The 64,603-nt window shown below is 42.7% G+C and overlaps 1 protein-coding gene and 1 long non-coding RNA gene across 2 annotated transcripts; both read left to right on the top strand.

Annotated features, from left to right (window-relative positions):
* Positions 1–138: 138 nt before the first annotated feature.
* LOC120036728 (butyrophilin subfamily 2 member A2-like) lies at positions 139–975 on the top strand (the record flags this gene model as incomplete). Its single annotated transcript, XM_038983101.1, has 4 exons — positions 139–143; positions 235–239; positions 329–661; positions 845–975. Coding segments are annotated over 4 exons (474 nt in total), but the record flags the coding sequence as incomplete, so codon positions are not given.
* A 35,499-nt stretch (positions 976–36,474) lies between these two features.
* LOC120036729 lies at positions 36,475–57,580 on the top strand. Its single transcript, XR_005474619.1, has 5 exons — positions 36,475–36,496; positions 36,892–36,912; positions 47,310–47,330; positions 56,654–56,674; positions 57,556–57,580. It is a non-coding gene; the product is annotated as an uncharacterized LOC120036729 (long non-coding RNA).
* Positions 57,581–64,603: the final 7,023 nt, after the last annotated feature.

Genomic DNA, 64,603 nt, shown 5'->3' with positions numbered 1-64,603 from the left:
AAACCATCAGAAAAAAAACTTTTTCACTGCACTTTTATCTTGTTTCTGTATCCCAGCCAGTGATCTCTGTTTTATCTTGTATCTGTGTAGGTGCTGTATCTCAGCCAGTGATCTCTGTTTTATCTTGTATCTGTGTAGGTGCTGTATCTCAGCCAGTGATCTCTGTTTTATCTTGTATCTGTGTAGGTGCTGTATCTCAGCCAGTGATCTCTGTTTTATCTTGTATCTGTGTAGGTGCTGTATCTCAGCCAGTGATCTCTGTTTTATCTTGTATCTGTGTAGGTGCTGTATCTCAGCCAGTGATCTCTGTTTTATCTTGTATCTGTAGGTGCTGTATCTCAGCCAGTGATCTCTGTTTTATCTTGTATCTGTGTAGGTGCTGTATCTCAGCCAGTGATCTCTATTGATGGAACCAAAGGCTGGGGGGTGGTCCTGAAGTGTGAGTCTGGAGGCTGGTTTCCTGAACCTGTGATGGAGTGGCTGGACAGTTCTGGAACCATCCTCCCTGCTGATGGACCTCCAGAGAGACACAGGGACTCAGAGGACCTCTACGCTGTGACACAACATGCCACTGTGAACAAGACTGACACCAACAGGTTCACCTGTAGAGTTCACCAGACGGAGATCAACCACCTGAAGGAGACAGAGATTCATGTCCCAGGTGAGGTCTTCATTGGTTAACCCAAATACCTGAGACCCCTAGTTAGTTAGACTAGTTAGTGGAGGACGGTTTCCTAGGGGATGACCTTATTGGTCTGTTCAGTAGTATTTATAAATGATGCTTTACTTCCTGTACAGTATATATGTAGTGTTGTAATGGTTTGACATGACTTCTCTGTTTCAGATGACGTGTTTCCTAAATCACAAGTAGGGTTGATTGTTGGTCTGTCAATAGCAGCAGTTGCAGTTCTTGCAGCTTCAGCTGGTGTCTACAAGTGGAGAAAACATACAGGTGAGTTTAACCTTGATGTCTGACTGGTCCTTGATGTCTCATCATTAAGAGTCCAGTCAGAGATATTAAACATACTGAAGGTGAGTTTAACCTTGATTTCTGACTGGTCCTTGATCTCTGACTGGTCCTTGATCTCTGACTGGTCCTTGATCTCTGACTGGTCCTTGATCTCTGACTGGTCCTTGATCTCTGACTGGTCATTGATCTCTGACTGGTCCTTGATCTCTGACTGGTCCTTGATCTCTGACTGGTCCTTGATCTCTGACTGGTCCTTGATCTCTGACTGGTCCTTGATCTCTGACTGGTCCTTGATGTCTGACTTGTCCTTGATGTCTGACTGGTCCTTGATCTCTGACTGGTCCTTGATCTCTGACTGGTCCTTGATCTCTGACTGGTCCTTGATCTCTGACTGGTCCTTGATCTCTGACTGGTCCTTGATCTCTGACTGGTCCTTGATCTCTGACTGGTCCTTGATCTCTGACTGGTCCTTGATCTCTGACTGGTCCTTGATGTCTGACTGGTCCTTGATGTCTCCTTGATGTCTGACTGGTCCTTGATTTCTGACTGGTCCTTGATGTCTGACTGGTCCTTGATGTCTGACTGGTCCTTGATGTCTGACTGGTCCTTGATGTCTGACTGGTCCTTGATGTCTGACTGGTCCTTGATCTCTGACTGGTCCTTGATCTCTGACTGGTCCTTGATCTCTGACTGGTCCTTGATCTCTGACTGGTCCTTGATGTCTCATCACTAAACAAGTGTGAGATTTCAGTTTACATATTTTTTTATTAATTTTCAAACATTTCTAAATACCTGTTTTTGCTGTGTTGTTATGGGGTACTGTGATGTCATTATGGGGTATTGTGATGTCATTATGGGGTATTGTGATGTCATTATGGGGTATTGTGTTTAGGTTGAGATTTATTTTTTGTGTAACAAAATGTGGAAAAAGTCACTTTCTGAATGCACTGTATTAGAAAGATCAGGATATAACTAGTAATGACCCATATACTGTCCATTAGACTCTATTCATTTATACCAGGTTACCTTCAGACCAGTCCTGTATTAGATCAGGATATAACTAGGAATGACCCATATACTGTCCATTAGACTCTATTCATTTATACCAGGTTACCTTCAGACCAGTCCTGTATTAGATCAGGATATAACTAGCAATGACCCATATACTGTCCATTAGACTCTATTCATTTATACCAGGTTACCTTCAGACCAGTCCTGTATTAGATCAGGATATAACTAGTAATGACCCATATACTGTCCATTAGACTCTATTCATTTATACCAGGTTACCTTCAGACCAGTCCTGTATTAGATCAGGATATAACTAGTAATGACCCATATACTGTCCATTAGACTCTATTAATTTATACCAGGTTACCTTCAGACCAGTCCTGTATTAGATCAGGATATAACTAGTAATGACCCATATACTGTCCATTAGACTCTATTAATTTATACCAGGTTACCTTCAGACCAGTCCTGGAAATACAGTCCTAGTGGAAATACGTTGTCAGGAGTGATGAATCACGCTTCACCATCTGGCAGTCTGACAGATGAATCTGGGTTTGGCGGATGCCAGGAGAACACTACCTGCCCCAATGCATAGTGCCAAGTGTAAAGTTTGGTGGAGGAGGAATAATGGTCTGGGGCTTGTTTTTCATGGTTCGGGCCCCTTAGTTTCAGTGAAGGGAAATCTAAACCTTACAGGATACAATGACATTCTAGACGATTCTGTGCTTCCAAATTTGTGGAGACAGTTTGGGGAAGGACCTTTCCTGTTTCAGCATGACAATGTCCGCGTGCACAAAGCGAGGTCCATACAGAAATTGTTTGTTGAGATCGGAGTGGAAGAACTTGACTGGCCTGCACAGAGCCCTGACCTCAACCCCATCGAACACCTTTGGGATGAATTGTAACGCCGACTGCGAGCCAGGCCTAATCGCCCAGCATCAATTGATCAATCAAATGTATTTATGAAGCCCTTTTTACATCAGCCGATGTCACAAAGTGCTGTACAGAAACCCAGCATAAAACCCCAAACATCAAGCAATGCAGATGTAGAAGCACGGTGGCTAGGAAAAAATCGTCAGAGCCAGTCCTCTACTGGCTGTACTGGGTAGACCAGATGAACCAGGCTCTGAGGTGTGGCCAGTCCTCTACTGGCTGTACTGGGTAGACCAGATGAACCAGGGTCTGAGGGGTGACCAGTCCTCTACTGGCTGTACTGGGTAGACCAGAGGAACCAGGCTCTGAGGGGTGACCAGTCCTCTACTGGCTGTACTGGGTAGAGAGGAACCAGGCTCTGAGGGGTGACCAGTCCTCTACTGACTGTACTGGGTAGACCAGAGGAACCAGGCTCTGAGGGGTGACCAGTCCTCTACTGGCTGTACTGGGTAGACCAGAGGAACTAGGCTCTGAGGGGTGACCAGTCCTCTACTGGCTGTACTGGGTAGACCAGAGGAACCAGGCTCTGCGGGGTGACAAGTCCTCTACTGGCTGTACTTGGTAGACCAGATGAACCATCCTCTGAGGGGTGACCAGTCCTCTACTGGCTGTACTGGGTAGACCAGAGGAACCAGGCTCTGAGGGGTGACCAGTCCTCTATTGGCTGTACTGGTTAGACCAGAGGAACCAGGCTCTGAGGGGTGACCAGTCCTCTACTGGCTGTACTGGGTAGACCAGAGGAACCAGGCTCTGAGGGGTGACCAATCCTCTACTGGCTGTACTGGGTAGAGAGGAACCAGGCTATGAGGGGTGACCAGTCCTCTACAGGCTGTACTGGGTAGACCAGAGGAACCAGGCTCTGAGGGGTGACCAGTCCTCTACTGGCTGTACTGGGTAGACCAGAGGAACCAGGCTCTGAGGGGTGGCCAGTCCTCTACTGGCTGTACTGGGTAGACCAGAGGAACCAGGCTCTGAGGGGTGGCCAGTCTTCTACTGGCTGTACTGGGTAGAGAGGAACCAGGCTCTGAGGGGTGACCAGTCCACTACTTGCTGTGCTGGGTAGACCAGAGGAACCAGGTTCTGAGGGGTGACCAGTACTCTACTGGCTGTAATGGGTAGAGAGGAACCAGGTTCTGAGGGGTGACCAGTCCTCTACTGGCTGTACTGGGTAGAGAGGAACCAGGCTCTGAGGGGTGACCAGTCCTCTACTGGCTGTACTGGGTACACCAGAGGAACCAGGCTCTGAGGGGTGACCAGTCCTCTACTGGCTGTACTGGGTAGACCAGAGGAACCAGGCTCTGAGGGGTGACCAGTCCTCTACTGGCTGTCCTGGGTAGATCAGAGGAACCAGGCTCTGAGATGTGACCTGTCCTCTACTGACTGTACTGGGTAGACCAGAGGAACCAGGCTCTGAGGGGTGACCAGTCCTCTTCTGGCTGTACTGGGTAGACCAGAGGAACCAGGCTCTGAGGGGTGACCAGTCCTCTACTGACTGTACTGGGTAGAGAGGACCCAGGCTCTGAGGGGTGACCAGTCCTCTACTGGCTGTACTGGGTAGACCAGAGGAACTAGGCTCTGAGGGGTGACCAGTCCTCTACTGGCTGTACTGTGTAGACCAGATGAACCAGGCTCTGAGGGGTGACCAGTCCTCTACTGACTGTACTGGGTAGAGAGGAACCAGGCTCTGAGGGGTGACCAGTCCTCTACTGGCTGTACTGGGTAGACCAGAGGAACCAGGCTCTGAGGGGTGACCAGTCCTCTACTGGCTGTACTGGGTAGACCAGATGAACCAGGCTCTGAGGGGTGACCAGTCCTCTTCTGGCTGTACTGGGTAGACCAGAGGAACCAGGCTCTGAGGGGTGACCAGTCCTCTACTGGCTGTACTGGGTAGACCAGAGGAACCAGGCTCTGAGGGGTGACCAATCCTCTACTGGCTGTACTGGGTAGAGAGGAACCAGGCTATGAGGGGTGACCAGTCCTCTACAGGCTGTACTGGGTAGACCAGAGGAACCAGGCTCTGAGGGGTGACCAGTCCTCTACTGGCTGTACTGGGTAGACCAGAGGAACCAGGCTCTGAGGGGTGGCCAGTCCTCTACTGGCTGTACTGGGTAGACCAGAGGAACCAGGCTCTGAGGGGTGGCCAGTCTTCTACTGGCTGTACTGGGTAGAGAGGAACCAGGCTCTGAGGGGTGACCAGTCCACTACTTGCTGTGCTGGGTAGACCAGAGGAACCAGGTTCTGAGGGGTGACCAGTACTCTACTGGCTGTAATGGGTAGAGAGGAACCAGGTTCTGAGGGGTGACCAGTCCTCTACTGGCTGTACTGGGTAGAGAGGAACCAGGCTCTGAGGGGTGACCAGTCCTCTACTGGCTGTACTGGGTACACCAGAGGAACCAGGCTCTGAGGGGTGACCAGTCCTCTACTGGCTGTACTGGGTAGACCAGAGGAACCAGGCTCTGAGGGGTGACCAGTCCTCTACTGGCTGTCCTGGGTAGATCAGAGGAACCAGGCTCTGAGATGTGACCTGTCCTCTACTGACTGTACTGGGTAGACCAGAGGAACCAGGCTCTGAGGGGTGACCAGTCCTCTTCTGGCTGTACTGGGTAGACCAGAGGAACCAGGCTCTGAGGGGTGACCAGTCCTCTACTGACTGTACTGGGTAGAGAGGACCCAGGCTCTGAGGGGTGACCAGTCCTCTACTGGCTGTACTGGGTAGACCAGAGGAACTAGGCTCTGAGGGGTGACCAGTCCTCTACTGGCTGTACTGTGTAGACCAGAGGAACCAGGCTCTGAGGGGTGACCAGTCCTCTACTGACTGTACTGGGTAGAGAGGAACCAGGCTCTGAGGGGTGACCAGTCCTCTACTGGCTGTACTGGGTAGACCAGAGGAACCAGGCTCTGAGGGGTGACCAGTCCTCTACTGGCTGTACTGGGTAGACCAGATGAACCAGGCTCTGAGGGGTGACCAGTCCTCTTCTGGCTGTACTGGGTAGACCAGATGAACCAGGCTCTGAGGGGTGACCAGTCCTCTTCTGGCTGTGCCGGGTGGAGATTATAACAGAACATGGCCAAGATGTTCAAATGTTCATAAATGACCAGCAGGGTCAAATAATAATTATCACAGTGGTTGTAGAGGTCAGCACCTCAGGAGTAAATGTCAGTTGGCTTTTCATAGCCGATCATTAAGAGTATCTCTACCGCTCCTGCTGTCTCTTTTGAGTTGAAACCAGCAGGTCTGGGACAGGTAGCACGTCCGGTGAACAGGTCAGGGTTCCATAGCCGCAGGCAGAACAGTTGAAACTGGAGCAGCAGCACAACCAGATGGACTGGGGACAGCAAGGAGTCATCAGGCCAGGTAGTCCTGAGGCATGGTCCTAGGGCTCAGGTCCTCTGAGAGAAGAGAGAGAGGGAGACCTCACTAATGCTCTTGTGGCTGATTGGAAGCAAGTCCCCACAGCAATGTTCCATCATCTAGTGGAAAGCCTTCCCAGAATAGTGGAGGCTGTTATAGCAGCAAAGGGGGACCAACTCCATATTAATGCCCATGATTTTGGAATGAGATGCTCAATGAGCAGGTGTCCACATACTTTTGGTCATGTAGTGTATAAATCTCATGATTCAATGATTATTTAATTATCACTATCTCACTATCTTTATTTAATTTTTACACCAGATGGACTACAAGGAGACCTGAGTAAGTAGTGTGTGTGTCTTCCTGTCTGTCTGTCTATGTACCTGTCTGTCTGTCTATGTACCTGTCTGCCTGTCTATGTTCCATGTTGCTGTCTGTCTGTCTGTCTATGTTCCTGTCTGTCTGTCCATGTTCCTGTCTGTCTGTCTATATGTTCCTCCCTGTCTGTCTGTCCATGTTCATGTATGTCTGTCTGTCTGTCTATTTTCCTGTCTGTCTGTCTGTCTGTCTATCTGTCTGTCTGTCTGTCTGTCTCTCTGTCTGTCTCTCTGTCTGTCTGTCCTTCTATGTTCCTGTATGGCTGTCTTTCTGTCTGTCTGTGTTCCTGTCTGTCTATCTGTGTTCCTGTCTGTCTGTCTGTCTGTCTGTCTGTCTGTCTGTCTGTCTGTCTGTCTGTCTGTCTGTCTGTCTGTCTGTGTTCCTGTATGTCAATGTTCCTGTCTGTCTATCTATGTTCCTGTCTGTCTGTCTGTCTGTCTGTCTGTCTGTCTGTCTGTCTGTCTGTCTGTCTGTCTGTCTGTCTGTCTGTCTGTCTGTCTGTCTGTCTGTCTGTCTGTCTGTCTGTGTTCCTGTCTGTCTGTCTGTCTGTCTGTGTTCCTGTCTGTCTATGTTTCTGTCTGTCTGTCTGTTTATGTTTCTGTCTGTCTGTCTGTCTATGTTCCTGTCTGTCTGTCTGTGTATGTACCTGTCTTCATGTTCGAGTACCCATAATGCATCATGTTTTATCTTCTGTCTACAGAGGAGGTCAGAATAGAGAGGATGTAGTCTGTCTTCATGTTCTAGTACCCATAATACATCATGTTTTATCTTCTGTCTACAGACAAGGTCACAAGAGAGAGGGGTGAGTTGCACAACTGCATGTATTTCATTGATTTAAGTGAAAAAACTTTCCTTAAAAAATATATACTGTATGAATCTCATGATTCAATGATTATTTAAGTGAAAACACTTTCTTTAAAAGATATATTCACTATATATTACACTGATTAACTACACTATATATTACACTATATATTACACTTATTAACTACACTATATATTACACTGATTAACTACACTATATATTACACTTATTAACTACACAATATATTACACTGATTAACTACACTATATATTACACTGATTAACTACACTATATATTACACTGATTAACTACACTATATATTACACTGATTAACTACACTATATAATACACTGATTAACTACACTATATATTACACTGATTAACTACACTATATATTACACTGATTAACTACACTATATATTACACTGATTAACTACACTATATATTACACTGATTAACTACACTATATATTACACCGATTAACTACACTATATATTACACTATATATTACACTGATTAACCACACTATATATTACACATATTAACTACACTATATATTACACTGATTAACTACACTATATTACACTGATTAACTACACTATATATTACACTGATTAACTACACTATATATTACACTTTATATTACACTGATTAACCACACTATATATTACACATATTAACTACACTATATATTACACTTTATATTACACTGATTAACCACACTATATATTACACATATTAACTACACTATATATTACACTGATTAACTACACTATATATTACACTGATTAACTACACTATATATTACACTTTATATTACACTGATTAACCACACTATATATTACACATATTAACTACACTATATATTACACTTTATATTACACTGATTAACCACACTATATATTACACATATTAACTACACTATATATTACACTCATTAACTACACTATATATTACACTTTATATTACACTGATTAACCACACTATATATTACACTGATTAACCACACTATATATTACACTGATTAACCACACTATATATTACACTGATTAACTACACTATATATTACACTGATTAACTACACTATATATTACACTATATATTACACTGATTAACTACACTATATATTACACTGATTAACTACACTATATATTACACTGATTAACTACACTATATATTACACTGGTTAACTACACTATATATTACACTGATTAACTACACTATATATTACACTGGTTAACTACACTATATATTACACTGGTTAACTACACTATATATTACACTGATTAACTACACTATATATTACACTGATTAACTACAGTATATATTACACTGATTAACTACACTATATATTACACTGGTTAACTACACTATATATTACACTGATTAACTACACTATATATTACACTGATTAACTACACTCTATATTACACTGCTTAACTACACTATATATTACACTGATTAACTACATTATATATTACACTGATTATCTACACTATATACTAAACTGATTAACTACACTATATATTACACTATATATTACACCGATTAACTACACTATATATTACACTGATTAACCAGACTATATATTACACTGATTAACTACACTATATAATACACTGATTAACCAGACTATATATACAAAAGTATGTGGACAACTCTTTAAATTAGTAGATTCTATTTCAGCCACACCCGTTGCTGACAGGTGTATAAAATCAAGCACACAGCCATGCAATCTCCATAGACAAACATTGTCAGTAGAATGGCCTTACTGAAGAGCTCAGTGACTTTCAACGTGGCACTGTCTTAGGATGCCACCTTTCCAACAAGTCAGTTTGTCAAGTTTCTGCCCTGCTAGAGCTGCCCCGGTCAAGTGTAAGTGCTGTTATTGTGGAGTGGAAACATCTTTTAGCAAAAATGTCTCAGCCGTTTAGTGGTAGGCCACAGAAGCTCACAGAATGGGACCGCCAAGTGTTGAAGGGTATAAAAATCGTCTGTCCTCGGTTGCAACACTCAGTACTGAGTTCCAAACTGCCTCTGGAAGCAACATCAGCACAATAACTGTTTGTCTGGAGCTTCATGAAATGGGTTTCCGTGGCCGAGCAGCCGCACACAAGCCTAAGATCACCATGCTCAATGCCAAGCGTCGGATGGAGTAGTGTAAAGCTCACCGCCATTGGACTCTGGACTAGTAGAAATACGTTCTCAGGAGTGATGAATCACGCTTCACCATCTGGCAGTGTGACAGATTAATCTGGGTTTGGCGGATGCCAGGAGAACACTACCTGCCCCAATGCATAGTGCCAACTGTAAAGTTTGGTGGAGGAGGAATAATGGTCTGGGGCTGTTTTTCATGGTTCGGGCCCCTTAGTTCCAGTGAAGGGAAATCTAAACCTTACAGGATACAATGACATTCTAGACGATTCTGTGCTTCCAACTTTGTGGAAACAGTTTGGGGAAGGCCCTTTCCTGTTTCAGTATGACAATGTCCCTGTGCACAAAGCGAGGTCCATACAGAAATGGTTTGTTGAGATCGGTGTGGAAGAACTTGACTGGCCTGCACAGAGCCCTGACCTCAAACACATCGAACACCTTTGGGATGAATTGGAACGCCGACTGCGAGTCAGGCCTAATCGCCCAGCATCAATCGATCAATCAAATGTATTTTTGAATCCCTTTTTACATCAGCCGATGTCACAAAGTGCTGTACAGAAACCCAGCCTAAAACCCCAAACATCAAGCAATGCAGATGTAGAAGCACGGTGGCCAGTAAAAACTCCCTAGAAAGGCAGGAAACTAGGAAGATGCCTAGAGAGGAACCAGGCTCTGAGGGGTGACCAGTCCTCTACTGACTGTACTGGGTAGACCAGAGGAACCAGGCTCTGAGGGGTGGCCAGTCCTCTACTGGCTGTACTGGGTAGACCAGAGGAACCAGGCTCTGAGGGGTGGCCAGTCTTCTACTGGCTGTACTGGGTAGAGAGGAACCAGGCTCTGAGGGGTGACCAGTCCACTACTGGCTGTGCTGGGTAGACCAGAGGAACCAGGTTCTGAGGGGTGACCAGTACTCTACTGGCTGTAATGGGTAGAGAGGAACCAGGTTCTGAGGGGTGACCAGTCCTCTACTGGCTGTACTGGGTAGAGAGGAACCAGGCTCTGAGGGGTGACCAGTCCTCTACTGGGTGTATTGGGTACACCAGAGGAACCAGGCTCTGAGGGGTGACCAGTCCTCTACTGGCTGTACTGGGTAGACCAGAGGAACCAGGCTCTGAGGGGTGACCAGTCCTCTACTGGCTGTACTGGGTAGATCAGAGGAACCAGGCTCTGAGGGGTGACCAGTTCTCTACTGGCTGTACTGGGTAGAGAGGAACCAGGCTCTGAGGGGTGACCAGTCCTCTACTGGCTGTACCGGGTAGAGAGGAACCAGGCTCTGAGGGGTGACCAGTCCTCTACTGGCTGTACTGGGTAGAGAGGAACCAGGCTCTGAGGGGTGACCAGTCCTCTACTGGCTGTACTGGGTAGAGAGGAACCAGGCTCTGAGGGGTGACCAGTCCTCTACTGGCTGTACTGGGTACACCAGAGGAACCAGGCTCCGAGGGGTGACCAGTCCTCTACTGGCTGTATTGGGTACACCAGAGGAACCAGGCTCTGAGATGTGACCTGTCCTCTACTGACTGTACTGGGTAGACCAGAGGAACCAGGCTCTGAGGGGTGACCAATCCTCTACTGGCTGTACTGGGTAGACCAGAGGAACCAGGCTCTGAGGGGTGACCAGTCCTCTACTGACTGTACTGGGTAGAGAGGAACCAGGCTCTGAGGGGTGACCAGTCCTCTACTGGCTGTACTGGGTAGACCAGAGGAACCAGGCTCTGAGGGGTGACCAGTCCTCTACTGGCTGTACTGGGTAGAGAGGAACCAGGCTCTGAGGGGTGACCAGTCCTGTACTGGCTGTACTGGGTAGAGAGGAACCAGGCTCTGAGGGGTGACCAGTCCTCTACTGGCTGTACTAGGTAGAGAGGAACTTGACTGGCTTGCACAGAGCCCTGACCTCAACCTCATCGAACACCTTTGGGATGAATTGGAACGCCGATTGCGAGGCCGGGCCTAAACGCCAGCATCAATCGATCAATCAAATGTATTTTTGAATCCCTTTTTACAATAGCCGATGTCACAAAGTGCTGTACAGAAACCCAGCCTAAAACTCCAAACAGCAAGCAATGCAGATGTAGAAGCACGGTGGCCAGGAAAAAACTCCCGAGAAAGGAAGGAACCTAGGAAGAAACCTAGAGAGGAACCAGGCTCTGAGGGGTGACCAGTCCTCTACTGACTGTACTGGGTAGACCAGAGGAACCAGGCTCTGAGGGGTGACCAGTCCTCTACTGGCTGTACTGGGTAGACCAGAGGAACCAGGTTCTGAGGGGTGGCCAGTCCTCTACTGGCTGTACTGGGTAGATAGGAACCAGGCTCTGAGGGGTGACCAGTCCTCTACTGGCTGTACTGGGTAGAGAGGAACCAGGCTCTGAGGGGTGACCAGTCCTCTACTGGCTGTACTGGGTAAAGAGTAACCAGACTCTGAGGGGTGACCAGTCCTCTACTGGCTGTACTGGGTAGAGAGGAACCAGGCTCTGAGGGGTGACCAGTCCTCTACTGGCTGTATTGGGTACACCAGAGGAACCAGGCTCTGAGGGGTGACCAATCCTCTACTGGATGTACTGGGTAGACCAGAGGAACCAGGCTCTGAGGGGTGACCAATCCTCTACTGGATGTACTGGGTAGAGAGGAACCAGGCTCTGAGGGGTGACCAGTCCTCTACTGGCTGTACTGGGTAGATAGGAACCAGGCTCTGAGGGGTGACCAGTCCTCTACTGGCTGTACTGGGTAGAGAGGAACCAGGCTCTGAGGGGTGACCAGTCCTCTACTGGCTGTACTGGGTAAAGAGTAACCAGACTCTGAGGGGTGACCAGTCCTCTACTGGCTGTACTGGGTAGAGAGGAACCAGGCTCTGAGGGGTGACCAGTCCTCTACTGGCTGTATTGGGTACACCAGAGGAACCAGGCTCTGAGGGGTGACCAATCCTCTACTGGATGTACTGGGTAGACCAGAGGAACCAGGCTCTGAGGGGTGACCAATCCTCTACTGGATGTACTGGGTAGACCAGAGGAACCAGGCTCTGAGGGGTGACCAGTCCTCTACTGGCTGTACTGGGTAGACCAGAGGAACCAGGCTCTGAGGGGTGGCCAGTCCTCTTCTGGCTCTGCCAGGTGGAGTTTATAACAGAACATGGCCAAGATGTTCAAATGTTCATAGATGACCAGCAGGGTCAAATAATAATAATCACAGTGGTTGTAGAGGTCAGCACCTCAGGAGTAAATGTCAGTTGGCTTTTCATAGCCGATCATTCGGAGTATCTCTACCGCTCCTGCTGTCTCTAGAGAGTTGAAACCAGCAGGTCTGGGACAGGTAGCACGTCCGGTGAACAGGTCAGGGTTCCATAGCCGCAGGCAGAACAGTTGAAACTGGAGCAGCAGCACAATCAGGTGGACTGGGGACAGCAAGGAGTCATCAGGCCAGATAGTCCTGAGGCATGGTCCTAGGGCTCAGGTCCTCTGAGAGAAGAGAGAGAGGGAGACCTCACTAATGCTCTTGTGGCTGAATGGAAGCAAGTCCCCACAGCAATGTTCCAACATCTAGTGGAAAGCCTTCCCAGAATAGTGGAGGCTGTTATAGCAGCAAAGGGGGACCAACTCCATATTAATGACTTCCCAGAATAGTGGAGGCTGTTATAGCAGCAAAGGGGGACCAACTCCATATTAATGACTTCCCAGAATAGTGGAGGCTGTTATAGCAGCAAAGGGGGACCAACTCCATATTAATGACTTCCCAGAATAGTGGAGGCTGTTATAGCAGCAAAGGGGGACCAACTCCATATTAATGACTTCCCAGAATAGTGGAGGCTGTTATAGCAGCAAAGGGGGACCAACTCCATATTAATGTCCATGATTTTGGAATGAGATGCTCAATGAGCAGGTGTCCACATACTTTTGGTCATGTAGTGTATAAATCTCATGATTCAATGATTATTCCATTTTCACTATCTCACTATCTTTATTTAATTTTTACACCAGATGAACGACAAGAACAGCTGAGTAAGTAGTGTGTGTCTGTCTGTGTTCCTGTCTGTCTGTCTGTCTGTCTGTCTGTCTGTCTGTCTGTCTGTCTGTCTGTCTGTCTGTCTGTCTGTCTGTCTCTGTCTGTCTGTCTGTCTGTCTGTCTGTCTGTCTGTCTGTCTGTCTGTCTGTCTGTCTGTCTGTCTGTGTTCCTGTCTGTCTGTCTGTCTGTCTGTCTGTCTGTCTGTCTGTCTGTCTGTCTGTCTGTCTGTCTGTCTGTCTGTCTGTCTGTCTGTCTGTTTATGTTCCAGTCTGTCTGTCTATGTACCTGTCTTCATGTTATAATACCCACAATACATCATGTTTTATCTTCTCTGTCTCCAGAGGTCGTCACAATAGAGAAGGGTGAGTTGCACAACTGCATGTATTTCATTGTTTTAAGTGAAAACACTTTCCTTGAAAATATATACAGAAAGAATCTCATGATTCAATGATTATTTAAGTGAAAAGGTCAGAATAGAGAGGATGTAGTCTGTCTTCATGTTCTAGTACCCATAATACATCATGTTTTATCTACTGTCTACAGAGGAGGTCAGAATAGAGAGGATGTAGTCTGTCTTCATGTTCTAGTACCCATAATACATCATGTTTTACCTACTTTCTACAGAGGAGGTCAGAATAGAGAGGATGTAGTCTGTCTTCATGTTCTAGTACCCATAATACATCATGTTTTATCTTCTGTCTACAGAGGAGGTCAGAATAGAGAGGATGTAGTCTGTCTTCATGTTCTAGTACCCATAATACATCATGTTTTATCTACTGTCTACAGAGGAGGTCAGAATAGAGAGGATGTAGTCTGTCTTCATGTTCTAGTACCCATAATACATCATGTTTTATCTATTGTCTACAGAGGAGGTCAGAATAGAGAGGATGTAGTCTGTCTTCATGTTCTTGTACCCATAATACATCATGTTTTATCTACTGTCTACAGAGGAGGTCAGAATAGAGAGGATGTAGTCTGTCTTCATGTTCTAGTACCCATAATACATCATGTTTTATCTAATGTCTATAGAGGAGGTCAGAATAGAGAGGATGTAGTCTGTCTTCATGTTCTAGTACCCATAATACATCATGTTTTATCTTCTGTCTACAGAGAATGTCACAAGAGAGAGGGGTGAGTTGCACAACTGCATGTATTTCATTGATTTAAGTGAAAACACTTTCCTTAAAAAAAATATACTGTATGAATCTCATGATTCAATGATTTTTTAAGTGAAAACACTTTCTTTAAAAGATATATTCACTATATATTACACTGATTAACTACACTATATATTACACTATATATTACACTGATTAACTACACTATATAATACACTGATAAACTACACCATATATTACACTGATTAACTACACTATATATTACACTGATTAACTACACTATATATTACACTGATTAACTACACTATATATTGCACTGATTAACTACACTATATATTACACTATATACTAAACTGATTAACTACACTATATATTACACCGATTAACTACACTATATATTACACTGATTAACTACACTATATATTACACTGATTAACTACAGTATATATTACACTGGTTAACTACACTATATATTACACTGATTAACTACATTATATATTACACTGATTATCTACACTATATACTACACTATATATTACACTGATTAACCAGACTATATATACAAAAGTATGTGGACAACTGTTTAAATTAGTAGATTCTATTTCAGCCACACCCGTTGCTGACAGGTGTATAAAATCAAGCACACAGCCATGCAATCTCCATAGACAAACATTGTCAGTAGAATGGCCTTACTGAAGAGCTCAGTGACTTTCAACGTGGCACTGTCTTAGGATGCCACCTTTCCAACAAGTCAGTTCGTCAAGTTTCTGCTCTGCTAGAGCTGCCCCAGTCAAGTGTAAGTGCTGTTATTGTGGAGTGGAAACATCTTTTAGCAAAAATGTCTCAGCCGTTTAGTGGTAGGCCACAGAAGCTCACAGAATGGGACCGCCAAGTGTTGAAGGGTATAAAAATCGTCTGTCCTCGGTTGCAACACTCAGTACTGAGTTCCAAACTGCCTCTGGAAGCAACATCAGCACAATAACTGTTTGTCTGGAGCTTCATGAAATGGGTTTCCGTGGCCGAGCAGCCGCACACAAGCCGAAGATCACCATGCTCAATGCCAAGCGTCGGATGGAGTAGTGGAAAGCTCACCGCCATTGGACTCTGGACTAGTAGAAATACGTTCTCAGGAGTGATGAATCACGCTTCACCATCTGGCAGTCTGACAGATTAATCTGGGTTTGGCGGATGCCAGGAGAACACTACCTTCCCCAATGCATAGTGCCAACTGTAAAGTTTGGTGGAGGAGGAATAATGGCCTGGGGCTGTTTTTCATGGTTCGGGCCCCTTAGTTCCAGTAAAGGGAAATCTAAACCTTACAGGATACAATGACATTCTAGATAATTCTGTGCTTCCAACTTTTTGGCAACAGTTTGGGGAAGGCCCTTTCCTGTTTCAGTATGACAATGTCCCTGTGCACAAAGCGAGGTCCATACAGAAATGGTTTATTGAGATCGGTGTGGAAGAACTTGACTGGCCTGCACAAAGCCCTGACCTCAACCCCATCGAACACCTTTGGGATGAATTGGAACGCCGACTGCGACCCAGGCCTAATCGCCCAGCATCAATCGATCAATCAAATGTATTTATGAAGCCCTTTTTACATCAGCCGATGTCACAAAGTGCTGTACAGAAACCCAGCCTAAAACCTCAAACAGCAAGCAATGCAGATGTAGAAGCACGGGTGCTAGGAAAAACTCCCTAGAAAGGCAGGAACCTAGGAAGAAACCTAGAGAGGAACCAGGCTCTGAGGGGTGACCAGTCCTCTATTGGCTGTACTGGCTAGACCAGAGGAACCAGGCTCTGAGGGGTGACCAGTCCTCTACTGGCTGTACAAGGTAGACCAGAGGAACCAGGCTCTGAGGGGTGACCAGTCCTCTACTGGCTGTACTGGGTAGACCAGAGGAACCAGGCTCTGAGGGGTGACCAGTCCTCTTCTGACTGTACTGGGTAGACCAGAGGAACCAGGCTCTGAGGGGTGACCAGTCCTCTACTGACTGTACTGGGTAGACCAGAGGAACCAGGCTCTGATGGGTGACCAGTCCTCTACTGGATAGAGAGGAACCAGGCTCTGAGAGGTGACCAGTCCTCTACTGACTGTACTGGGTAGACCAGAGGAACCAGGCTCTGAGGGGTAACCAGTCCTCTACTGACTGTACTGGGTAGACCAGAGGAACCAGGCTCTGAGGGGTAACCAGACCTCTACTGGCTGTACTGGGTAGACCAGAGGAACCAGGCTCTGAGGGGTGACCAGTCCTCTTCTGGCTGTACTGGGTAGACCAGAGGAACCAGGCTCTGAGGGGTGACCAGTCCTCTTCTGGCTGTACTGGGTAGAGAGGAACCAGGCTCTGAGGGGTGACCAGTCCTCTACTGACTGTACTGGCTAGACCAGAGGAACCAGGCTCTGAGGGGTGACCAGTCCTCTACTGGCTGTACTGGGTAGACCAGATGAACCAGGCTCTGAGGGGTGACCAGTCCTCTTCTGGATGTACTGGGTAGACCAGAGGAACCAGGCTCTGAGGGGTGACCAATCCTCTACTGGCTGTACTGGGTAGAGAGGAACCAGGCTCTGAGGGGTGACCAGTCCTCTACTGGCTGTACTGGGTAGACCAGAGGAACCAGGCTCTGAGGGGTGACCAGTCCTCTTCTGGCTCTGCCAAGTGGAGTTTATAACAGAACATGGCCAAGATGTTCAAATGTTCATAGATGACCAACAGGGTCAAATAATAATAATCACAGTGGTTGTAGAGGTCAGCACCTCAGGAGTAAATGTCAGTTGGCTTTTCATAGCCGATCATTAAGAGTATCTCTACCGCTCCTGCTGTCTCTTTTGAGTTGAAACCAGCAGGTCTGGGACAGGTAGCACGTCCGGTGAACAGGTCAGGGTTCCATAGCCGCAGGCAGAACAGTTGAAACTGGAGCAGCAGCACAACCAGGTGGACTGGGGACAGCAAGGAGTCATCAGGCCAGATAGTCCTGAGGCATTGTCCTAGGGCTCAGGTCCTCTGAGAGAAGAGAGAGAGGGAGACCTCACTAATGCTCTTGTGGCTGAATGGAAGCAAGTCCCCACAGCAATGTTCCAACATCTAGTGGAAAGCCTTCCCAGAAGAGTGGAGGTTGTAGCAGCAAAGGGGGACCAACTCCATATTAATGACTTCCCATAAGAGTGGAGGCTGTTATAGCAGCAAAGGGGGGACCAACTCCATATTAATGCCCATGATTTTGTAATGAGATGTTTGAGGAGCAGGTGTCCACATACTGTTGGTCATGTAGTGTATAAATCTCATGATTCAATGATTATTCCATTTTCACTATCTCACTATCTTTATTTAATTTTTACACCAGATGAACGACAAGAACAGCTGAGTAAGTAGTGTGTGTCTGTCTGTGTTCCTGTCTGTCTGTCTATGTTCCTGTCTGTCTATCTTCCTGTTTGTCTGTCTGTCTGTCTGTCTGTCTGTCTGTCTGTCTGTCTGTCTGTCTGTCTGTCTGTCTGTCTGTCTGTCTGTCTGTCTGTCTGTCTGTCTGTCTGTCTGTCTGTCTGTCTGTCTGTCTGTTTATGTTCCAGTCTGTCTGTCTATGTACCTGTCTTCATGTTATAATACCCACAATACATCATGTTTTATCTTCTCTGTCTCCAGAGGTCGTCACAATAGAGAAGGGTGAGTTGCACAACTGCATGTATTTCATTGTTTTAAGTGAAAACACTTTCCTTGAAAATATATACAGAAAGAATCTCATGATTCAATGATTATTTAAGTGAAAAGGTCAGAATAGAGAGGATGTAGTCTGTCTTCATGTTCTAGTACCCATAATACATCATGTTTTATCTACTGTCTACAGAGGATGTCAGAATAGAGAGGATGTAGTCTGTCTTCATGTTCTAGTACCCATAATACATCATGTTTTATCTACTGTCTACAGAGGAGGTCAGAATAGAGAGGATGTAGTCTGTCTTCATGTTCTAGTACCCATAATACATCATGTTTTATCTATTGTCTACAGAGGAGGTCAGAATAGAGAGGATGTAGTCTGTCTTCATGTTCTTGTACCCATAATACATCATGTTTTATCTACTGTCTACAGAGGAGGTCAGAATAGAGAGGATGTAGTCTGTCTTCATGTTCTAGTACCCTTAATACATCATGTTTTATCTAATGTCTATAGAGGAGGTCAGAATAGAGAGGATGTAGTCTGTCTTCATGTTCTAGTACACATAATACATCATGTTTTATCTACTGTCTACAGAGGAGGTCAGAATAGAGAGGATGTAGTCTGTCTTCATGTTCTAGTACCCATAATACATCATGTTTTATCTACTGTCTACAGAGGAGGTCAGAATAGAGAGGATGTAGTCTGTCTTCATGTTCTAGTACCCATAATACATCATGTTTTATCTTCTGTCTACAGAGGAGGTCACAAGAGAGAAGGGTGAGTTGGACAACTGCATGTATTTCATTGATTTAAGTGAAAACACTTTCCTTAAAAAAAATATACTGTATGAATCTCATGATTCAATGATTCTTTAAGTGAAAACACTTTCTTTAAAAGATATATTCACTATATATTACACTGATTAACTACACTATATATTACACTATATATTACACTGAATAACTACACTATATATTACACTGATTAACTACACTATATAATACACTGATAAACTACACCATATATTACACTGATTAACTACACTATATATTACACTGATTAACTACACTATATATTACACTGATTAACTACACTATATATTACACTGAATAACTACACTATATATTACACCGATTAACTACACTATATATTACACTGATTAACTACACTATATAATACACTGAATAACTACACTATATATTACACGGATTAACTACACTATATATTACACTGATTAACTACACTATATATTACACTGATTAACTACACTATATATTATAATGATTAACTACACTATATAGTACACTGATTAACTACAGTATATATTACACTGCTTAACTACACAATATATTACACGGGTTAACTACACTATATATTAACTACACTATATATTACACTGGTTAACTACACTACATATTACACTGGTTAACTACAATATATATTACACTGATTAACTACACTATATATTACACTGATTAACTACACTATATATTACACTGATTAACCACACTATATATTACACTGGTTAACTACACTATATATTACACTGATTAACTACACTGTATATTACACTGATTAACAACACTATATATTACACTGATTAACCAGACTATATATACAAAAGTATGTGGAAAACTGTTTAAATTAGTAGATTCTATTTCAGCCACACCCGTTGCTGACAGGTGTATAAAATCAAGCACACAGCCATGCAATCTCCATAGACAAACATTGTCAGTAGAATGGCCTTACTGAAGAGCTCAGTGACTTTCAACGTGGCACTGTCTTAGGATGCCACCTTTCCAACAAGTCAGTTCGTCAAGTTTCTGCCCTGCTAGAGCTGCCCCGGTCAAGTGTACGTGCTGTTATTGTGGAGTGGAAACATCTTTTAGCAAAAATGTCTCAGCCGTTTAGTGGTAGGCCACAGAAGCTCACAGAATGGGACCGCCAAGTGTTGAAGGGTATAAAAATCGTCTGTCCTCGGTTGCAACACTCAGTACTGAGTTCCAAACTGCCTCTGGAAGCAACATCAGCACAATAACTGTTTGTCTGGAGCTTCATGAAATGGGTTTCCGTGGCCGAGCAGCCGCACACAAGCCGAAGATCACCATGCTCAATGCCAAGCGTCGGATGGAGTAGTGTAAAGCTCACCGCCATTGGACTCTGGACTAGTGGAAATTCGTTCTCAGGAGTGATGAATCACGCTTCACCATCTGGCAGTGTGACAGATTAATCTGGGTTTGGCGGATGCCAGGAGAACACTACCTGCCCCAATGCATAGTGTCAACTGTAAAGTTTGGTGGAGGAGGAATAATGGCCTGGGGCTGTTTTTCATGGTTCGGGCCCCTTAGTTCCAGTAAAGGGAAATCTAAACCTTACAGGATACAATGACATTCTAGATAATTCTGTGCTTCCAACTTTTTGGCAACAGTTTGGGGAAGGCCCTTTCCTGTTTCAGTATGACAATGTCCCTGTGCACAAAGCGAGGTCCATACAGAAATGGTTTATTGAGATCGGTGTGGAAGAACTTGACTGGCCTGCACAAAGCCCTGACCTCAACCCCATCGAACACCTTTGGGATGAATTGGAACGCCGACTGCGACCCAGGCCTAATCGCCCAGCATCAATCGATCAATCAAATGTATTTATGAAGCCCTTTTTACATCAGCCGATGTCACAAAGTGCTGTACAGAAACCCAGCCTAAAACCTCAAACAGCAAGCAATGCAGATGTAGAAGCACGGGTGCTAGGAAAAACTCCCTAGAAAGGCAGGAACCTAGGAAGAAACCTAGAGAGGAACCAGGCTCTGAGGGGTGACCAGTCCTCTATTGGCTGTACTGGCTAGACCAGAGGAACCAGGCTCTGAGGGGTGACCAGTCCTCTACTGGCTGTACAAGGTAGACCAGAGGAACCAGGCTCTGAGGGGTGACCAGTCCTCTACTGGCTGTACTGGGTAGACCAGAGGAACCAGGCTCTGAGGGGTGAACAGTCCTCTACTGACTGTACTGGGTAGACCAGAGGAACCAGGCTCTGAGGGGTGACCAGACCTCTACTGACTGTACTGGGTAGACCAGAGGAACCAGGCTCTGATGGGTGACCAGTCCTCTACTGGATAGAGAGGAACCAGGCTCTGAGAGGTGACCAGTCCTCTACTGACTGTACTGGGTAGACCAGAGGAACCAGGCTCTGAGGGGTAACCAGTCCTCTACTGACTGTACTGGGTAGACCAGAGGAACCAGGCTCTGAGGGGTAACCAGACCTCTACTGGCTGTACTGGGTAGACCAGAGGAACCAGGCTCTGAGGGGTGACCAGTCCTCTTCTGGCTGTACTGGGTAGACCAGAGGAACCAGGCTCTGAGGGTTGACCAGTCCTCTACTGACTGTACTGGCTAGACCAGAGGAACCAGGCTCTGAGGGGTGACCAGTCCTCTACTGGCTGTACTGGGTAGACCAGATGAACCAGGCTCTGAGGGGTGACCAGTCCTCTTCTGGATGTACTGGGTAGACCAGAGGAACCAGGCTCTGAGGGGTGACCAGTCCTCTACTGGCTGTATTGGGTAGACCAGAGGAACCAGGCTCTGAGGGGTGGCCAGTCCTCTTCTGGCTCTGCCAGGTGGAGTTTATAACAGAACATGGCCAAGATGTTCAAATGTTCATAGATGACCAACAGGGTCAAATAATAATAATCACAGTGGTTGTAGAGGTCAGCACCTCAGGAGTAAATGTCAGTTGGCTTTTCATAGCCGATCATTAAGAGTATCTCTACCGCTCCTGCTGTCTCTTTTGAGTTGAAACCAGCAGGTCTGGGACAGGTAGCACGTCTGGTGAACAGGTCAGGGTTCCGTAGCCGCTGGCAAAACAGTTGAAATTGGAGCAGCAGCACAACCAGGTGGACTGGGGACAGCAAGGAGTCATCAGGCCAGGTAGTCCTGAGGCATGGTCCTAGGGCTCAGGTCCTCTGAGAGAAGAGAGAGAGGGAGACCTCACTAATGCTCTTGTGGCTGAATGGAAGCAAGTCCCCACAGCAATGTTCCATCATCTAGTGGAAAGCCTTCCCAGAATAGTGGAGGCTGTTATAGCAGCAAAGGGGGACCAACTCCATATTAATGACTTCCCAGAATAGTGGAGGCTGTTATAGCAGCAAAGGGGGACCAACTCCATATTAATGACTTCCCAGAATAGTGGAGGCTGTTATAGCAGCAAAGGGGGACCAACTCCATATTAATGTCCATGATTTTGGAATGAGATGCTCAATGAGCAGGTGTCCACATACCTTTGGTCATGTAGTGTATAAATCTTATGATTCAATGATTATTCCATTTTCACTATCTCACTATCTTTATTTAATTTTTACACCAGATGAACGACAAGAACAGCTGAGTAAGTAGTGTGTGTCTGTCTGTGTTCCTGTCTGTCTGTCTATGTTCCTGTCTGTCTATCTTCCTGTTTGTCTGTCTGTCTGTCTGTCTGTCTGTCTGTCTGTCTGTCTGTCTGTCTGTCTGTCTGTCTGTCTGTCTGTCTGTCTGTCTGTCTGTCTGTCTGTCTGTCTGTGTTCCTGTCTGTCTGTCTGTCTGTCTGTCTGTCTGTCTGTCTGTCTGTCTGTCTGTCTGTCTGTCTGTCTGTTTATGTTCCAGTCTGTCTGTCTATGTACCTGTCTTCATGTTATAATACCCACAATACATCATGTTTTATCTTCTCTGTCTCCAGAGGTCGTCACAATAGAGAAGGGTGAGTTGCACAACTGCATGTATTTCATTGTTTTAAGTGAAAACACTTTCCTTGAAAATATATACAGAAAGAATCTCATGATTCAATGATTATTTAAGTGAAAAGGTCAGAATAGAGAGGATGTAGTCTGTCTTCATGTTCTAGTACCCATAATACATCATGTTTTATCTACTGTCTACAGAGGAGGTCAGAATAGAGAGGATGTAGTCTGTCTTCATGTTCTAGTACCCATAATACATCATGTTTTATCTACTGTCTACAGAGGAGGTCAGAATAGAGAGGATGTAGTCTGTCTTCATGTTCTAGTACCCATAATGCATCATGTTTTATCTACTGTCTATAGAGGAGGTCAGAATAGAGAGGATGTAGTCTCTTCATGTTCTAGTACCCATAATACATCATGTTTTATCTACTGTCTGTAGAGGTCAGAATAGAGAGGATGTAGTCTGTCTTCATGTTCTAGTACCCATAATACATCATGTTTTATCTACGGTCTATAGAGGAGGTCAGAATAGAGAGGATGTAGTCTGTCTTCATGTTCTAGTACCCATAATACATCATGTTTTATCTACTGTCTATAGAGGAGGTCAGAATAGAGAGGATGTAGTCTGTCTTCATGTTCTAGTACCCATAATACATCATGTTTTATCTACTGTCTACAGAGGAGGTCAGAATAGAGAGGATGTAGTCTGTCTTCATGTTCTAGTACCCATAATACATCATGTTTTATCTACTGTCTACAGAGGAGGTCAGAATAGAGAGGATGTAGTCTGTCTTCATGTTCTAGTACCCATAATACATCATGTTTTATCTACTGTCTACAGAGGAGGTCAGAATAGAGAGGATGTAGTCTGTCTTCATGTTCTAGTACCCATAATACATCATGTTTTATCTACTGTCTACAGACAAAGTCAGAATAGAGAGGATGTAGTCAGTCTTCATGTTCTAGTACCCATAATGCATCATGTTTTATCTACTGTCTATAGAGGAGGTCAGAATAGAGAGGATGTAGTCTGTCTTCATGTTCTAGTACCCATAATACATCATGTTTTATCTACTGTCTACAGAGGAGGTCAGAATAGAGAGGATGTAGTCTGTCTTCATGTTCTAGTACCCATAATACATCATGTTTTATCTACTGTCTGCAGAGGAGGTCAGAATAGAGAGGATCTAGTCTGTCTTCATGTTCTAGTACCCATAATACATCATGTTTTATCTACTGTCTACAGAGGAGGTCAGAATAGAGAGGATGTAGTCTGTCTTCATGTTCTAGTACCCATAATACATCATGTTTTATCTACTGTCTACAGAGGAGGTCAGAATAGAGAGGATGTAGTCTGTCTTCATGTTCTAGTACCCATAATACATCATGTTTTATCTACTGTCTACAGAGGAGGTCAGAATAGAGAGGATGTAGTCTGTCTTCATGTTCTAGTACACATAATACATCATGTTTTATCTACTGTCTATAGAGGAGGTCAGAATAGAGAGGATGTAGTCTGTCTTCATGTTCTAGTACCCATAATACATCATGTTTTATCTACTGTCTACAGAGGAGGTCAGAATAGAGAGGATGTAGTCTGTCTTCATGTTCTAGTACCCATAATACATCATGTTTTATCTACTGTCTATAGAGGAGGTCAGAATAGAGAGGATGTAGTCTGTCTTCATGTTCTAGTACCCATAATACATCATGTTTTATCTACTGTCTACAGAGGAGGTCAGAATAGAGAGGATGTAGTCTGTCTTCATGTTCTAGTACCCATAATACATCATGTTTTATCTACTGTCTATAAAGGTCAGAATAGAGAGGATGTAGTCTCTCTTCATGTTCTAGTACACATAATACATCATGTTTTATCTACTGTCTGCAGAGGAGGTCAGAATAGAGAGGATGTAGTCTGTCTTCATGTTCTAGTACACATAATACATCATGTTTCATCTTCTGTCTCCAGAGGTCGTCACAATAGAGAGGGGTGAGTTGCACAACTGCATGTATTTCATTGATTTAAGTGAAAACACTTTCTTTAAAAGATATATTCACTATATATTACACTGATTAACTACACTATATATTACACTATATATTACACTGATTAACTACACTATATAATACACTGATAAACTACACCATATATTACACTGATTAACTACACTATATATTACACTGATTAACTACACTATATATTACACTGATTAACTACACTATATATTGCACTGATTAACTACACTATATATTACACTATATACTAAACTGATTAACTACACTATATAATACACTGATAAACTACACCATATATTACACTGATTAACTACACTATATATTACACTGATTAACTACACTATATATTACACTGATAAACTACACTATATATTACACTGATTAACTACACTATATATTACACAGATTGACTACACTATATATTACACCGATTAACTACACTATATATTACACTGATTAACTACACTATATATTACACTGATTAACTACACTATATATTACACTGATTAACCAGACTATATATACAAAAGTATGTGGACAACTCTTTAAATTAGTAGATTCTATTTCAGCCACACCCGTTGCTGACAGGTGTATAAAATCAAGCACCCAGCCATGCAATCTCCATAGACAAACATTGTCAGTAGAATGGCCTTACTGAAGAGCTCAGTGACTTTCAACGTGGCACTGTCTTAGGATGCCACCTTTCCAACAAGTCAGTTCGTCAAGTTTCTGCCCTGCTAGAGCTGCCCCGGTCAAGTGTAAGTGCTGTTATTGTGGAGTGGAAACATCTTTTAGCAAAAATGTCTCAGCCGTTTAGTGGTAGGCCACAGAAGCTCACAGAATGGGACCGCCAAGTGTTGAAGGGTATAAAAATCGTCTGTCCTCGGTTGCAACACTCAGTACTGAGTTCCAAACTGCCTCTGGAAGCAACATCAGCACAATAACTGTTTGTCTGGAGCTTCATGAAATGGGTTTCCGTGGCCGAGCAGCCGCACACAAGCCTAAGATCACCATGCTCAATGCCAAGCGTCGGATGGAGTAGTGTAAAGCTCACCGCCATTGGACTCTGGACTAGTAGAAATACGTTCTCAGGAGTGATGAATCACGCTTCACCATCTGGCAGTCTGACAGATTAATCTGGGTTTGGCGGATGCCAGGAGAACACTACCTGCCCCAATGCATAGTGCCAACTGTAAAGTTTGGTGGAGGAGGAATAATGGCCTGGGGCTGTTTTTCATGGTTCGGGCCCCTTAGTTCCAGTAAAGGGAAATCTAAACCTTACAGGATACAATGACATTCTAGATAATTCTGTGCTTCCAACTTTTTGGCAACAGTTTGGGGAAGGCCCTTTCCTGTTTCAGTATGACAATGTCCCTGTGCACAAAGCGAGGTCCATACAGAAATGGTTTATTGAGATCGGTGTGGAAGAACTTGACTGGCCTGCATAAAGCCCTGACCTCAACCCCATCGAACACCTTTGGGATGAATTGGAACGCCGACTGCGACCCAGGCCTAATCGCCCAGCATCAATCGATCAATCAAATGTATTTATGAAGCCCTTTTTACATCAGCCGATGTCACAAAGTGCTGTACAGAAACCCAGCCTAAAACCTCAAACAGCAAGCAATGCAGATGTAGAAGCACGGGTGCTAGGAAAAACTCCCTAGAAAGGCAGGAACCTAGGAAGAAACCTAGAGAGGAACCAGGCTCTGAGGGGTGACCAGTCCTCTATTGGCTGTACTGGCTAGACCAGAGGAACCAGGCTATGAGGGGTGACCAGTCCTCTACTGGCTGTACAAGGTAGACCAGAGGAACCAGGCTCTGAGGGGTGACCAGTCCTCTACTGGCTGTACTGGGTAGACCAGAGGAACCAGGCTCTGAGGGGTGACCAGTCCTCTACTGGCTGTACTGGGTAGACCAGAGGAACCAGGCTCTGAGGGGTGAACAGTCCTCTACTGACTGTACTGGGTAGACCAGAGGAACCAGGCTCTGAGGGGTGACCAGTCCTCTACTGACTGTACTGGGTAGACCAGAGGAACCAGGCTCTGATGGGTGACCAGTCCTCTACTGGATAGAGAGGAACCAGGCTCTGAGAGGTGACCAGTCCTCTACTGACTGTACTGGGTAGACCAGAGGAACCAGGCTCTGAGGGGTAACCAGTCCTCTACTGACTGTACTGGGTAGACCAGAGGAACCAGGCTCTGAGGGGTAACCAGACCTCTACTGGCTGTACTGGGTAGACCAGAGGAACCAGGCTCTGAGGGGTGACCAGTCCTCTTCTGGCTGTACTGGGTAGACCAGAGGAACCAGGCTCTGAGGGGTGACCAGTCCTCTTCTGGCTGTACTGGGTAGAGAGGAACCAGGCTCTGAGGGGTGACCAGTCCTCTACTGACTGTACTGGCTAGACCAGAGGAACCAGGCTCTGAGGGGTGACCAGTCCTCTACTGGCTGTACTGGGTAGACCAGATGAACCAGGCTCTGAGGGGTGACCAGTCCTCTTCTGGATGTACTGGGTAGACCAGAGGAACCAGGCTCTGAGGGGTGACCAATCCTCTACTGGATGTACTGGGTAGACCAGAGGAACCAGGCTCTGAGGGGTGACCAGTCCTCTACTGGCTGTACTGGGTAGACCAGAGGAACCAGGCTCTGAGGGGTGGCCAGTCCTCTTCTGGCTCTGTCAGGTGGAGATTATAATAGAACATGGCCAAGATGTTCAAATGTTCATAGATGACCAACAGGGTCAAATAATAATAATCACAGTGGTTGTAGAGGTCAGCACCTCAGGAGTAAATGTCAGTTGGCTTTTCATAGCCGATCATTAAGAGTATCTCTACCGCTCCTGCTGTCTCTTTTGAGTTGAAACCAGCAGGTCTGGGACAGGTAGCACGTCCGGTGAACAGGTCAGGGTTCCATAGCCGCAGGCAGAACAGTTGAAACTGGAGCAGCAGCACAACCAGGTGGACTGGGGACAGCAAGGAGTCATCAGGCCAGATAGTCCTGAGGCATGGTCCTAGGGCTCAGGTCCTCTGAGAGAAGAGAGAGAGGGAGACCTCACTAATGCTCTTGTGGCTGAATGGAAGCAAGTCCCCACAGCAATGTTCCAACATCTAGTGGAAAGCCTTCCCAGAATAGTGGAGGCTGTTATAGCAGCAAAGGGGGACCAACTCCATATTAATGACTTCCCAGAATAGTGGAGGCTGTTATAGCAGCAAAGGGGGACCAACTCCATATTAATGACTTCCCAGAATAGTGGAGGCTGTTATAGCAGCAAAGGGGGACCAACTCCATATTAATGTCCATGATTTTGGAATGAGATGCTCAATGAGCAGGTGTCCACATACCTTTGGTCATGTAGTGTATAAATCTTATGATTCAATGATTATTCCATTTTCACTATCTCACTATCTTTATTTAATTTTTACACCAGATGAACGACAAGAACAGCTGAGTAAGTAGTGTGTGTCTGTCTGTGTTCCTGTCTGTCTGTCTATGTTCCTGTCTGTCTATCTTCCTGTTTGTCTGTCTGTCTGTCTGTCTGTCTGTCTGTCTGTCTGTCTGTCTGTCTGTCTGTCTGTCTGTCTGTCTGTCTGTCTGTCTGTCTGTCTGTCTGTCTGTCTGTCTGTCTGTCTGTCTGTCTGTCTGTCTGTCTGTCTGTGTTCCTGTCTGTCTGTCTATGTTCCTGTCTGGCTATGTTCCTGTCTGGCTATGTTCCTGTCTGTCTGTCTGTCTGTCTGTCTGTCTGTCTGTCTGTCTGTCTGTCTGTCTGTCTGTCTGTCTGTCTGTCTGTCTGTCTGTCTGTCTGTCTGTCTGTCTGTCTGTCTGTCTGTCTGTCTGTCTGTCTGTCTGTCTGTCTGTGTTCCTGTCTGTGTTCCTGTCTGTCTGTCTGTCTGTCTGTCTGTCTGTCTGTCTGTCTGTCTGTCTGTCTGTCTGTCTGTCTGTCTGTCTGTCTGTCTGTCTGTCTGTTTATGTTCCAGTCTGTCTGTCTATGTACCTGTCTTCATGTTATAATACCCACAATACATCATGTTTTATCTTCTCTGTCTCCAGAGGTCGTCACAATAGAGAAGGGTGAGTTGCACAACTGCATGTATTTCATTGTTTTAAGTGAAAACACTTTCCTTGAAAATATATACAGAAAGAATCTCATGATTCAATGATTATTTAAGTGAAAAGGTCAGAATAGAGAGGATGTTGTCTGTCTTCATGTTCTAGTACCCATAATACATCATGTTTTATCTACTGTCTACAGAGGAGGTCAGAATAGAGAGGATGTAGTCTGTCTTCATGTTCTAGTACCCATAATACATCATGTTTTATCTACTGTCTACAGAGGAGGTCAGAATAGAGAGGATGTAGTCTGTCTTCATGTTCTAGTACCCATAATGCATCATGTTTTATCTACTGTCTATAGAGGAGGTCAGAATAGAGAGGATATAGTCTGTCTTCATGTTCTAGTACCCATAATGCATCATGTTTTATCTACTGTCTGTAGAGGTCAGAATAGAGAGGATGTAGTCTGTCTTCATGTTCTAGTACCCATAATACATCATGTTTTATCTACGGTCTATAGAGGAGGTCAGAATAGAGAGGATGTAGTCTGTCTTCATGTTCTAGTACCCATAATACATCATGTTTTATCTACTGTCTATAGAGGAGGTCAGAATAGAGAGGATGTAGTCTGTCTTCATGTTCTAGTACCCATAATACATCATGTTTTATCTACTGTCTACAGAGGAGGTCAGAATAGAGAGGATGTAGTCTGTCTTCATGTTCTAGTACCCATAATACATCATGTTTTATCTACTGTCTACAGAGGAGGTCAGAATAGAGAGGATGTAGTCTGTCTTCATGTTCTAGTACCCATAATACATCATGTTTTATCTACTGTCTGCAGAGGAGGTCAGAATAGAGAGGATGTAGTCTGTCTTCATGTTCTAGTACACATAATACATCATGTTTTATCTACTGTCTATAGAGGAGGTCAGAATAGAGAGGATGTAGTCTGTCTTCATGTTCTAGTACCCATAATGCATCATGTTTTATCTACTGTCTACAGAGGAGGTCAGAATAGAGAGGATGTAGTCTGTCTTCATGTTCTAGTACCCATAATACATCATGTTTTATCTACTGTCTACAGAGGAGGTCAGAATAGAGAGGATGTAGTCTGTCTTCATGTTCTAGTACCCATAATACATCATGTTTTATCTACTGTCTACAGAGGAGGTCAGAATAGAGAGGATGTAGTCTGTCTTCATGTTCTAGTACCCATAATACATCATGTTTTATCTACTGTCTACAGACAAAGTCAGAATAGAGAGGATGTAGTCTGTCTTCATGTTCTAGTACCCATAATGCATCATGTTTTATCTACTGTCTATAGAGGAGGTCAGAATAGAGAGGATGTAGTCTGTCTTCATGTTCTAGTACCCATAATACATCATGTTTTATCTACTGTCTACAGAGGAGGTCAGAATAGAGAGGATGTAGTCTGTCTTCATGTTCTAGTACCCATAATACATCATGTTTTATCTACTGTCTGCAGAGGAGGTCAGAATAGAGAGGATCTAGTCTGTCTTCATGTTCTAGTACCCATAATACATCATGTTTTATCTACTGTCTACAGAGGAGGTCAGAATAGAGAGGATGTAGTCTGTCTTCATGTTCTAGTACCCATAATACATCATGTTTTATCTACTGTCTACAGAGGAGGTCAGAATAGAGAGGATGTAGTCTGTCTTCATGTTCTAGTACCCATAATACATCATGTTTTATCTACTGTCTACAGAGGAGGTCAGAATAGAGAGGATGTAGTCTGTCTTCATGTTCTAGTACACATAATACATCATGTTTTATCTACTGTCTACAGAGGAGGTCAGAATAGAGAGGATGTAGTCTGTCTTCATGTTCTAGTACCCATAATACATCATGTTTTATCTACTGTCTATAGAGGAGGTCAGAATAGAGAGGATGTAGTCTGTCTTCATGTTCTAGTACCCATAATACATCATGTTTTATCTACTGTCTACAGAGGAGGTCAGAATAGAGAGGATGTAGTCTGTCTTCATGTTCTAGTACCCATAATACATCATGTTTTATCTACTGTCTATAGAGGAGGTCAGAATAGAGAGGATGTAGTCTGTCTTCATGTTCTAGTACCCATAATACATCATGTTTTATCTACTGTCTACAGAGGAGGTCAGAATAGAGAGGATGTAGTCTGTCTTCATGTTCTAGTACCCATAATACATCATGTTTTATCTACTGTCTATAAAGGTCAGAATAGAGAGGATGTAGTCTGTCTTCATGTTCTAGTACACATAATACATCATGTTTTATCTACTGTCTGCAGAGGAGGTCAGAATAGAGAGGATGTAGTCTGTCTTCATGTTCTAGTACACATAATACATCATGTTTCATCTTCTGTCTCCAGAGGTCGTCACAATAGAGAGGGGTGAGTTGCACAACTGCATGTATTTCATTGATTTAAGTGAAAACACTTTCCTTAAAAAAAATATACTGTATGAATCTCATGATTCAATGATTTTTTAAGTGAAAACACTTTCTTTAAAAGATATATTCACTATATATTACACTGATTAACTACACTATATATTACACTATATATTACACTGATTAACTACACTATATAATACACTGATAAACTACACCATATATTACACTGATTAACTACACTATATATTACACTGGTTAACTACACTATATATTACACTGATTAACTACACTATATAATACACTGATAAACTACACCATATATTACACTGATTAACTACACTATATATTACACTGATTAACTACACTATATAATACACTGATAAACTACACTATATATTACACTGATTAACTACACTATATATTACACTGATTAACTACACTATATATTACACTGGTTAACTACACTATATATTACACTGATTAACTACACTATATATTACACTGTATATTACACTGATTAACTACACTATATATTACACTGATTAACTACACTATATATTACACTGATTAACCACACTATATATTACACTGTATATTACACTGATTAACTACATTATATATTACACTGATTAACTACACTATATATTACACTGATTAACCACACTATATATTACACTGTATATTACACTGATTAACTACACTATATATTACACTGATTAACTACAGTATATATTGCACTGATTAACCACACTATATATTACACTGTATATTACACTGATTAATTACACTATATATTACACTGTATATTACACTATATATTACACTGTATATTACACTGTATATTACACTATATATTACACTGTATATTACACTGTATATTACACTATATATTACACTGTATATTACACTGTATATTACACTATATATTACACTGTATATTACACTGTATATTACACTATATATTACACTGATTAACTACACTATATATTACACTGTATATTACACTGATTAACTACACTATATATTACACTGTATATTACACTGATTAACTACACTATATATTACACTGATTAACTACACTATATATTACACTGATTAACTACACTATATATTACACTGATTAACCACACTATATATTACACTGTATATTACACTGATTAACTACACTATATATTACACTGATTAACTACACTATATATTACACTGTATATTACACTGGTTAACTACACTATATATTACACTGATTAACTACACTATATATTACACTGTATATTACACTGATTAACTACACCATATATTACACTGATTAACTACACTATATAATACACTGATAAACTACACCATATATTACACTGATTAACTACACTATATATTACACTGATTAACTACACTATATAATACACTGATAAACTACACCATATATTACACTGATTAACTACACTATATATTACACTGATTAACTACACTATATATTACACTGATTAACTACACTATATATTGCACTGATTAACTACACTATATATTACACTATATACTAAACTGATTAACTACACTATATAATACACTGATAAACTACACCATATATTACACTGATTAACTACACTATATATTACACTGATTAACTACACTATATATTACACTGATAAACTACACTGATTAACTACACTATATATTACACTGATTAACTACAGTATATATTACACTGGTTAACTACACTATATATTACACTGATTAACTACATTATATATTACACTGATTAACTACACTATATATTACACTGATAAACTACACTGATTAACTACACTATATATTACACTGATTAACTACAGTATATATTACACTGGTTAACTACACTATATATTACACTGATTAACTACATTATATATTACACTGATTATCTACACTATATATTGCACTGATTAACTACACTATATATTACACTATATACTAAACTGATTAACTACACTATATAATACACCGATTAACTACACTATATATTACACTGATTAACCAGACTATATATACAAAAGTATGTGGACAACTGTTTAAATTAGTAGATTCTATTTCAGCCACACCCGTTGCTGACAGGTGTATAAAATCAAGCACACAGCCATGCAATCTCCATAGACAAACATTGTCAGTAGAATGGCCTTACTGAAGAGCTCAGTGACTTTCAACGTGGCACTGTCTTAGGATGCCACCTTTCCAACAAGTCAGTTCGTCAAGTTTCTGCCCTGCTAGAGCTGCCCCGGTCAAGTGTAAGTGCTGTTATTGTGGAGTGGAAACATCTTTTAGCAAAAATGTCTCAGCCGTTTAGTGGTAGGCCACAGAAGCTCACAGAATGGGACCGCCAAGTGTTGAAGGGTATAAAAATCGTCTGTCCTCGGTTGCAACACTCAGTACTGAGTTCCAAACTGCCTCTGGAAGCAACATCAGCACAATAACTGTTTGTCTGGAGCTTCATGAAATGGGTTTCCGTGGCCGAGCAGCCGCACACAAGCCTAAGATCACCATGCTCAATGCCAAGCGTCGGATGGAGTAGTGTAAAGCTCACCGCCATTGGACTCTGGACTAGTAGAAATACGTTCTCAGGAGTGATGAATCACGCTTCACCATCTGGCAGTCTGACAGATGAATCTGGGATTGGCGGATGCCAGGAGAACACTACCTTCCCCAATGCATAGTGCCAACTGTAAAGTTTGGTGGAGGAGGAATAATGGTCTGGGGCTGTTTTTCATGGTTCGGGCCCCTTAGTTCCAGTAAAGGGAAATCTAAACCTTACAGGATACAATGACATTCTAGATAATTCTGTGCTTCCAACTTTTTGGCAACAGTTTGGGGAAGGCCCTTTCCTGTTTCAGTATGACAATGTCCCTGTGCACAAAGCGAGGTCCATACAGAAATGGTTTATTGAGATCGGTGTGGAAGAACTTGACTGGCCTGCACAAAGCCCTGACCTCAACCCCATCGAACACCTTTGGGATGAATTGGAACGCCGACTGCGACCCAGGCCTAATCGCCCAGCATCAATCGATCAATCAAATGTATTTATGAAGCCCTTTTTACATCAGCCGATGTCACAAAGTGCTGTACAGAAACCCAGCCTAAAACCTCAAACAGCAAGCAATGCAGATGTAGAAGCACGGGTGCTAGGAAAAACTCCCTAGAAAGGCAGGAACCTAGGAAGAAACCTAGAGAGGAACCAGGCTCTGAGGGGTGACCAGTCCTCTATTGGCTGTACTGGCTAGACCAGAGGAACCAGGCTCTGAGGGGTGACCAGTCCTCTACTGGCTGTACAAGGTAGACCAGAGGAACCAGGCTCTGAGGGGTGACCAGTCCTCTACTGGCTGTACTGGGTAGACCAGAGGAACCAGGCTCTGAGGGGTGACCAGTCCTCTACTGGCTGTACTGGGTAGACCAGAGGAACCAGGCTCTGAGGGGTGAACAGTCCTCTACTGACTGTACTGGGTAGACCAGAGGAACCAGGCTCTGAGGGGTGACCAGTCCTCTACTGACTGTACTGGGTAGACCAGAGGAACCAGGCTCTGATGGGTGACCAGTCCTCTACTGGATAGAGAGGAACCAGGCTCTGAGAGGTGACCAGTCCTCTACTGACTGTACTGGGTAGACCAGAGGAACCAGGCTCTGAGGGGTAACCAGTCCTCTACTGACTGTACTGGGTAGACCAGAGGAACCAGGCTCTGAGGGGTAACCAGACCTCTACTGGCTGTACTGGGTAGACCAGAGGAACCAGGCTCTGAGGGGTGACCAGTCCTCTTCTGGCTGTACTGGGTAGACCAGAGGAACCAGGCTCTGAGGGGTGACCAGTCCTCTTCTGGCTGTACTGGGTAGAGAGGAACCAGGCTCTGAGGGGTGACCAGTCCTCTACTGACTGTACTGGCTAGACCAGAGGAACCAGGCTCTGAGGGGTGACCAGTCCTCTACTGGCTGTACTGGGTAGACCAGATGAACCAGGCTCTGAGGGGTGACCAGTCCTCTTCTGGATGTACTGGGTAGGACAGAGGAACCAGGCTCTGAGGGGTGACCAGTCCTCTACTGGATGTACTGGGTAGACCAGAGGAACCAGGCTCTGAGGGGTGACCAGTCCTCTACTGGCTGTACTGGGTAGACCAGAGGAACCAGGCTCTGAGGGGTTGCCAGTCCTCTTCTGGCTCTGTCAGGTGGAGATTATAATAGAACATGGCCAAGATGTTCAAATGTTCATAGATGACCAACAGGGTCAAATAATAATAATCACAGTGGTTGTAGAGGTCAGCACCTCAGGAGTAAATGTCAGTTGGCTTTTCATAGCCGATCATTAAGAGTATCTCTACCGCTCCTGCTGTCTCTTTTGAGTTGAAACCAGCAGGTCTGGGACAGGTAGCACGTCCGGTGAACAGGTCAGGGTTCCATAGCCGCAGGCAGAACAGTTGAAACTGGAGCAGCAGCACAACCAGGTGGACTGGGGACAGCAAGGAGTCATCAGGCCAGATAGTCCTGAGGCATTGTCCTAGGGCTCAGGTCCTCTGAGAGAAGAGAGAGAGGGAGACCTCACTAATGCTCTTGTGGCTGAATGGAAGCAAGTCCCCACAGCAATGTTCCAACATCTAGTGGAAAGCCTTCCCAGAATAGTGGAGGCTGTTATAGCAGCAAAGGGGGACCAACTCCATATTAATGACTTCCCAGAATAGTGGAGGCTGTTATAGCAGCAAAGGGGGACCAACTCCATATTAATGACTTCCCAGAATAGTGGAGGCTGTTATAGCAGCAAAGGGGGACCAACTCCATATTAATGTCCATGATTTTGGAATGAGATGCTCAATGAGCAGGTGTCCACATACCTTTGGTCATGTAGTGTATAAATCTCATGATTCAATGATTATTCCATTTTCACTATCTCACTATCTTTATTTAATTTTTACACCAGATGAACGACAAGAACAGCTGAGTAAGTAGTGTGTGTCTGTCTATCTTCCTGTTTGTCTGTCTGTCTGTCTGTCTGTCTGTCTGTCTGTCTGTCTGTCTGTCTGTCTGTCTGTCTGTCTGTCTGTCTGTCTGTCTGTCTGTCTGTCTGTCTGTCTGTCTGTCTGTCTGTCTGTCTGTCTGTCTGTCTGTCTGTGTTCCTGTCTGTCTGTCTATGTTCCTGTCTGGCTATGTTCCTGTCTGTCTGTCTGTCTGTCTGTCTGTCTGTCTGTCTGTCTGTCTGTCTGTCTGTCTGTCTGTCTGTCTGTCTGTCTGTCTGTCTGTCTGTCTGTCTGTCTATGTTCCAGTCTGTCTGTCTATGTACCTGTCTTCATGTTATAATACCCACAATACATCATGTTTTATCTTCTCTGTCTCCAGAGGTCGTCACAATAGAGAAGGGTGAGTTGCACAACTGCATGTATTTCATTGTTTTAAGTGAAAACACTTTCCTTGAAAATATATACAGAAAGAATCTCATGATTCAATGATTATTTAAGTGAAAAGGTCAGAATAGAGAAGATGTAGTCTGTCTTCATGTTCTAGTACCCATAATACATCATGTTTTATCTACTGTCTACAGAGGAGGTCAGAATAGAGAGGATGTAGTCTGTCTTCATGTTCTAGTACCCATAATACATCATGTTTTATCTACTGTCTACAGAGGAGGTCAGAATAGAGAGGATGTAGTCTGTCTTCATGTTCTAGTACCCATAATACATCATGTTTTATCTTCTGTCTACAGAGAATGTCACAAGAGAGAGGGGTGAGTTGCACAACTGCATGTATTTCATTGATTTAAGTGAAAACACTTTCCTTAAAAAATATATACTGTATGAATCTCATGATTCAATGATTTTTTAAGTGAAAACACTTTCTTTAAAAGATATATTCACTATATATTACTCTGATTAACTACACTATATATTACACTATATATTACACTGATAAACTACACCATATATTACACTGATTAACTACACTATATATTACACTATATACTAAACTGATTAACTACACTATATATTGCACCGATTAACTACACTATATATTACACTGATTAACTACACTATATATTACACTGATTAACTACAGTATATATTACACTGGTTAACTACACTATATATTACACTGATTAACTACATTATATATTACACTGATTATCTACACTATATACTACACTGATTAACTACACTATATATTACACTGATTAACTACACTATATATTACACTGATTAACTACACTATATATTACACTGATTAACTACACTATATATTACACTGATTAACTACACTATATATTACACTGATTAACTACACTATATATTACACTATATATTACACTGATTAACTACACTATATATTACACTGATTAACTACACTATATATTACACTGATTAACTACACTATATATTACACTGATTTACTACACTGTATATTACACATATTAACTACACTATATATTACACTGATTAACTACACTATATATTACACTGGTAAACTACACTATATATTACACTGATTAACTACACTATATATTACACTGGTTAACTACACTATATATTACACTGATTAACTACACTATATATTACACTGATTAACTACACTATATATTACACTGATTAACTACACTATATATTACACTGATTAACTACACTATATATTACACTGATTAACTACACTATATATTACACTGATTAACTACACTATATATTACACCTATTAACTACACCATATATTACACTGGTTAACGACACTATATATTACACCGATTAACTACACTATATATTATACTATATATTACACTATATATTACACTGATTAACTACACTATATATTACACCGATTAACTACACTATATATTATACTATATATTACACTATATATTACACTGATTAACTACACTATATATTACACTGATTAACTACACTATATATTACACTGATTAACTACAGTATATATTACACTTTATATTACACTGATTAACCACACTATATATTACACATATTAACTACACTATATATTACACTTTATATTACACTGATTAACCACACTATATATTACACATATTAACTACACTATATATTACACTGATTAACTACACTATATATTATACTATCTATTACACTATATATTACACATATTAACTACACTATATATTACACTTTATATTACACTGATTAACCACACTATATATTACACATATTAACTACACTATATATTACACTGATTAACTACACTATATATTACACTTTATATTACACTGATTAACCACACTATATATTACACATATTAACTACACTATATATTACACTATATATTACACTGATTAACTACACTATATATTACACTGGTTAACTACACTATATATTACACTGATTAACTACACTATATATTACACTGATTAACTACACTCTATATTACACTGCTTAACTACACTATATATTACACTGATTAACCACACTATATATTATACTGATTAACTACACTATATATTACACTTATTATTACATTGATTAACTACACTATATATTACACTGATTAACTACACTATATATTACACTGATTAACTACACTATATATTACACTGATTAACTACACTATATATTACACTGATTAACTACACTATATATTACACTGATTAACTACACTATATAGTACACTGATTAACTACACTATATATTACACTGATTAACTACACTATATATTACACTGATTAACTACACTATTTATACAAAAGTATGTGGACAACTCTTTAAATTAGTAGATTCTATTTCATCCACACCCGTTGCTGACAGGTGTATAAAATCAAGCACCCAGCCATGCAATCTCCATAGACAAACATTGTCAGTAGAATGGCCTTACTGAAGAGCTCAGTGACTTTCAACGTGGCACTGTCTTAGGATGCCACCTTTCCAACAAGTCAGTTTGTCAAGTTTCTGCCCTGCTAGAGCTGCCCCGGTCAAGTGTAAGTGCTGTTATTGTGGAGTGGAAACATCTAGGAGCAAAAATGTCTCAGCCGTTTAGTGGTAGGCCAAAGAATCTCACAGAATGGGACCGCCAAGTATTGAAGGGCGTAAAAAATCGTCTGTCCTCAGTTGCAACACTCACTACCGAGTTCCTAACTGCCTCTGGAAGCAACATCAGCACAATAACTGTTTGTCTGGAGCTTCATGAAATGGGTTTCCGTGGCCGAGCAGCCGCACACAAGCCTAAGATCACCATGCTCAATGCCAAGCGTCGGATGGAGTAGTGTAAAGCTCACCGCCATTGGACTCTGGACTAGTAGAAATACGTTCTCAGGAGTGATGAATCACGCTTCACCATCTGGCAGTCTGACAGATGAATCTGGGTTTGGCGGATGCCAGGAGAACACTACCTTCCCCAATGCATAGTGCCAAGTGTAAAGTTTGGTGGAGGAGGAATAATGGTCTGGGGCTGTTTTTCATGGTTCGGGCCCCTTAGTTCCAGTGAAGGGAAATCTAAACCTTACAGGATACAATGACATTCTAGACGATTCTGTGCTTCCAACTTTGTGGAAACAGTTTGGGGAAGGCCCTTTCCTGTTTCAGTATGACAATGTCCCTGTGCACAAAGCAAGGTCCATACAGAAATGGTTTGTTGAGATCGGTGTGGAACAACTTTACTGGCCTGCACAGAGCCCTGACCTCAAACACATCGAACACCTTTGGGATGAATTGGAACGCCGACTGCGAGTCAGGGCTAATCGCCCAGCATCAATCGATCAATCAAATGTATTTATGAAGCCCTTTTTACATCAGCCGATGTAACAAAGTGCTGTACAGAAACCCAGCCTAAAACCCCAAACAGCAAGCAATGCAGATTTAGAAGCACGGTGGCTAGGAAAAACTCCCTAGAAAGGCCAGAACCTAGGACGATGCCGAGAGAGGAACCAGGCTCTGAGGGGTGACCAGTCCTCTACAGGCTGTACTGGGTAGACCAGAGGACCCAGGGTCTGAGGGGTGACCAGTCCTCTACTGGCTGTACTGGGTAGAGAGGAACCAGGCTCTGAGGGGTGACCAGTCCTCTACTGGCTGTACTGGGTAGAGAGGAACCAGGCTCTGAGGGGTGACCAGTCCTCTACTGGCTGTACTGGGTAGACAAGAGGAACCAGGCTCTGAGGGGTGACCAGTCCACTACTGGCTGTACTGGGTAGAGAGGAACCAGGCTCTGAGGGGTCACCAGTCCTCTACTGATTGTACTGGGTAGACCAGAGGAACCAGGCTCTGAGGGGTGACCAGTCCTCTACTGGCTGTACTGGGTAGAGAGGAACCAGGCTCTGAGGGGTGACCAGTCCTCTACTGGCTGTACTGGCTAGACCAGAGGAACCAGGCTCTGAGGGGTGACCAGTCCTCTACTGGCTGTACTGGGTAGACCAGAGGAACCAGGCTCTGAGGGATGACCAGTCCTCTTCTGGCTGTACTGGGTAGACCAGAGGAACCAGGCTCTGAGGGATGACCAGTCCTCTTCTGGCTGTACTGGGTAGACCAGAGGAACCAGGCTCTGAGGGGTGACCAGTCCTCTACTGGCTGTACTGGGTAGACCAGAGGAACCAGGCTCTGAGGGGTGACCAGTCCTCTACTGGCTGTACTGGGGAGACCAGAGGAACCAGGTTCTGAGGGGTGACCAGTCCTCTTCTGGCTGTGCTGGGAAGACCAGAGGAACCAGGCTCTGAGGGGTGACCAGTCCTCTACTGGCTATACTGGGTAGAGAGGAACCAGGCTCTGAGGGGTGACCAGTCCTCTACTGGCTGTACTGGGTAGAGGAACCAGGCTCGGAGGGGTAACCAGTCCTCTACTGGCTGTACTGGGTAGAGAGGAACCAGGCTCTGAGGGGTGACCAGTCCTCTACTGGCTGTACTGGGTAGACCAGAGGAACCAGGCTCTGAGGGATGACCAGTCCTCTTCTGGCTGTACTGGGTAGACCAGAGGAACCAGGCTCTGAGGGGTGACCAGTCCTCTACTGGCTGTACTGGGTAGACCAGAGGAACCAGGCTCTGAGGGGTGACCAGTCCTCTACTGGCTGTACTGGGGAGACCAGAGGAACCAGGTTCTGAGGGGTGACCAGTCCTCTTCTGGCTGTGCTGGGAAGACCAGAGGAACCAGGCTCTGAGGGGTGACCAGTCCTCTACTGGCTGTGCTGGGTAGACCAGAGGAACCAGGTTCTGAGGGGTGACCAGTCCTCTACTGGCTGTGCCAGATGGAGTTTATAACAGAACATGGCCAAGATGTTCAAATGTTCATAGATGACCAGCAGGGTCAAATAATAATAATCACAGTGGTTGTAGAGGGTGCAGCACCTCAGGACCTCAGGAGTAAATGTCAGTTGGCTTTTCATAGCCGATCATTCGGAGTATCTCTACCGCTCCTGCTGTCTCTAGAGAGTTGAAACCAGCAGGTCTGGGACAGGTAGCACGTCCGGTGAACAGGTCAGGGTTCCATAGCCGCAGGCAGAACAGTTGAAACTGGAGCAGCAGCACAACCAGGTGGACTGGGGACAGCAAGGAGTCATCAGGCCAGATAGTCCTGAGGCATGGTCCTAGGGCTCAGGTCCTCTGAGAGAAGAGAGAGAGGGAGACCTCACTAATGCTCCTGTGGCTGATTGGAAGCAAGTCCCCACAGTAATGTTCCAACATCTAGTGGAAAGCCTTCCCAGAATAGTGGAGGCTGTTATAGCAGCAAAGGGGGACCAACTCCATATTAATGCCCATGATTTTGGAATAATATGTTCAATGAGCAGGTGTCCACATACTTTTGGTCATGTAGTGTATAAATCTCATGATTCAATGATTATTTAATTATCACTATCTCACTATCTTTATTTAATTTTTACACCAGATGGACTACAAGGAGACCTGAGTAAGTAGTGTGTGTGTCTGTCTATGTTCCTGTCTGTCTGTCTGTCTGTCTGTCTGTCTGTCTGTCTGTCTGTCTGTCTGTCTGTCTGTCTGTCTGTCTGTCTGTGTTCCTGTCTGTCTGTGTTCCTGTCTGTCTGTGTTCCTGTATGTCTGTCTATCTATGTTCCTGTCTGTCTGTCTGTCTTCCTGTCTGTCTGTGTTCCTGTCTGTCTGTCTGTCTGTCTATGTTCCTGTCTGTCTGTCTGTCTATGTTCCTGTCTGTCTGTCTGTCTGTCTATGTTCATGTATGTCTTTCTGTCTGTCTATGTTCCTGTCTGTCTGTCTGTTCCTGTCTATATTCCTGTCTGTCTGTCTATGTACCTGTCTGTCTGTCTGTCTGTCTGTCTGTCTGTCTGTCTGTCTGTCTGTCTGTCTGTCTGTCTGTCTGTCTATGTTGCTGTCTATGTTGCTGTCTGTCCATGTTCCTGTCTCTCTATGTTCCTGTCTGTCTGTGTTCCTGGCTGTCTGTCTATTTCCCTGTCTTTCTGTCTGTCTGTGTTACTGTATGTTTGTCTATCTATATATGTTCCTGTCTGTCTGTCTGTCTGTCTGTCTGTCTGTCTGTCTGTCTGTCTGTCTGTCCTTCTATGTTCCTGTATGTCTGTCTTTCTGTCTGGCTGTGTTCCTGTCTGTCTGTCTGTGTTCCTGTCTGTCTGTCTGTGTTCCTGTCTGTATGTCTATGTTCCTGTCTATGTTCCTGTCTGTCTGTCTGTCTATGTTCATGTCTGTCTGTCTATGTTCCTGTCTGTCTGTCTTCCTGTCTGTCTGTCTATGTTCCTGTCTGTCTGTTCCTGTCTGTCTGTGTCCCTGTCTGTCTATCTTCCTGTCTGTCTGTCTATTTACCTGTCTGTCTGTCTATTTATCTGTCTGTCTATTTATCTATCTGTCTGTCTATGTACCTGTCTGTCTGTCTATGTCCCTGTCTGTCTGTCTATGTTCCTGTCTGTTTGTCTATGTACCTGTCTGTCTGTCTATGTTCATGTCTGTCTGTCTATGTTCCTGTCTGTCTGTCTGTCTATGTTCCTGTCTGTCTGTTCCTGTCTGTCTGTGTTCCTGTCTGTCTATCTTCCTGTCTGTCTGTCTATGTACCTGTCTGTCTGTCTATGTTTCTGTCTGTCTGTCTATCTATGTTTCTGTCTGTCTGTCTGTCTATGTACCTGTCTGTCTGTCTGTGTATGTACCTGTCTTCATGTTCTAGTACCCATAATGCATCATGTTTTATCTTCTGTCTACAGACAAGTTCACAAGTGAGAGTGAAAAAAATATATATATACTGTATGAATCTCATGATTCAATGATTATTGATGTAGTCTGTCTTCATGTTCTAGTACCCATAATACATCATGTTTTATCTACTGTCTACAGAGGAGGTCAGAATAGAGAGGATGTAGTCTGTCTTCATGTTCTAGTACCCATAATACATCATGTTTTATCTTCTGTCTACAGAGGAGGTCAGAATAGAGAGGATGTAGTCTGTCTTCATGTTCTAGTACCCATAATACATCATGTTTTATCTACTGTCTACAGACAAGGTTAAATCAAATCAAGTTTATTTTATATAGCCCTTCGTACATCAGCTAATATCTCGAAGTGCTGTACAGAAACCCAGCCTAAAACCCCAAACAGATGTAGAAGCACGGTGGCTAGGAAAAACTCCCTAGAAAGGCCAGAACCTAGGAAGAAACCTAGAGAGGAACCAGGCTCTGAGGGGTGACCAGTCCTCTACTGGCTGTACTGGGTAGAGAGGAACCAGGCTCTGAGGGGTGACCAGTCCTCTACTGGCTGTACTGGGTAGAGGAACCAGGCTCTGAGGGGTGACCAGTCCTCTACTGGCTGTACTTGGTAGACCAGAGGAACCAGGCTCTGAGGGGTGACCAGTCCTCTACTGGCTGTACTGGGTAGAGGAACCAGGCTCTGAGGGGTGACCAGGCCTCTACTGGCTGTACTGTGTAGAACAGAGGAACCCGGCTCTGAGGGGTGACCAGTCCTCTACTGACTGTACTGGGTAGAGAGGAACCAGGCTCTGAGGGGTGACCAGTCATTTACTGGCTGTACTGGGTAGAGGAACCAGGCTCTGAGGGGTGACCAGTCCTCTACTGGCTGTACAAGGTAGACCAGAGGAACCAGGCTCTGAGAGGTGACCAGTCCTCTACTGGCTGTACTGGGTAGACCAGAGGAACCAGGCTCTGAGGGGTGACCAGTCCTCTACTGGCTGTACTGGGTAGAGGAACCAGGCTCTGAGGGGTGACCAGGCCTCTACTGGCTGTACTGTGTAGAACATAGGAACCCGGCTCTGAGGGGTGACCAGTCCTCTACTGACTGTACTGGGTAGAGAGGAACCAGGCTCTGAGGGGTGACCAGTCATTTACTGGCTGTACTGGGTAGAGGAACCAGGCTCTGAGGGGTGACCAGTCCTCTACTGGCTGTACAAGGTAGACCAGAGGAACCAGGCTCTGAGGGGTGACCAGTCCTCTACTGGCTGTACTGGGTAGACCAGAGGAACCAGGCTCTGAGGGGTGAACAGTCCTCTACTGACTGTACTGGGTAGACCAGAGGAACCAGGCTCTGAGGGGTGACCAGTCCTCTACTGACTGTACTGGGTAGACCAGAGGAACCAGGCTCTGATGGGTGACCAGTCCTCTACTGGATAGAGAGGAACCAGGCTCTGAGAGGTGACCAGTCCTCTACTGACTGTACTGGGTAGACCAGAGGAACCAGGCTATGAGGGGTGACCAGTCCTCTTCTGGCTGTACTGGGTAGAGAGGAACCAGGCTCTGAGGGGTGACCAGTCCTCTACTGGCTGTACTGGGTAGAGAGGAACCAGGCTCTGAGGGGTGACCAGTCCTCTACTGGCTGTACTGGGTAAAGAGTAACCAGACTCTGAGGGGTGACCAATCCTCTACTGGATGTACTGGGTAGACCAGAGGAACCAGGCTCTGAGGGGTGACCAATCCTCTACTGGATGTACTGGGTAGACCAGAGGAACCAGGCTCTGAGGGGTGACCAGTCCTCTACTGGCTGTACTGGGTAGACCAGAGGAACCAGGCTCTGAGGGGTGGCCAGTCCTCTTCTGGCTCTGCCAGGTGGAGTTTATAACAGAACATGGCCAAGATGTTCAAATGTTCATAGATGACCAACAGGGTCAAATAATAATAATCACAGTGGTTGTAGAGGTCAGCACCTCAGGAGTAAATGTCAGTTGGCTTTTCATAGCCGATCATTAAGAGTATCTCTACCGCTCCTGCTGTCTCTAGAGAGTTGAAACCAGCAGGTCTGGGACAGGTAGCACGTCCAATGAACAGGTCAGGGTTCCATAGGCAGAACAGTTGAAACTGGAGCAGCAGCACAACCAGGTGGACTGGGGACAGCAAGGAGTCATCAGGCCAGATAGTCCTGAGGCATGGTCCTAGGGCTCAGGTCCTCTGAGAGAAGAGAGAGAGGGAGACCTCACTAATGCTCTTGTGGCTGAATGGAAGCAAGTCCCCACAGCAATGTTCCAACATCTAGTGGAAAGCCTTCCCAGAATAGTGGAGGCTGTTATAGCAGCAAAGGGGGACCAACTCCATATTAATGACTTCCCAGAATAGTGGAGGCTGTTATAGCAGCAAAGGGGGACCAACTCCATATTAATGACTTCCCAGAATAGTGGAGGCTGTTATAGCAGCAAAGGGGGACCAACTCCATATTAATGACTTCCCAGAATAGTGGAGGCTGTTATAGCAGCAAAGGGGGACCAACTCCATATTAATGACTTCCCAGAATAGTGGAGGCTGTTATAGCAGCAAAGGGGGACCAACTCCATATTAATGCCTTCCCAGAATAGTGGAGGCTGTTATAGCAGCAAAGGGGGACCAACTCCATATTAATGACTTCCCAGAATAGTGGAGGCTGTTATAGCAGCAAAGGGGGACCAACTCCATATTAATGACTTCCCAGAATAGTGGAGGCTGTTATAGCAGCAAAGGGGGACCAACTCCATATTAATGACTTCCCAGAATAGTGGAGGCTGTTATAGCAGCAAACGGGGACCAACTCCATATTAAAGCCTTCCCAGAATAGTGGAGGCTGTTATAGCAGCAAAGGGGGACCAACTCCATATTAATGACTTCCCAGAATAGTGGAGGCTGTTATAGCAGCAAAGGGGGACCAACTCCATATTAATGACTTCCCAGAATAGTGGAGGCTGTTATAGCAGCAAAGGGGGACCAACTCCATATTAATGCCCATGATTTTGGAATGAGATGTTCAATGAGCAGGTGTCCACATACTTTTGGTCATGTAGTGTATAAATCTCATGATTCAATGATTATTCAATTTTCACTATCTCACTATCTGTATTTAATTTTTACACCAGATGGACTACAAGAACAGCTGAGTAAGTAGTGTGTGTCTGTCTGTGTTCCTGTCTGTCTGTCTATGTCCCTGTCTGTCTGTCTATGTTCCTGTCTGTCTGGCTATGTTCCTGTCTGGCTATGTTCCTGTCTGGCTATGTTCCTGTCTGGCTATGTTCCTGTCTGGCTATGTTCCTGTCTGGCTATGTTCCTGTCTGGCTATGTTCCTGTCTGTCTATGTTCCTGTCTGTCTATGTTCCTGTCTGTCTATGTTCCTGTCTGTCTATGTTCCTGTCTGTCTATGTTCCTGTCTGTCTATGTTCCTGTCTGTCTATGTTCCTGTCTGTCTGTCTGTCTGTCTGTCTGTCTGTCTGTCTGTCTGTCTGTCTGTCTGTCTGTCTGTCTGTCTGTCTGTCTGTCTGTCTGTCTGTCTGTCTATGTTCCTGTGTGTCTGTGTTCCTGCCTGTCTGTGTTCCTGTCTGTCTGTCTATGTACCTGTCTTCATGTTATAATACCCACAATACATCATGTTTTATCTTCTCTGTCTCCAGAGGTCGTCACAATAGAGAGGGGTGAGTTGCACAACTGCATGTATTTCATTGTTTTAAGTGAAAACACTTTCCTTGAAAATATATACAGAAAGAATCTCATGATTCAATGATTATTTAAGTGAAAAGGTCAGAATAGAGAGGATGTAGTCTGTCTTCATGTTCTAGTACCCATAATGCATCATGTTTTATCTACTGTCTACAGAGGAGGTCAGAATAGAGAGGATGTAGTCTGTCTTCATGTTCTAGTACCCATAATACATCATGTTTTATCTACTGTCTACAGAGGAGGTCAGAATAGAGAGGATGTAGTCTGTCTTCATGTTCTAGTACCCATAATACATCATGTTTTATCTACTGTCTATAGAGGAGGTCAGAATAGAGAGGATGTAGTCTGTCTTCATGTTCTAGTTCCCATAATACATCATGTTTTATCTTCTGTCTACAGAGAATGTCACAAGAGAGAGGGGTGAGTTGCACAACTGCATGTATTTCATTGATTTAAGTGAAAACACTTTCCTTAAAAAAAATATACTGTATGAATCTCATGATTCAATGATTTTTTTAAGTGAAAACACTTTCTTTAAAAAATATATTCACTATATATTACACTGATTAACTACACTATATATTACACTATATATTACACTGATTAACTACACTATATAATACACTGATAAACTACACCATATATTACACTGATTAACTACACTATATAGTACACTGATTAACTACACTATATATTACACTGATTAACTACACTATATATTACACTGATTAACTACACTATATATTACACTGATTAACTACATTATATATTACACTGATTAACTACACTATATATTGCACTGATTAACTACACTATATATTACACTATATACTAAACTGATTAACTACACTATATATTACACTGATTAACTACACTCTATATTACACTGCTTAACTACACTATATATTACACTGATTAACTACACTATATATTACACAGGTTAACTACACTATATATTACACTGATTAACTACACTATATATTATACTGATTAACTACACTATATATTACACTGATTAACTACACTATATATTACACTGATTAACTACACTATATATTACACTGATTAACTACACTATATATTACACTGATTAACTACACTATATATTACACTGATTAACCACACTATATATACAAAAGTATGTGGACAACACTTTAAATTAGTAGATTCTATTTCAGCCACACCCGTTGCTGACAGGTGTATAAAATCAAGCACACAGCCATGCAATCTCCATAGACAAACATTGTCAGTAGAATGGCCTTACTGAAGAGCTCAGTGACTTTCAACGTGGCACTGTCTTAGGATGCCACCTTTCCAACAAGTCAGTTGGTCAAGTTTCTGCCCTGCTAGAGCTGCCCCGGTCAAGTGTAAGTGCTGTTATTGTGGAGTGGAAACATCTTTTAGCAAAAATGTCTCAGCCGTTTAGTGGTAGGCCACAGAAGCTCACAGAATGGGACCGCCAAGTGTTGAAGGGTATAAAAATCGTCTGTCCTCGGTTGCAACACTCAGTACTGAGTTCCAAACTGTCTCTGGAAGCAACATCAGCACAATAACTGTTTGTCTGGAGCTTCATGAAATGGGTTTCCGTGGCCGAGCAGCCGCACACAAGCCTAAGATCACCATGCTCAATGCCAAGCGTCGGATGGAGTAGTGTAAAGCTCACCGCCATTGGACTCTGGACTAGTAGAAATACGTTCTCAGGAGTGATGAATCACGCTTCACCATCTGTTAGTCTGACAGATTAATCTGGGTTTGGCGGATGCCAGGAGAACACTACCTTCCCCAATGCATAGTGCCAACTGTAAAGTTTGGTGGAGGAGGAATAATGGCCTGGGGCTGTTTTTCATGGTTCGGGCCCCTTAGTTCCAGTGAAGGGAAATCTTAACACTACAGCATACAATGACATTCTAGACGATTCTGTGCTTCCAACTTCGTGGCAACAGTTTGGGGAAGGCCCTTTCCTCTTTCATGTCAATGCCCCTATGCACAAAGCGAGGTCCATACAGAAATGGTTTGTTGAGATCGGTGTGGAAGAACTTGACTGGCCTGCACAAAGCTCTGACCTCAACCCCATCGAACACCTTTGGGTTGAATTGGAACGACGACTGCGAGCCAGGCCTAATCGCCCAACATCAATCGATCAATCAAATGTATTTATGAAGCCCTTTTTACATCAGCCGATGTCACAAAGTGCTGTACAGAAACCCAGCCTAAAACCTCAAACAGCAAGCAATGCAGATGTAGAAGCACGGGTGCTAGGAAAAACTCCCTAGAAAGGCAGGAACCTAGGAAGAAACCTAAAGAGGAACCAGGCTCTGAGGGGTGACCAGTCCTCTATTGGCTGTACTGGCTAGACCAGAGGAACCAGGCTCTGAGGGGTGACCAGTCCTCTACTGGCTGTACAAGGTAGACCAGAGGAACCAGGCTCTGAGGGGTGACCAGTACTCTACTGGCAGTACTGGGTAGACCAGAGGAACCAGGCTCTGAGGGGTGAACAGTCTTCTACTGACTGTACTGGGTAGACCAGAGGAACCAGGCTCTGAGGGGTGACCAGTCCTCTACTGACTGTACTGGGTAGACCAGAGGAACCAGGCTCTGATGGGTGACCAGTCCTCTACTGGATAGAGAGGAACCAGGCTCTGAGAGGTGACCAGTCCTCTACTGACTGTACTGGGTAGACCAGAGGAACCAGGCTCTGAGGGGTGACCAGTCCTCTTCTGGCTGTACTGGGTAGAGAGGAACCAGGCTCTGAGGGGTGACCAGTCCTCTACTGACTGTACTGGCTAGACCAGAGGAACCAGGCTCTGAGGGGTGACCAGTCCTCTACTGGCTGTACTGGGTAGACCAGATGAACCAGGCTCTGAGGGGTGACCAGTCCTCTTCTGGATGTACTGGGTAGACCAGAGGAACCAGGCTCTGAGGGGTGACCAATCCTCTACTGGATGTACTGGGTAGACCAGAGGAACCAGGCTCTGAGGGGTGACCAATCCTCTACTGGATGTACTGGGTAGACCAGAGGAACCAGGCTCTGAGGGGTGGCCAGTCCTCTTCTGGCTCTGCCAGGTGGAGTTTATAACAGAACATGGCCAAGATGTTCAAATGTTCATAGATGACCAACAGGGTCAAATAATAATAATCACAGTGGTTGTAGAGGTCAGCACCTCAGGAGTAAATGTCAGTTGGCTTTTCATAGCCGATCATTAAGAGTATCTCTACCGACTTCCCAGAATAGTGGAGGCTGTTATAGCAGCAAAGGGGGACCAACTCCATATTAATGACTTCCCAGAATAGTGGAGGCTGTTATAGCAGCAAAGGGGGACCATCTCCATATTAATGTCCATGATTTTGGAATGAGATGCTCAATGAGCAGGTGTCCACATACCTTTGGTCATGTAGTGTATAAATCTTATGATTCAATGATTATTCCATTTTCACTATCTTTATTTAATTTTTACACCAGATGAACGACAAGAACAGCTGAGTAAGTAGTGTGTGTCTGTCTATGTTCCTGTCTGTCTATGTTCCTGTCTGTCTGTCTGTCTGTCTGTCTGTCTGTCTGTCTGTCTGTCTGTCTGTCTGTCTGTCTGTCTGTCTGTCTGTCTGTCTGTCTGTCTGTCTGTCTATGTTCCAGTCTGTCTGTCTATGTACCTGTCTTCATGTTATAATACCCACAATACATCATGTTTTATCTTCTCTGTCTCCAGAGGTCGTCACAATAGAGAAGGGTGAGTTGCACAACTGCATGTATTTCATTGTTTTAAGTGAAAACACTTTCCTTGAAAATATATACAGAAAGAATCTCATGATTCAATGATTATTTAAGTGAAAAGGTCAGAATAGAGAGGATGTAGTCTGTCTTCATGTTCTAGTACCCATAATACATCATGTTTTATCTACTGTCTATAGAGGAGGTCAGAATAGAGAGGATGTAGTCTGTCTTCATGTTCTAGTACCCATAATACATCATGTTTTATCTACTGTCTACAGAGGAGGTCAGAATAGAGAGGATGTAGTCTGTCTTCATGTTCTAGTACCCATAATACATCATGTTTTATCTACTGTCTATAGAGGAGGTCAGAATAGAGAGGATGTAGTCTGTCTTCATGTTCTAGTACCCATAATACATCATGTTTTATCTACTGTCTACAGAGGAGGTCAGAATAGAGAGGATGTAGTCTGTCTTCATGTTCTAGTACCCATAATACATCATGTTTTATCTACTGTCTATAGAGGAGGTCAGAATAGAGAGGATGTAGTCTGTCTTCATGTTCTAGTACCCATAATACATCATGTTTTATCTACTGTCTACAGAGGAGGTCAGAATAGAGAGGATGTAGTCTGTCTTCATGTTCTAGTACCCATAATACATCATGTTTTATCTACTGTCTACAGAGGAGGTCAGAATAGAGAGGATGTAGTTTGTCTTCATGTTCTAGTACCCATAATGCATCATTTTTTATCTTCTGTCTACAGACAAGGTCACAAGAGAGAAGGGTGAGTTGCACAACTGCATGTATTTCATTGATTTAAGTGAAAACACTTTCCTTAAAACATATATACACTATATATTACACTGGTTAACTATACTATATATAACACTGATTAACTACACTATATATTATACTGATTAACTACACTATATATTACACAGGCTAACTACACTATATATTACACTGATTAAATACACTATATATTACACTGATTAATATACACTATATATTACACTGATTAACTACACTATATATTACACTGATTAACTACACTATATATTACACTGATTAACTACACTATATAGTACACAGATTAACTACACTATATAGTACACAGATTAACTACACTATATAGTAAACTGATTAACTACACTATATATTATACTATATATTACACTATATCATTTCACTGATTAACTACACTATATATTACACTGATTAACTACACTATATAGTACACTGATTAACTACAATATATATTACACTGATTAACTACACTATATATTACACTGATTAACTACACTATATATTACACTGGTTAACTACACTATATATTACACTGATTAACTACACTATATATTACACTATATATTACACTGGTTAACTACACTATATATTACACTGATTAACTACACTATATATTACACTGATTAACTACACTATATATTATACTGATTAACTACACTATATAGTACACTGATTAACTACAGTATATATTACACTGCTTAACTACACAATATATTACACGGGTTAACTACACTATATATTATACTATATATTACACTATATCATTTCACTGATTAACTACACTATATATTACACTGATTAACCACACTATATATTACACATATTAACTACACTTTATATTACACTGATTAACTACACTATATATTACACTGCCTAACTACACTATATAGTACACTGATTAACTACACTATATATCACACTGGTTAACTACACTATATATTACACTGATTAACTACACTATATATTACACCGATTAACTACACTATATATTATACTATATATTACACTATATCATTTCACTGATTAACTACACTATATATTACACTGATTAACCACACTATATATTACACATATTAACTACACTTTATATTACACTGATTAACTACACTATATATTACACTGCCTAACTACACTATATAGTACACTGATTAACTACACTATATATCACACTGGTTAACTACACTATATATTACACTGATTAACTACACTATATATTACACTATATATTACACTGATTAACTACACTATATATTACACTGATTAACCACACTATATATTACACTGATTAACCACACTATATATTACACTATATATTACACTGATTAACTACACTATATATCACACTGATTTACTACAATATATATTACACTGATTAACTACACTATATATTATACTGATTTACTACACTATATATTACACTGATTTACTACACTATATATTACACATATTAACTACACTATATATTACACTGATTAACCACACTATATATTACACTGATTAACCACACTATATATTACACTGATTAACTACACTATATATTACACTGATTAACTACACTATATATTACACTGATTAACTACACTATATATTACACTGATTAACTACACTATATATTACACTGATTAACTACACTATATATTACACTGGTTAACTACACTATATATTACACTGATTAACTACACTATATATTACACTGATTAACTACACTATATATTACACTATATATTACACTGATTAACTAAACTATATATTACACTGATTAACCACACTATATATTACACTGATTAACCACACTATATATTACACATATTAACTACACTATATATTACACTGATTAACCACACTATATATTACACTGATTAACCACACTATATATTACACTATATATTACACTGATTAACTACACTATATATTACACTGATTAACCACACTATATATTACACATATTAACTACACTATATATTACACTTTATATTACACTGATTAACTACACTATATATTACACTGATTAACTACACTATGTATTACACTGCCTAACTACACTATATAGTACACTGATTAACTACACTATATATTACACTGATTAACTACACTATATATTACACTGATTAACTACACTATATATTACACTGATTAACTACACTATATATTACACTGCCTAACTACACTATATATTACACTGATTAACTACACTATATATTACACTGATTAACTACACTATATATTACACTGATTAACTACACTATATATTACACTGATTAACTACACTATATATTACACTGATTATCTACACTATATATTACACTGATTATCTACACTATATTTTACACTGATTAACTACACTATATATTACACTGATTAACTACACTATATATTAAACTGATTAACTACACTATATATACAAAAGTATGTGGACAACTCTTTAAATTAGTAGATTCTATTTCAGCCACACCCGTTGCTGACAGGTGTAAAAAATCAAGCACACATCCATGCAATCTCCATAGACAAACATTGTCAGTAGAATGGCCTTACTGAAGAGGTCAGTGACTTTCAATGTGGCACTGTCTTAGGATGCCACCTTTCCAACAAGTTTCTGCCTTGCTAGAGCTGCCCCGGTCAAGTGTAAGTGCTGTTATTGTGGAGTGGAAACATCTAGGAGCAAAAATGTCTCAGCCGTTTAGTGGTAGGCCACAGAATCTCACAGAATGGGACCGCCAAGTATTGAAGGGTGTAAAAATCGTCTGTCCTCGGTTGCAACACTCACTACCGAGTTCCTAACTGCCTCTGGAAGCAACATCAGCACAATAACTGTTTGTCTGGAGCTTCATGAAATGGGTTTCCATGGCCGAGCAGCCGCACACAAGCCTACGATCACCATGCTCAATGCCAAGCGTTGGGTGGAGTGGTGTAAAGCTCACCGCCATTGGACTCTGGACTAGTAGAAATACGTTCTCAGGAGTGATGAATCACGCTTCACCATCTGGCAGTCCGACTATTGAATCTGGGTTTGGCGGATGCCAGGAGAACACTACCTTCCCCAATGCATAGTGCCAACTGTAAAGTTTGGTGGAGGAGGAATAATGGTCTGGCCCCTTAGTTCCAGTGAAGGGAAATCTTAACTCTAAAGCATACAACAACATTCTAGATGATTCTGTGTTTTCAACTTTGTGGCAACAATTTGGGGACTACCCTTTCCTGTTTCAGCATGACAATGATCCCATGCACAAAGCGAGGTCCATGCAGAAATGGTTTGTTGAGATCGGTTGTGGAAGAACTTGACTGGCCTGCACAGAGCCCTGATCTCAACCCCATCGAACATCATTGGGATGAATTTGAAACGCCGACTGCGAACCAGGCCTAATCGCCCAGCATCAATCGATCAATCAAATGTATTTATGAAGCCCTTTTTACATCAGCCGATGTCACAAAGTACTGTACAGAAACACAGCCTAAAACCCCAAACAGCAAGCAATGCAGATGTAGAAGCACGGTGGCTAGGAAAAACTCCCTAGAAAGGCCAGAAGCTAGGACGATGCCTAGAGAGGAACCAGGCTCTGAGAGGTGACCAGTCCTCTACTGGCTGTACTGTGTAGAACAGAGGAACCAGGCTCTGAGGGGTGACCAGTCCTGTACTGACTGTACTGGGTAGAGAGGAACCAGGCTCTGAGGGGTGACCAGTCCTCTACTGGCTGTACAAGGTAGACCAGAGGAACCAGGCTCTGAGGGGTGACCAGTCCTCTTCTGGCTGTACTGGGTAGACCAGAGGAACCAGGCTCTGAGGGGTGACCAGTCCTCTTCTGGCTGTACTGGGTAGAGAGGAACCAGGCTCTGAGGGGTGACCAGTCCTCTACTGACTGTACTGGCTAGACCAGAGGAACCAGGCTCTGAGGGTTGACCAGTCCTCTACTGGCTGTACTGGGTAGAGAGGAACCAGGCTCTGAGGGGTGACCAGTCCTCTTCTGGCTGTACTGGGTAGATCAGAGGAACCAGGCTCTGAGGGGTGACCAGTCCTCTACTGGCTGTACTGGGTAGACCAGAGGAACCAGGCTCTGAGGGGTGACCAGTCCTCTTCTGGCTCTGTCAGGTGGAGATTATAACAGAACATGGCCAAGATGTTCAAATGTTCATAGATGACCAGTAGGGTCAAATAATAATAATCACAGTGGTTGTAGAGGGTGCAACAGGTCAGCACCTCAGGAGTAAATGTCAGTTGGCTTTTCATAGCCGATCATTCTGAGTATCTCTACCGCTCCTGCTGTCTCTAGAGAGTTGAAAACAGCAGGTCTGGGACAGGTAGCACGTCCAATGAACAGGTCAGGGTTCCATAGCCGCAGGCAGAACAGTTGAAACTGGAGCAGCAGCACAACCAGGTGGACTGGGGACAGCAAGGAGTCATGAGGCCAGATAGTCCTGAGGCATGGTCCTAGGGCTCAGGTCCTCTGAGAGAAGAGAGAGAGGGAGACCTCACTAATGCTCTTGTGGCTGAATGGAAGCAAGTCCCCACAGCAATGTTCCAACATCTAGTGGAAAGCCTTCCCAGAATAGTGGAGGCTGTTATAGCAGCAAAGGGGGACCAACTCCATATTAATGACTTCCCAGAATAGTGGAGGCTGTTATAGCAGCAAAGGGGGACCAACTCCATATTAATGCCCATGATTTTGGAATAATATGTTCAATGAGCAGGTGTCCACATACGTTTGGCCATGTAGTGTATAAATCTCATGATTCAATGATTATTTAATTATCACTATCTCACTATCTTTATTTAATTTTTACACCAGATGGACTACAAGGAGACCTGAGTAAGTAATGTGTCTGTCTATCTGTGTTCCTGTCTGTGTTTCTGTCTGTCTGTCTGTCTGTCTGTCTGTCTGTCTGTCTGTCTGTCTGTCTGTCTGTCTGTCTGTCTGTCTGTCTGTCTGTCTGTCTGTCTGTCTATGTTCCTGTGTGTCTGTGTTCCTGCCTGTCTGTGTTCCTGTCTGTCTGTCTGTCTGTCTGTCTATGTTCCTGTCTGTCTGTCTATGTTCCTGTCTGTCTGTCTGTCTGTCTATGTACCTGTCTATCTGTCTGTCTGTCTATGTTGCTGTCTGTCTGTCTGTCTGTCTATGTTGCTGTCTGTCTGTCTGTCTGTCTATCTATGTTGCTGTCTGTCCATGTTCCTGTCGGTCTATGTACCTGTCTGTCTATGTTCCTGTCTGTCTGTCTATTTCCCTTTCTTTCTGTCTGTCTGTGTTACTGTATGTCTGTATTTATATGTTCCTGTCTGTCTGTCTGTCTGTCTGTCTGTCTGTCTGTCTGTCTGTCTGTCTGTCTGTCTGTCTGTCTGTCTGTCCTTCTATGTTCCTGTATGTCTGTCTTTCTGTCTGTTGTGTTCCTGTCTATCTATGTTCCTGTCTGTCTGTCTGTCTGTCTGTCTGTCTGTCTGTCTGTCTGTCTGTCTGTCTGTCTGTCTGTCTGTCTGTCTTTCTGTCTGTCTGTCTGTCTGTCTGTCTGTCTGTCTGTCTGTCTGTGTTCCTGTCTGTCTATGTTCTGTCTGTCTGTCTGTCTGTCTGTCTGTCTGTCTGTCTGTCTGTCTGTCTGTCTGTCTGTCTGTCTGTCTGTCTGTCTATGTTCCTGTCTGTCTATGTACCTGTCTTTATGTTCTAGTACCCATAATGCATCATGTTTTATCTTCTGTCTACAGAGAAGGTCACAAGAGAGAAGGGTGAGTTGCACAACTGCATGTATTTCATTGATTTAAGTGAAAACACTTTCCTTAAAAAATATAAACTGAATGAATCTAATGATTCAATGATTATTGATGTAGTCTGTCTTCATGTTCTAGTACCCATAATACATCATGTTTTATCTACTGTCTACAGAGGAGTTCAGAATGGAGAGGATGTAGTCTGTCTTCATGTTCTAGTACCCATAATACATCATGTTTTATCTACTGTCTACAGAGGAGTTCAGAATGGAGAGGATGTAGTCTGTCTTCATGTTCTAGTACCCATAATACATCATGTTTTATCTACTGTGTACAGAGGAGGTCAGAATAGAGAGGATGTAGTCTGTCTTCATGTTCTAGTACCCATAATACATCATGTTGTATCTACTGTCTACAGAGGAGGTCAGAATAGAGAGGATGTAGTCTGTCTTCATGTTCTAGTACCCATAATGCATCATGTTTTATCTACTGTCTACAGAGGAGGTCAGAATAGAGAGGATGTAGTCTGTCTTCATGTTCTAGTACCCATAATACATCATGTTTTATCTACTGTCTACAGAGGAGGTCAGAATAGAGAGGATGTAGTCTGTCTTCATGTTTTAGTACCCATAATACATCATGTTTTATCTACTGTCTACAGAGGAGGTCAGAATAGAGAGGATGTAGTCTGTCTTCATGTTCTAGTACCCATAATACATCATGTTTTATCTACTGTCTACAGAGGAGGTCAGAATAGAGAGGATGTAGTCTGTCTTCATGTTCTAGTACCCATAATACATCATGTTTTATCTACTGTCTACAGAGGAGGTCAGAATAGAGAGGATGTAGTCTGTCTTCATGTTCTAGTACCCATAATACATCATGTTTTATCTTCTGTCTACAGACAAGGTCACAAGAGAGATGGGTGAGTTGCACAACTGCATGTATTTCATTGATTTAAGTGAAAAAACTTTCCTTAACTTCTTCTGGCTGCAGCCCGGTGTCGGTACACTTATGACAACAGCCAGCTCAAAGTGCAGGGCGCGAAATTCAAAATATATATTTTTTTAATATTTAACTTTCACACATTAACAAGTCCAATACAGCATATGAAAGGTACACATCTTGTGAATCCAGCCAACATGTCCGATTTTTAAAATGTTTTACAGGGAAGACACAATATGTAAATCTATTAGCTAACCACGTTAGCAAAAGACACCACTTTTTTTACTCCACCAGTTTTTTACTCCATCAGTAGCTATCACAAATTCAACCAAATAAAGATATAAATAGCCACTAACCAAGAAACAACGTCATCAGATGACAGTCTGATAACATATTTATTGTATAGCATATGTTTTGTTGTAAAAATTTGCATATTTCAGGTATAAATCATAGTTTACATTGCAGCTACAATCAGAAATTGCACCGAAAGCAGCCATAATATTTACAGACACCAACGTCAAATACCTAATTACTCATCATAAAACATTTCTGAAAAATACATAGTGTACAGCAAATGAAAGACAGGCATCTTGTGATTCCAGACAATATTTCCGATTTATTAAGTGTTTTACAGCGAAAACAAAATGTAGCGTTATATTAGCGTAGCCACAATAGCCAGAAACACTTGGGCGCCGACGACTAGTTCACATGCACGACAGATATATGAAATAGCATCATAAAATGTTTCTTACTTTTGCTGATCTTCCATCAGAATGTTGGACAAGGTGTCCTTTGTCCAGAACAGTCGTTGTTTGGATTTAGAACGGCAACTTTCCCTCTTCAATTAGCATGCACACTAGCCAAGTGGCGCGAATCTCTCCATGTCAACAAACGGAAGAGAACGGAACACGGCAAAACTCCCAAAAAATTTTCAATAATCTGATGAAACTATATTGAAAAAACATACTTTACGATGATATGGTGACATGTATCAAATAAAATCAAAGCCGGAGATAGTAGTCGCCTATTACGGCAGCTAAAGAGAAGGCAATCCCACTGTCCACGTCGCGCTCTTCAGAGTACCAAAAATGGGGGACACGTCATTCCAAGATGATGTGTTCCATCTCAGACCAAGATAATCACCTCATTTCTTCTCTCACAGCCTCTTGACATCCAGGGGAAGGTGTATGACGTGCATGTATACTAATAGATCTCATGACCATTTATAGGCAGGAAGTAGAAGAGAGCATCGGTTTCAGACTTTCCACTTCCTGGTCAGGAAGTGTGCTGCAGAATGACTTCTGTTTCACTCAGAGAAATAATTCAAACGGTTTTAGAAACTAGAGAGTGTTTTCTATCCAATAGTAATAATAATATGCATATTGTACGAGCAAGAATTGAGTACGAGGCCGTTTGAAATGGGCACCTTTTATCTGGCTACTCAATACTGCCCCTTGCAGCCCAAACAGGTTAAAAAATATATACACTATACAATACACTGATTAACTACACTATATATTACACTGGTTAACTACACTATATATTACACTGATTAACTACACTATATATTACACTGATTAACTACACTATATATTACACTGATTAACTACACTAAATGTTATACTGATTAACTACACTATATATTACACTGGTTAACTACACTATATATTACACTGGTTAACTACACTATAGATTACACTGATTAACTACACTATATATTACCCTGGTTAACTACACTATATATTACACTGGTTAACTACACTATAGATTACACTGATTAACTACACTAATTATTACACTGATTAACTACACTATATATTACACTGATTAACTACACTATATATTACACTGATTAACTACACTATATATTACACTGATTAACTACACTATATATTACACTGATTAACTACACTATATATTACACTGGTTAACTACACTATATATTACACTGGTTAACTACACTATATATTACACTGATTAACTACACTATATATTACACTGATTAACTACACTATATATTACACTGATTAACTACACTATATATTACACTATATATTACACTGGTTAACTACACTATATTACACTGATTAACTACACTATATATTACACTGATTAACTACACTATATATTACACCGATTAACTACACTATATATTATACTATATATTACACTATATTATTTCACTGATTAACTACACTATATAGTACACTGATTAACCACACTATATATTACACATATTAACTACACTTTATATTACACTGATTAACTACACTATATATTACACTTATTAACTACACTATATATTTCACTGATTAACTACACTATATATTACACTGCCTAACTACACTATATAGTACACTGATTAACTACATTATATATTACACTGATTAACTACAGTATATATTACACTTATTAACTACACTATATATTGCACTGATTAACTACACTATATATTACACTGATTAACTACACTATATATTACACTGGTTAACTACACTATATATTACACTGGTTAACTACACTACATATTACACCGATTAACTACACTATATATTATACTATATATTACACTATATTATTTCACTGATTAACTACACTATATAGTACACTGATTAACCACACTATATATTACACATATTAACTACACTTTATATTACACTGATTAACTACACTATATATTACACTTATTAACTACACTATATATTTCACTGATTAACTACACTATATATTACACTGATTAACTACACTATATATTACACTGGTTAACTACACTATATATTACACTGGTTAACTACACTACATATTACACCGATTAACTACACTATATATTATACTATATATTACACTATATTATTTCACTGATTAACTACACTATATAGTACACTGATTAACCACACTATATATTACACATATTAACTACACTTTATATTACACTGATTAACTACACTATATATTACACTTATTAACTACACTATATATTTCACTGATTAACTACACTATATATTACACTGCCTAACTACACTATATAGTACACTGATTAACTACATTAGATATTACACTGATTAACTACAGTATATATTACACTGATTAACTACAGTATATATTGCACTGATTAACTACACTATATATTACACTGATTAACTACACTATATATTACACTGATTAACTACACTATATATTACACTGATTAACCACACTATATATTACACTATTTAACCACACTATATATTACACTGATTAACCACACTATATATATTACACATATTAACTACACTATATATTACACTTTATATTACACTGATTAACTACACTATATATTACACTGATTAACTACACTATATATTACACTGATTAACTACACTATATATTTCACTGCCTAACTACACTATATAGTACACTGATTAACTACACTATATATTACACTGCCTAACTACACTATATAGTACACTGATTAACTACACTACATATTACACTGATTAACTACACTATATTTTAAACTGATTAACCACACTATATATTACACTGATTAACCACACTATATATTACACATATTAACTACACTATATATTACACTTTATATTACACTGATTAACTACACTATATATTACACTGATTAACTACACTATATATTACACTGATTAACTACACTATATATTACACTGCCTAACTACACTATATATTACACTGATTAACTACACTATATATTACACTGATTAACTACACTATATATTACACTGATTAACTAAACTATATATTACACTGATTAACTACACTATATATTACACTGATTAACTACACTATATATACAAAAGTATTTGGACAACTCTTTAAATTAGTAGATTCTATTTCAGCCACACCCGTTGCTGACAGGTGTATAAAATCAAGCACACCGCCATGCAATCTCCATAGACAAACATTGTCAGTAGAATGGCCTTACTGAAGCGCTCAGTGACTTTCAACGTGGCACTGTCTCAGGATGCCACCTTTCCAACAAGTCAGTTCGTCAAGTTTCTGCCCTGCTAGAGCTGCCCCGGTCAAGTGTAAGTGCTGTTATTGTGGAGTGGAAACATCTAGGAGCAAAAATGTCTCAGCTGTTTAGTGGTAGGCCACAGAATCTCACAGAATGGGACCGCCAAGTATTGAAGGGCGTAAAAATTGTCTGTCCTCGGTTGCAACACTGAGTACTGAGTTCCAAACTGCCTCTGGAAGCAGCATCAGCACAATAACTGTTTGTCTGAAGCTTCATGAAATGGGTTTCCGTGGCCGAGCAGCCGCACACAAGCCTAAGATCACCATGCTCAATGCCAAACGTCGGATGGAGTAGTGTAAAGCTCACCGCCATTGGACTCTGGACTAGTAGAAATACGTTCTCAGGAATGATGAATTACGCTTCACCATCTGGCAGTCTGACAGATGATTCTGGGTTTGGCAGATGCCAGGAAAACACTACCTTCCCCAATGCATAGTGCCAACTGTAAAGTTTGGTGGAGGATGAATAATGGTCTGGGGCTGTTTTTCATGGTTCGGGCTAGGCCCATTAGTTCCAGTGAAGGGAAATCTTAACATTACAGGATACAATGACATTCTAGACGATTCTGTGCTTCCAACTTGTGGCAACAGTTTGAGGAAGGCCCTTCGCTGTTTTAGTATGACAATGTCCCCGTGCACAAAGCGAGGTCCATACAGAAATGGTTGGTTGAGATCGGTGTGGAAGAACTTGACTGGCCTGCACAGAGCCCTGACCTCAACCTCATCGAACACCTTTTGGACGAAATGGAACGCCGACTGCGAGCCAGGCCTAATCGCCCAGCATCAATCGATCAATCAAATGGTTTTTGAATCCCTTTTTACATCAGCCGATGTCACAAAGTGCTGTACAGAAACCCAGCCTAAAACCCCAAACAGCAAGCAATGCAGGTGTAGAAGCACGGTGGCTAGGAAAAACTCCCTAGAAAGGCCAGAACCTAGGAAGAAACCTAGAGAGGAACCAGGCTCTGAGGAGTGACCAGTCCTCTACTGACTGTACTGGGTAGATAGGAACCAGGCTCTGAGGGGTGACCAGTCCTCTAGCTGGCTGTACTGGGTAGAGAGGAACCAGGCTCTGAGGGGTGACCAGCCCTCTACTGGCTGTACTGGGTAGACCAGAGGAACCAGGCTCTGAGGGGTGACCAGTCCTCTACTGGCTGTACTGGGTAGACCAGGAGGAACCAGGCTCTGAGGGGTGACCAGATCCTCTACTGGCTGTACTGGTAGAGAGGAACCAGGCTCTGAGGTGTGACCAGTCCTCTCCTGACTGTACTGTGGTAGACCAGAGGAACCAGGCTCTGAGGGGGTGACCAGTCCTCTACTGGCTGTACTGGGTAGACCAGAGGATCCAGGGCTCTGAGGGGTGACCAGTCCTCTACTGACTGTACTGGGTTAGAGAGGAACCAGGCTCTGAGGGGTGACTTGTCCTCTACTGGCTGTACTGGGTAGACCAGAGGAACCATGCTCTGAGGGGGTGACCAGTCCTCTACTCGCCTCTACTGGGTAGAGAGGAACCAGGCTCTGAGGGGTGACCAGTCCTCTACTGGCTGTACTGGGTAGAGAGGACCAGGCTCTGAGGGGTGACCAGTACTCTACTGGCTGTTACTGGGTAGGGAGGAACCAGGCTCTGAGGGGTGACCAGTCCTCTCTGGCTGTACTGGGTAGACCAGAGGAAACCAGGTTCTGAGGGGTGGCCAGTCCTCTACTGTCTGTACTGGGTAGGATAGGAAGCCAGGCTCTGAGGGGTGAGACCAGTCTCTACTGGCTGTACTGGGTAGAGAGGAAACCAGGCTCTGAGGGGGGACCAGTCCCTCTACTGGCTGTACTGGGTAGGGAGGAACCAGGCTCTGAGGGTGACCAGTCCTCTACTGCTGTACTGGGTAGAGAGGAACCATGGCTCTGAGGGGTGACCAGTCCTCTACTGGCTGTACTGGGTAGACCAGAGGACCCAGGCTCTGAGGGGTGACCAGTCCACTACTGGCTGTACTGGGTAGAGAGGAACCAGGCTCTGAGGGGTGACAAGTCCTCTACTGACTGTACTGGGTAGACCAGAGGAAACCAGGCTCTGAGGGGT

Source organism: Salvelinus namaycush, unplaced genomic scaffold (assembly GCF_016432855.1).
Source record: "Salvelinus namaycush isolate Seneca unplaced genomic scaffold, SaNama_1.0 Scaffold1454, whole genome shotgun sequence".
Taxonomy (NCBI): domain Eukaryota; kingdom Metazoa; phylum Chordata; class Actinopteri; order Salmoniformes; family Salmonidae; genus Salvelinus; species Salvelinus namaycush.
The sequence above is the reverse complement of the archived record's forward strand: the minus strand, read 5'-3'. Positions and strand labels throughout refer to the sequence as shown.